The 72,089-nt window shown below is 43.6% G+C and overlaps 2 protein-coding genes across 4 annotated transcripts; both read right to left on the bottom strand.

The window, feature by feature from the left end:
* Positions 1–33,475: 33,475 nt before the first annotated feature.
* On the bottom strand, positions 33,476–41,643 carry LOC144710282 (amino acid transporter AVT1C-like). Of its 3 annotated transcripts, none has more exons than XM_078584007.1 (13): positions 41,487–41,643; positions 41,157–41,370; positions 40,534–40,826; positions 39,681–39,895; positions 37,191–37,214; positions 36,929–37,109; positions 35,971–36,190; positions 35,743–35,878; positions 35,634–35,653; positions 35,394–35,539; positions 35,263–35,306; positions 35,104–35,166; positions 33,476–33,710 (listed from the first exon to the last, which is right to left on the bottom strand). In XM_078584007.1, the coding sequence occupies exons 2-13, from the start codon at positions 41,348–41,350 to the stop codon at positions 33,612–33,614; spliced, it is 1,635 nt and encodes a 544-aa protein (XP_078440133.1). In that variant the 5' UTR covers positions 41,351–41,370; positions 41,487–41,643; the 3' UTR covers positions 33,476–33,611. The 3 variants fall into 3 exon arrangements, with proteins under 3 accessions (XP_078440133.1, XP_078440134.1, XP_078440135.1); XM_078584008.1 differs by having other exon boundaries at positions 35,394–35,521; XM_078584009.1 differs by having other exon boundaries at positions 41,157–41,383; positions 41,487–41,632.
* A 687-nt stretch (positions 41,644–42,330) lies between these two features.
* LOC144710281 (cell division cycle protein 48 homolog) lies at positions 42,331–46,652 on the bottom strand. Its single transcript, XM_078584006.1, has 9 exons — positions 46,463–46,652; positions 46,223–46,388; positions 45,674–45,902; positions 44,765–45,531; positions 44,409–44,630; positions 44,259–44,330; positions 43,900–44,181; positions 43,384–43,743; positions 42,331–42,742 (listed from the first exon to the last, which is right to left on the bottom strand). The coding sequence occupies exons 1-9, from the start codon at positions 46,501–46,503 to the stop codon at positions 42,461–42,463; spliced, it is 2,421 nt and encodes an 806-aa protein (XP_078440132.1). The 5' UTR covers positions 46,504–46,652; the 3' UTR covers positions 42,331–42,460.
* Between the last annotated feature and the right edge of the window lie 25,437 nt (positions 46,653–72,089).

The following is a 72,089-nucleotide window of genomic DNA, read 5'->3' as shown; positions in this document are numbered from 1 at the left end:
TGTTAGGGGTAGTTTATAATAATAGGTTGCAGCTTATATAGGTTTATATATTTAATAAATAATATTTAGGATTTTTTAATTATGTAAAATTGAGAAGAAAATAGGATAAATTGGGGAAACCCTCGTTGTTCATAGAGGCTGAACTTGGGAACCAGATCAAAAACATTGATTTGAATCAAATTTATGCATCCAGAGAGGAAAGACATACAATAGTCTACCTTCTGGAGTTCAAAAACTTGGTTGAATTGCAGTGATTCAGATGGTTGAAGATTGGGGGCATCGATCGCCATCTCCTAACTTTGGTGTATCCCCTCCCGCCGTCATCCGTGCTGCCAGGAATCCAAGGAATTCTAGCTCTTAAGGCATAGTCCTCGGATTTCCAACAGTGGGAGAGGTGTCACTCCTCTCCCCTAGCTGGTATCCCCATCGGATGGGTCTCTCGCTGTCGATGAATCAATGAATTAGTAGATCCTGAAATTTGGTTGTAAGGACCAAGGAAGACCTACCACGGCCTTTGGGCGGCACCCAAGGACTGTTGGATGGCGTATGATCTGCCCTTCTCATTGGAATCTGCTATCTGGTCGACGTTGTTGACAGCTAGGGGTGAAGATGGATAAATCTGCCTCTGGACGTCCAATTTCCTTCATAGGGAGTCCAACATCTGCCATTAAGTCACAATCGTGGATTCCTTTTAGTTATGGTACGCCCACGTGCCACGTTATCTGCCTTGTCACCAACCATGTCAGCCTTTTCTTCTTTGTGATTTGTTTATCGAATAGCCCTTTTGTCCTCATCAGCCAACATGGCCAATCAGATGCCTGGAAAATAAGGAAAGGAAATAATTAAAAATAATCATAAATATCACTGCCCGATCTTCCTTTAGAAGATCGGATGGCTGAGAATATATGGAGTACTTATAGAAGCTCTCTCTGACGCAGGCTTTGGTTCATGTTGGCTTGAAGCCTGGTCAAGGTCTCTTCCTAATTTTCATAGGATTGCAGACCATTGGGTTGTGATTTATCTCATCACTTGTCGGCCCTACCCTGCATAGAGATGAAAGAAACTGTCAGATATAATCCCATATTGAACATGTTAGAAAAATAAGAGCTTTAAAAATATGATTACAATATGATAAATGAAATAACATGACATCTCTCCCAGATGCATGAGTGGGCTACCTCTATGTTTGGGTCTCAATGGGATCCATGGTGCGCTTTCTCGGGCTTAGTTTGTTTTCGTGCACCTGCTTTGCGCTACTACTTCATCAGCTGCTCACTGTTTGTGGGTCTTGCACGCCATGCGCTCGCCTGCTTATGGCTCGCTTCAGCACGTATGCACGCCTAGTGCAACTACCTCTATTGCTTCATAAAACCACATTTTCATTGGTTCTTATTTTTTATTAAAAATTTTACTTCATTCCCAAAGTAATACACCAGAAAGAAGGATTTAATTCATTAAATGTAATAATATTTTAAGGATATCTTTAATGACAATTAATGGGCATGTCAATTAACTAGATTAACTTTAAAAGTTTTGTTTTAACAAAATTTTCCTATTTAATGCATGAAATGAAGATCCATATGAAGATGGAGATAATATTAATAAAGTGATCCTAAAATGCACTTATGATGTGTATGTTTGCATCAATCATTTTGGGTTCACTGCTATTTCACCATTATCCATCCACATCCATTAACCCATTTCATCATCCTATCTTGTTTTTCATCTTATGCATCCATCATCACCTTACCTCTTCTTCTATCTAATACCTAATTTCCATTTGATATATCGATATCCTCCTACCTAATCCTCATATTATTATTTAGATCATCCTTGTCAAAAAATTATTATCACCCTCTCAAAACCTCGTATTCATCATAACACAATCTCCTATTTTATATGTGATGGGCGACCATCCAGCTAATCACGTCCAGACTCGTCGCCAGCCCTTACCAGAGCCAGAGCCAACGCGAAGAACCAACACTTCCACTATCAAGCTTGAAACGACAGCCGCGTCGTCTTGGAGCGTGACGAGATTTCTTTGTGTTCTTTCCTTTGCATTGTTTTCAGAATTGTCGGAGGTCCCTCCTGTGCGAGTACTGCCCTCCTGCGTATGTTTTCATTTTTAATTGTGATTTAGCTATCATCTTTATGGGGTAGAAATCCATATTGGGCTTCTTCTCCCCCTAAAGATCCCTTTTAAGGGGGAGCCCAATAGGCTTTCCCCTTAAAAGGGCCCCAATTGGGCCTCCCATGATCACCACTTTCTCTCTATAAGGAGGAGGAAGGATGGACGTGGGAAACAAGACTTGTCTTTTGTGAAAGAATCAGATCTGAAATCGTGTTGCAGTTATTTTTGTTTGTGTTTCTCTATAGCTCCATACACCTTGCTTTCTTCCTACTTCACCTGTGGATCGTTTGGAGTTTTGGTTCTTTGCGGATTGTCAATTCAGGAATTCAGTCGACGCCCTCTCAACTATTTGGATCATCTTGGCCTTCATCGTCCCCAAAGTAACGTTGATTAGGGAACCTCAAGCAGCCTGTGTTTTTTGCTTGAGGTTCAAGTGCGCCAAGCCACTAAATAGGTGTCGTTGTGGTGCACCGTGGTGTTCTCGTTGTCATTTCTTGCCGAATATGCAACATACTGTGTTTTCCTCGACAACGACCTACTTGATCAGCGGCACCTGATTTGTATCCACCATTGGCCAACCCCTGTGCTGTCCCCGCGACAAATCTTGTACCCCCTGTTTTGATCGACAAACCAACATATCAGGGAACGTTGTTTAATCGACTCATCATCATTCCCTAAGACAACTGGAGATCACCAAGTGACGAACCGTCGACCGAATTTCTTCCTCTGATTGTCTTCCTCAACGAGAGCACACCTGGATTTTACTATATCATGATTGATTTCAAATTGACCGTGACCGACTCCACTGCCAGACAGGATTTTTCCAAAGTTCTATTGACAGCCAAAGGACTATGTTCCCGTGCCCTGAATCTAACCTTCCAACGGGTGGCGACAAACGCAATCCTCGATTGTTCAATCTGGGAGAATCCACGCTGGAGTGCTCCCCAACCTTTTCATTTTGGGCATTAGTCGGATTTCCGAGCCACAGGGTGATTGCTCACACTCCTTTCGATTGGACCGATTCAAGCACACATTGCCAATATTCACACCTTTCTTCAACGGTTGTGACGGTCGCCTATCAGAAGCAAAATCATCAGGTCATAGCTCCCTTCCCCTTTAATTTTACGGCATCGATTGCATTTTTCAGTATGGATTTACGACTGCTTTGCTGCCTTGAGAGAGCTTGATACGACATATAGGATAGCCATCTAAATCGATTTAAGAGTTCCTTGTCGGTATTGGATTATTTTGTTCACGGAGGCGATGAGGACGCTCATGGACTGTGAACGTCCCCTATTACGTCGGCTTGTGACCCGAACACACAGATCATTGGGAGACTTGACCATGTTATAACCTGTCCATGGTATCTAATCGAGATCGTGTCTCAGATCAACTGGTTCCTATCATATTTCTCGTTGGACTTTACCAAACATTTGTGTTGTTACATTGCATTTCATTGTACCCTTGTTCGACTTTCTTTAGTGGAAGTCGAACCGCTTTGTGTCGGTTGTCGTTTTACACCAAATTGGTATCAGAGCCAGGTTTTGCTAACCTCCATGCTTAGCACTGTTGGTCCCACATATATTTAAAAAAATTATTTTTGTACGTTTTGCACACATTCATTTCTCTAAATTCATTGCACGTACATTCATACATTACATCTTACTCGTCATTGCGTCATCTTAGATAGGAACCCTGGGGAACAAAATATCTGGTTATAGGATGTTTCAAACACGTGGCCAATTACAGTCCACCATGGATGGTGCATCACACGATGAAGATCCACTGTTTGATCCTGAATTCCTGGATCTTCTCGTAGAAGATTCCATTTTAGCACTTTCTCAGGCCGAATCATCGACTCGTGCCCATAGGGAGTCTTCACATAGGCCCCCTACTCACACTAGTGAGCCCACAACGCCATCAGCGATGCCGAAGACTCACTACTCGCTGTCATGATTGGACAATGTCATCTAGTGACTCGAGAAAACGCCAGCCAGAGATAGCTCAGAGTCCCAGCCACCTCCTAGTGTGCCGCCTCAAATGTACGAGCCATCGACGCACCCTTATCAGCCATGTCAGACGTCATGGGGACAACAGCAGTGACGACAACCTTCGACTGGCTGATATCGTTTTGTGCAATGCAACGAGGACGGATACTACTTTCAAGAATGACCACAGAACTATCCGAACTTGTGATTCCTGCCCCGACAAGAGGCATCAGTTGCGGCTGGATATTGTCCAGAAGGACAACGTCAGGATTATCAGGGCTGACCTTACGAGCTGGCCCTGGCTCAATACTTGATGCATGGCCAACCTCCGGCATGAGAGGAGCCCTATTACTTGCCGGCGCCCCATGCAAACCCGACACTGTACCGATCCATGCATCTATGTATGGCCCCCATGGTCATTACAGGGCACTTAGTGCGCCCGCGATGATGATACAACTGAATTATGCCCCGGTGCTGACCCACGCACCAATAGCAACTTATGCCCCGACACCAACCTACGCGCTGACACCGACCTACATGCTGGCGCAACCCTATGTGACGGTGCAGACCTACGTGCCGCCGCCAACTTATGCGCCGCGTGAGCATTATGCTACCTTGGCACCACTTGCCACACCGCCGATTGCTCCTGTAGCCTACATACTGTACGCAGCCCCCACACAGCTTGGCCAATATACGCAACACACGCCATCGGCCTTGTGGACAGTTGACGTGCCACCGGGACCTCCTGCACTGCAATATTGTTGTCCGGCCCATGATATCCCAGCTCCCGCCTTGGAACCCTTAGATCTATATGGACCACAAGACGTCTGTTGACATCACCCAGCTCGTCGTCATTATGACGATGATTATAGAGATCATAGACGGGAGGCCCATTAAGCCATGATTCAAAAGATTTTAAGAATCATAGTTCCTGTCTATGAGGGCACGTTGAATCCAAAGGATTATACGGACTAGGAGTTCGATCTAGAGAGTTACTTCTAGTCGTACGATATGGATGATGACCTTTGCGTCACATATGCCGAGGACTGACTTGGAGGCCAGGCCAAGATATTCTGGAAGAATGAGAAGGATTTCGCGAGACGACGAGAAGATCCACCCATCACTTGGGAAGTCGTATTGATAAAGCTTAAGGATAAGTATATCCCTAAGCTCTACATGACACGTCCCCTTCTCAAGTGGATGTGACGTAGGACGGCTACGGAATGGACGACTGGGTCGATGGGACAGACTACGGGTAGATGGACGACTAGGGATGGATCGGATACTGGAGGGATAAAACAGCCACAGAAATCACACGGTCAAATTCGGACTTTAAAACCGATGAAGATCTGGTGGTGCAGCTCCGACCCTTATCAAGGGCGGGAGTACTGTCTTCCACCACCGCGAAGATGCCTAAGCACCAAAATCAATATCCGAATTCGCATCACGAAGAAACACTCGAGAAGAGAGAGAAGAAGTGGAAATCCAAACCAAAGAGTTCAGGCGTACCTCGGCACCGTAGTGCGTGAAGAGGATGCGGGAAATTTTGATCATGACGAGGCTGGGCAAATCGGGGCGTTGAGCGGCCCACTAGACGAGGAAGATTCTGGGCGTTCCGGGCATTGAACGGCCCTGGTAGAGAGTAGATGTTGTTGGCAGCTTGGGGCGCTTTGGGCGGCGGCCTAGGGCTGCCTTGGGCGGTGGTGTGGGACGGCCTAGGGCGGCGGCCTTGGGCTGCTTTGGGCGGCAGCCTGGGGCGGCCTAGGCCGGCGGCCTTGGGCTGCCTTAGGCGGCAGCCTGGGCCGGCCTAGGGCGGCGGCAGCCTGGGGCGGCCTAGGGCGGCGGCAGCTTGGGGCGGCCTGGGGCGGCGGCCTTGGGCGGCAGCCTGGGGCGGCCTAGGCGGCGGCCTTGGGCTGCCTTGGGCGGCAACCTGGGGCAGCCTGGGGCGGGGGCCTAGGGCTGCCTTGGGCGGCAACCTGGGGCGGACTAGGGCGGCGGCCTTGGGCTGCGTTGGGCGGCAGCCCGGGGTGGCCAGGCAGCCAGCAGGCGGTGCCCGGCATGAGGCGACAGAGGTGGCAGAGGAAGGTTGAGGAAGGGATAGGGAGGTTGGGGCAGTCCTCAAAAAGAGTTAAACAAAAACTCGATTTTTGAATTATGACTGCCTAATGTTTCTTGAAAACAATGGCCTATATATAGGCCTTGGAGGAAAGAGAAAACGACGAGAAATTAGAGACGAGAAATTAAAGACGTGCGCTGTGTCATGCCAAAGGGCAGTTGTGGATCTACCTCTGGCGTCGTGTCATGACGCGCGTAGGGACGTGCACGGGTGGAGACGTGCTTGTCAACGGTTGCGGCGTGTTGACTTTGGTGTTGACTTTGGTTGACCGTGGGGGGTTGACTTTGGTTGACTTCACCGTTGGGTCCATAGTAGGCGTGTGACTCTGGTTGACTGTGTCGTTGGGTCCATAGCAGGCGTGTTGACTTTGGTTGACCGTGGCGACGCATTCGACGGTGATGTGTTGGCGTCCTCACCATCAGGATGTATCTCAATCAGGGTAGGCGCAAGGTTAGTGACTACATCGAGGACTTCGACGAGTACCGTGTGCGCTGTCGCTTTGTCGATAGCTCACGTTTTCAGATTGTGCTCTTCATGCACGGACTACATCCAAAGCTAGGAGCTAAGGTGGTGGAACAGAACCCAACATCAGTAGATCAGGCATATAGTATAGTGGAGAGCAATGAGTTCTCCATCGACGATACATCTATGGTGATGACCCACACTACTCGTACTCCATCCACCGCCACAGCTCATACTACAAGGCCACCTTGACTATCAGATTATCAAGAGGAGCTCCGCCTCCCACTAGGAGCACCGCTCCCTCACCGACGACGATTACCGCGGTCCCAACTTCCTCATTTGTAGTCTTGACGGCTCACGCTTCGACAACAAACTACGAGCAATTATAGTGTTTCAAGTGCAAGGGATTTGGACATTGACGGTCTGACTGTCCATCACTACTTTTTATGGATATTAGTGGGAACCCTATCGATCCACCACCCAGAGATGACATTGAGGTAGATGTCTATCCAAGCGACTGCCTGGAAGATGAGGCCTATGAGGAACCATAGTGTCCATCCAGATTATCCCCACGATTTCAGCGCCTGTTTCCTCGGTCGTAAACTTTGGAATTCAGTAGAAAATTACACTTTGTAACATCCTTGGATCATCGAGGACTCCGTCGATGTCCGCACCGACATAACAAGTATCCCTGACTCAGACTCCTTCTCCAGCAGTCATCTTACTGCCTCTGTGTACACAGTCGACGTCCAAACCCGATGAACTTGTGCAGCACACGTCGATCTTTTACGTCTATGTAAAGATTAGTAGACGCATGTGCAAGTTGATTATAGATAGTGGGAGCTGCATCAATGCACTCTCCGAAGATACTGCGGCCAAGCTCAGCCTTACATTGATGCCACACGTTACTCCTTATAGTGTATCATGGATTGACGCTTCAACCCTCTTAGAACAATCGCAGTGCCACATGTTGTTTAAGATGAGCACCTATGATTAAAAGGTGTTATGAGATATCCTGCCTATGAAGATCGATAGTATTATATTGGGACGTCCCTAGTTGTTGAACAACTACATCCAACTGTTAGGACGAGCGAATACGTTCATTCATGTATGGTGTGATGGAAATATATGTGGCCATCAAGCCAATCACACATTCCACTTCTCGTTCCATGTTCATTAATAGAACATATTCATTATAGTGCACATGTGATGCTTATAATGAAGTCCATGAATACATGATCGGACTTAGAGAATTATGATGAGATTCCAATACAGAGATCACTATTCTTTAAACATGTTTCCTAAACATTCCTATTCGAAGGATACGCAAATGACATTGAAGTATCTGGATAGAACAACACTATCTAGCCTCACTCATATGATCTGTATGGCCGTTCCCATAGCCATTAGTGTGGAGACACTAAAGATAGATAGTGGGTGCTCTTTAGTGGAAAGAGTTCACTAAATTGACCCGTACGAATCCTTGAATGGTATTATACCAAACTGTCAATCAGGTTGATTCACATCACGGTTGTGTAAGTGGTCCTTAGACCTGAGACACCAAAGACGTCTTGTGGACGGACGATTATAATGGCTATGGCCAAAGAGTCTCTAATCATGGGTTTCTAAACGGTCTTAGTTTGGGTACATCAAGAAGTTCTTGAAGACAATTGAGTGGTCAAGGTGGGATCGTCCTCCCTCGGTATAAGAGGTGACAGCTCAAGGAAGATGCTGCGATGAAGTCCTCGGCCAAGGTAATGAAATATTAAAGAAGAGTTCTCTGATGATGTTCGAATGCATTAGTACTAACTCAGATGATCAATTAGGGTTTGACAGTTGACCATATCCTAAGTCGTCAAAGGAGTGTCAAGTGGATGAGGGATTATACATACACAATAACTGATGACAAACAGGTTCCTCGAGTGAGTCGATACACACTCCTTTGTATCTTCTAGGACACGAGGTGTAGCTTGGCACCCCACGTGTCGGAGACTCAACCTATCGATTGGGTTAAATCGATCCAACATTAATTAATCTATATGATGATATAGTTAATTAATTTGGAAGGCCAATAAAGGTTATTGGGTCACTGGATTTGTTAACTAGACTGATATATGGGCCTAGAGGGTCACACGCAAATGGTCTTTTGGACATCGGAAGATATACTTAAGTTTTGGGGGTTTTTATGAAAAATACCCACTTAGTATAAATAGGGGAAGGCCTTGAACGAAATTCACCCATGCCAGAATTGTTTAGGGGCAGAAATTTAATTTCAGCTTGGAATGAAGTGAGTTTAAAAGTGAGACTCATAATTTCTGAGATTTTATGGATATTTAGTCTATTTATCTCAATTTTTATGATCCAAATTAAATCCAAATTACAAAGAAAGACACTAAAAATATTTTAGACCAATTTTTAAATTTTAATTAACACTAGAAATACGAAAATTGTTTTTTGATTTTAATGAACACAAAAAATACTTGAAATATAAAAAAAGAGGGCTCAATATCTTTTTTGGAATATTTAAATTTATAAAATAAGAAAAATACCTTTTCTTGTTATCCCTGGCGGCTGCTGTGGCGAACCAGATGAGTCGGTGGTCCTTGTGTAGCCCTTATAGGGCTGGCCTTAGACGATCACTCCACTAAGGTTCAGCCCAATTCGGCCAAGTCAAGACTTAGCCAAATTGGTAAGCCCTAATGGGCTTGGCCCAATATGGTTAGGACTTAGTCAATTTCACTAAAGTACTCCACTCTCCACTTTTTTTGCCTTAAATGATGGAATTCAAACACGAATATTTTTTTGAAATTTGAAATTAAGAGTGAAGGATGATATAGAGAGACACTTAAATGGATTTTAGAGAGAGAAATAAATAGTTTTAGAGAGAGAAAATGACTGACATGAAGAGATAGAGTGAGGAAATGAAGAGAGAGTGTAGAAGAAGTTTGAGATAAAACTTGAAGGTGTAAATGAATGATACTTTTGATGAAATTTTGAGAGGATGAACTAGGGATATCAATGAAGATCTAGAGAGAGAATGAAATGATTATAGAGAGAGAAAGTAGGGAAACCATGTATTTAGAGTGAGAAAATGATGGATTTTAATGGTAAATGGATGGATGATGATGTGAAAACGGAAATCTAGGCTCCTAAAACCTCAATGCAAGCCTTTTGAGGCCCTCAATGCTTCCTTTCAAGTCGGGATCCTTATATTTTGCCAGGATCAGACATTTTTCAATGCAAACAAGAGACAAGATTGAACGGAAACTTCAACAAACTTTGATGTGAAACGACGACGGCCGGGATCGATCGGCGCATTTCACGTCACAGGATTATGATGCAAATGTATGGGATGTAAGCCGAATGATGGAAAATACGAATGAGCAGATAAGAACTTGACGGATAGCAACGTTGGCCGTACCGATCAATGAGAGAGGAGTGATCCTAAGATCAAACTCCCAATGACCCGCTGGACCTACTAGACGTCTACTAAGTGAGGGCGTCTAACAGCCCTGGAGCGTTCGGCGTCCAAGTCAGATGACAGTCCGTCTACCACAAGAATCCCTACGCTCGATAGGGTGGCTAGTCCTATCCGATGATGTTCGAGAATATCGCGGTAGCGGACGCGATAGGGGAAGACGAGACTTTCGAAGATAATAATACTGGAGTTTATGGAGGGGAGACGAGACTCACCTTTATATCGCTTAGTCCAAGGCGTCCAAGTCGTCGAGCGGATGCTTAGTGTCGGATCGTGCGGGCGAGTGTCGTTGACGAGGACAAAACCGGGTGTGGACGGTGCGGTCGTAACTACCAGCAGAGAGCTGAGTCCACGGGTGCCGTGTAGCAAGAGTCGGAGCAGAGGGCGCACAAGGCGCGCGCTTGGCTGGCGCACGGCGTAGCCGTGTGGGCGGGCAAGACAACGAACCAAGTATCGAGGGAATAGTCGTGTGGGTGGGGCAGAAAACCAAGAAATCGATTATGGCGTAGAGGGTGGGAGTCAAGAAATCAAGAAAGATGAGGGCGATGGGAGGGCGAAGGGGAGGACGAAGGGGAATCAAGGAGATATGGTGAGATCAAGAAATCAAGAGGAAAGAAAGGGTGGATGATCAAGAAAGGCAAGAGGAGGCGGTGGGAATCAAGAAACGATGGGGAAAGGAGGGTGGGCGATCAAGAAAGGCAAGAGGAGGCAGTTGGGATTCAAGAAACAAAGGGGAAAGGAGGGTGGGCAATCAAGAAAGGCAGGGGTAGGGAAAGGGCGATCAAGAAAGGCAAGAAGAGGTGGTTGGGCAATCAAGAAAGGGTAGGGGAAGCGGTTGGGCGATCAAGAATTTCAAGAAAAATGGAGGATGAGAATGGGTGGCGTTCAAGAATCGGCGGGAAGATCAAGAAATGGGGTTAGATGATCAAGAAGCGAGGGTGAAGGGGTGGCGTCCAAGGAAATGTGGGCGAGATGGTCTGGATGAAGGAGAAAGGGGGGGGGTGGATGTGGTGGAAGATGGGCGGGGGGGGGGGGATCAAGAACCTGGCTGGTGTCGGGTTCTTGACGGTCGGGGCAATGCTCCCTCGACGGAGCGGATTCCCAGCTTGGTCGTGGCGTCGATGACGTTCAGGAACCTCCAAGAATTCCCGGAGTGATCTCAACGGAGACTCTTCGCAGGCCTGAAGGACAGCGACTTCTTGAAAATCTTTAACCCGTGCCGGAGTGATCTCGATGGCACGCTTCAGCACGATCCTCCCGGAGTGATCTCGACGGAAGAAACGTGGGCTCTACCCACGGAGTGATCTCGACGTGGGGTGGGGCTAGCCAAACCCCCTACACTAGAACTACGATAGGGGGAAGATCAATTGCAACTCAATTTTCAACAATGACTTCCAGGTGTTCCTTGGGCATGCCATCCCCTTATATAGTGAGGATGGGTGCCAAGTGAACGTGGGAGAGGACGAACCGTCGCGAGACGTGGTTCGGCCTCTCCTTACAAATTCAAAATACAAACATAAAAAGTAAAAACGACGAGGATGGGGCCGAACAACATTGGCCCAGTCCACGAATCCGAAAATACAAACACACATGAAAATGAGAATAAGTAAAAAGATAAAAGTTCTTACGCGGGGTACTTAAACCCCGGGTGGCGAGCGTCGGTGCGAGCTGCTCGGCGTGGCTGACGACGTCCCGTCGCGTCATCCTCGAGATGGTTCTTCGTCATCGTGGCGTTGTCCTCGAGATGGTCCTCCATCAAACTTACATTAAGTAGGTTGAACAACCTGGATTCTGAAATATGCCAGCCACTCGCTAGAGCACGTCCAAAATGAGGGGAAATGAAGGAAAACATATTATTTATAGATTTGAAGAATTACTAAAATACCCCTTAAGGTATTTTATATTTTATTTTCTTACAATTTTTGCCTCTTTTCCTCCATGGGCTGAGAGTTTCCCCTTGTAATCTTCAACTTCTTTCTTTGGAAGGCTTTCGAGAGCCCAATGGATAGGTCAAGTAACGGCCTATCTTCCTTTGATTTCTCATTTGAAGGCCCCAAACACCCTTTTTCTCCTTTTAAGCCCCCTTTGAGAATCACTAAACTCTCATAAAATTTCCAATTCCTGAAGAATTAGATCATCTTATTCCTGTGAATTTCTGCACATGTGAAACTATAGAATACTCATCAGTACTAAAACTGCTTGAAGTCGAAGAAGTCAAGCATTTTGGTAAAAAATAACCATAATGTGCAAAAATTAGAATTTATAGCTCATCCATAAATATTTTAAATCAAATAATAACATGATAAATTCTGAATTAATAATACCATAATCATTTAAAATGTATCTAAATATTCATTAAGTTATCAAGTTATCCGCCTTCAAGATTAAAAATGGCTTTTTGAGTGGAACGTTATGCCATTCGGGCTCTCCAACGCCCCAAGCACGTTCCAACGTTTGATGAAGGAGGTCTTACGCCTGTTCATTGGTAGGTTTGTCGTTGTATATTTTTCTGATATATTGATTTTTAATGGGACCCGTGAGGACCACCTATGACACCTCAAAGAGGTGTGTGCCCTGCTTCAGATAGAGAAGCTCTACGCTCACCCAAAGAAATGTAGTTTCTTCATGGCCAAGGTTTCCTTCCTTGGATTCCTCATATCAGCTCGCAAAGTTTCCGCACATCCAGCTAAGATCGAGGCCACCACATCATGGCCCATGCCCAAGGACGTTCATGACGTGCGTAGTTTCATGGGCTTAGCGACCTTCTACCGATGTTTCGTTGTAAAGTTTAGCAGCATTACCACCCCTATCACCGACCTTATCGGACTCGATAAGTTCGAATGGACAAAGGCAGCCGAAAAGGCCTTCGAAGAGATCAAGCACCGCATGACCAATGCATCAGTCCTACAACTGCCTGACTTCAATAAGGTTTTTGAAGTTGCTTGTGACGCTTCAGGCGTAGGTATTGGTGGCGTCCTTAGCCAGGACGGACATCCAATTGAATACCTCAGCAAAAAATTGAACGATACGAAGCGTCGTTATGATAACTATAATTGCAAAATTTTACACCTTAGTCCAGTCGCTTCGACACTGGCGACACTATCTACTTCCAAAGGAGTTTGTACTCTACTCGGACCATAGCACACTTTGGCACGTGCATGACCAGAAGAAGGTCAGTGATCGGCACGCCCGATGGATTGTTTATTTGTAGGACTGCACATTTGTGATACGGCATGAGAAAGGAAAGGACAACGTAGTAGCCGATGCTCTCAACTGGAGACCAATAGTCTAAACATGATGAAAACCCGAGTTTTGGGATTTGATCAAATCCCACAAGACTACGATGACTGCCCTGACTTTGGGAAGATTGGACTTGCCATTAGTGATGGCCCGAAGTCCGAATACCGAGATTATTATATATCCGACCGTTACCTCTTCCATGGAAAGAGTTTATGCATACCTCGTACATCGCTACGAGATTTCCTTATTTGGGTAACACACGCTGGAGGCCTGAGCGGACATTTTGGTGTCAACAAGATGATCCAATTGTTAGAATATCAATTCTATTGGCCGTCGTTGAAGAGGGACGTCGGGAAGATTGTCTCCCGTTGTTTGGTTTGCTCAAAGTCCAAGACGACGAAGCAGAATGTGGGGCTCTATACACCCTTACCTGTACCAATGCGTCCCACGGATGACATTAGTATCAATTTTGTTCTCGATCTACCAAAGACGGACCGACAACACTACTCTATTATGGTCGTAGTTGATCGATTCTCTAAAATGGCCCACTTTATACTGTGCTCGACGACCACCGATGCATCGCGTATGGCGGGTTTTTTTTTTGACGAGATCGTCCGTTTGTGTGGAGTACCACAGTCGATCGTGTCGGATCGTGATGTGCAATTCACTAGCTATTTCTGGAAGACCCTATGGGTCTTGATGGGGACGAAGCTGAAATTTTTGATGGCCTATCACCCACAAATGGATGGACAAACTTAGTGAATCGTATCCTAGGAAATTTACTACGCTCGATCGTCGGAGGAAATCTCTCCGCTTGGGATCGTGTTCTACATCGAGCTGAATTTGCATTTAATTCTTCGATGAACCGTACCAATGGACACACTCTGTTTGAGATAGTTTATGGCCAGATACCTCGTAAGCCCTTAGACTTTGTCCCCGTAGATGAGCATTCTAGAGCTTCTGAGGATGGCATTGCATTTGCGCAGCATATTAGGGACATGCATCATGACATTCATACACGCATTGCATCGCAAAACAAGAAGCACAAGGTCGCCGCTGATGTGGGTTGTAGGTCAATTAGCTACACTGAGGGAGAACTTCTCATGGTCAGGTTGAGGCTCGAGAGATACTCTCCTGGGGTTGCTACAAAGCTTCATGCTCATAGTGCCGGGCCTTTCCTAATATTCCATATGGTCGGTGAGAACACCTACATTGTGGGTATCCCGCCTGATTGGGGGATCTGTCCCACTTTCCACGTTAGCGATCTGGTCCAGTACCAACCTATGCCACCTATCATTGAGCCTCACAGCCCCTCGAGCCTTAGTAGTGAAGTGAGTGAGAACAGCCATCTACCCCCTCCCGTCTTGTCCCCAATGAGGCATGAGCATTTCGAGTCGGTACTGGAGGAGGTAATTAATAATGCAAGGGAGCGGACAGACCACAAGTTTCTGGTACACGGGCATGGTCGACCGTCGTCCTATTACACATGGATTTCATAGGTGGAACTTCTTCAACTTCGACCGGAGCTCGTCCAACCCATTAAAGACATTGTTGGTTTCAATTCGCCAGAGTCAAGTTCTTCCCACCCCGGAAGGATGATGGAGGACCATCCAGCTGATCACGCTAGACTCGTCGCCAGCCCTTACCAGAGCCAGAGCCAACGCGAAGAACCAACACTTCCACTATCAAGCTTGAAACGACAGCCGCGTCGTCTTGGAGCGTGACGAGATTTCTTTGTGTTCTTTCCTTTGCATTGTTTTCAGAATTGTCGGAGGTCCCTCCTGTGCGAGTACTGCCCTCCTGCGTATGTTTTCATTTTTAATTGTGATTTAGCTATCATCTTTATGGGGTAGAAATCCATATTGGGCTTCTTCTCCCCCTAAAGATCCCTTTTAAGGGGGAGCCCAATAGGCTTTCCCCTTAAAAGGGCCCCAATTGGGCCTCCCATGATCACCACTTTCTCTCTATAAGGAGGAGGAAGGATGGACGTGGGAAACAAGACTTGTCTTTTGTGAAAGAATCAGATCTGAAATCGTGTTGCAGTTATTTTTGTTTGTGTTTCTCTATAGCTCCATACACCTTGCTTTCTTCCTACTTCACCTGTGGATCGTTTGGAGTTTTGGTTCTTTGCGGATTGTCAATTCAGGAATTCAGTCGACGCCCTCTCAACTATTTGGATCATCTTGGCCTTCATCGTCCCCAAAGTAACGTTGATTAGGGAACCTCAAGCAGCCTGTGTTTTTTGCTTGAGGTTCAAGTGCGCCAAGCCACTAAATAGGTGTCGTTGTGGTGCACCGTGGTGTTCTCGTTGTCATTTCTTGCCGAATATGCAACATACTGTGTTTTCCTCGACAACGACCTACTTGATCAGCGGCACCTGATTTGTATCCACCATTGGCCAACCCCTGTGCTGTCCCCGCGACAAATCTTGTACCCCCTGTTTTGATCGACAAACCAACATATTAGGGAACGTCGTTTAATCGACTCATCATCATTCCCTGAGATAACTGCAGATCACCAAGTGACAAACTGTAGACCAAATTTCTTCCTCTGATTGTGTTGTCGGACGTCGTCCGGTCGGCACCGAGTATGATGGCTCGGTACTGATAAATGATGATGTATCAGATTATGGCGGTGTCATCGTCCGACGGTTACCCTAACAGGTATCTAACTATGTGAAGCGGACTGTCCTACGTGTCGTACGTGCAGGCTCCGACTCGAGGGAGGCGCCGAGCCCCAAGCTTGGATGGGAGTCATCGGGTGACGGCGATGGTGGCCTCTCGAACCTCGTTGGAGTGACGAGGACGTCTACGTCCGAACGGACTCAATCTGTCGGCCTCGCACGTAACGGACGTACTCGTCCGTACCAGTAAGACACTCACAATTCGTAGTTATCTCTCGTTTGGTCCTCTCTCACCTACCTAGCTCGAGCACGGTGGATTCGAGATGAAAGTATACTGCAAGAGAATAATTAAACGAGAGACGGGAGAGGTGATAACTTGCAAATTAACATGATTAATTGATGAATTTTACATTATATTTATGTGCTTTAATGACCATATTTGCATGTTATCATATAAAACAAAGATAAATGACTTACACTTTGATTTTACCATTATTTCTAATTTTGTTATCATTTTTAACATGGTATTTAACCTTATTTCATTGAAGAAATATTTTTTTACAAGGCCTTAAATACTTGGCTAAAGTTTGGTAAGGGCTTTTGATAAACTCAATTTTTGGTGTGTTTTTTTACTGGTTGTTTAGCAGTTAATACGTGTGAGGATTGAGCTTATACAACGAAATTTATAACCTCACAGCTTAGGGTGAGTGAGGGTCAATCCACAGGGAGACGGCAAAAAAAAACAGCAGAAGAATTCTTTCTATCAAATCAGTTCTTTTGGATCTCAATACTCAAGTATAAACTCTGGTAAACGATCTTTGGTACAAACGACAGAGCTTTCTTTAAAAGTCTCGGTACAGCAAATCTTCAGTAAGGCTTTCCTTACTGAGGATTTGCCCTTGCCCTTTGGGCAATTTCACAAACACCCAGCGGGTGTTTGTGCACGCGCGAGCGCCTGCGCAGGCGAGCCTGCTCGCGGCGCTGCCGCGCGCGGGCGAGCTTGCTGCACGCGGCGCTGCTGCGTGCGGCGTTGTTCCCCGCGGCTTGGATTGCTGGCAACCTAGGCTGTTGCCTGAGTTGCTAGCAGTTGGGAAGTTCTGCAGGGATGGATTTCACGATCTGATGCAAGAACAATGGAATTTTTGCTAGAACGGAATGGGAAACGATTCAATCAACTATGAAATTCAAAATCAAGCGTAACCAAAGGAACAACAGAAATTGGAAGTGCTGAAGACACAGCTTGTGATCTTCAACCCAACTCTGATTGTCTTAGAAGGGAGAAGAAGATTGTACTGAAACTGAAACGCTCACGCCTCCTCGTGTCACTCCTTCCGGGCAAGGCGACGATCGTCGTGCTCCAGCTACTCCTCAGCTTGCTTCTCTCCGAGCTCCAATGCTCATTAGCCTTGGAGGGTCTGCAGAAATCCTTTCTCTCCAAGCCCTAGCTTCCTTGAGAGAAATTCTGGACAACCTAAAATCAACTCTCAAGAGGGTATTTATAGGTTTCTCTTAAGTCATGCCCAGGGGCATTTTCGTAATTTTTGCATCTTTGAATTTTTGCCCGCTCCTCTTGATCCTCGTCTCTTTCCTTGATCTTCTTAACCTGTCTCTGAATGTTTACTAACCATAAAATGTTAAATGTATTCCACTTGATTCAAAGGATCAAGTGGGGTTAGTAATTTCATAAAATGATGCATATGCATGATATTAGCATGAATTAACATTATAATTTTGATGAACGAAAGCTAAAAAGTTTAATTATTTGATGACATATTTGAGAGTCATCAGCTTTCATAATTTTTCTTGAATTTTCCATATTTTTATATAAGTTTCTGACCAATATTTAGCCATGAAATGATTTTTCTTATTTAAATAATACATATTTTATTTATATGACATTTTAAAAAGCATTTTTAATATATTTATATATATATATTAAGTGGCATCCACGCCATTCGCCCAAAATTTGGGCGAATGAATGATGCATACAATTAGAATAATTATGAGAGAGAAAATGAGCCAATCATTAGCCCACAAGCATTCACGATGTGGCGCGGAAGGCGACGAAGAAAAGATATGCTTTAATTTTTGTGCAATAAATGCACGCGGAGATCGATTCACCGTGTGCATTTATAGTTATTCTTAGTTTGTTAGCGTGTGCATTTAATGCATGCGCTAACAGACACACGTGATTCAACATGCATGCGGCGTCGATTCGCCGCGTGCATTAAATGCATGCGGAATTCGACGATGCATGTGTCAACAATTGCGGCTAACTTTGTCGTTTTCTGTTTATTTTACAGAAAAAAATAAAAGAAAAGGCGACGTGGCGTCCTCTCAACCGTTAAATGGAGCATCATTTGTTTCAATGATTTGGCCTGTGGACGCAGACAACTATGTGTCAGAACGCAATCCGAGAAGGTGGAAAATGAGAAAGAATGAGGCAACCAATCAGAAAAATTGATTTTTTTTAAATAATAAAATGATCCAACGGCCCAGATTAATCTGTAGTAAAACGGCGATATCTAGAGATCTAGATGTCCGATTGGGCTGAAATTTTGAGGGTACATTTGTCTTTTCTCCCTCGAAAATCCAGATGGTTGGATCTTTAAATAGAGTTTCTAGAAAAGGGTGAAATTCACTTTTTGAAGCTCTCCCCAAGGATTTGGCGAGGAAGGACACAGGAGTTGCTTTGGAAGTCGACAGATCTTGATCTTGCATTCAACAATGTAAGTTTCTGATTTGTATTTTGAACTTCTTCTTGAACGATTCTAAAAGGCCAAGGCATGGGCGAAATTTACATGCTCTAGAAGTTGTTTTGAATGGAACTAGCATTGCATTTTGAGTCTGATTCAAGATCTGATTGTTAATCTTTAGTTTTAAATAGCTTTGGAACAATTCTGAATTTTTATATTTTTAATTTAAGGTCGGATTTCACATTTTCCCCAAATACTTCACTTTCTCTCTCTAGGTTAATTCGTCTAGTTTCTCTCTCTATATTTCAAATTTTATTGTTTGGAAATTTAATTCAATATATAGAAACCCTAAATATAAAATTTTAGCCATAAATTCGTCCATCTTGAACTCCAATTTCTAAATCCCTTTCTTGATTATTAAATTCCCAATTTTAATTCATAAAAATTGTATTAAAGTTTATAATAATTGGGAAATAAATAATCCGAATTAATCTGATCTTGTAATTGAAATCATTCTATCTTGAGCTTTTTGACCGAAATATTTAAAATCAAAATTAATTTTTTACTTGATTTTGATTAATTAAAAATATTATTAAGTATAATTAAGGTTTATTAATTACAAAATTAATTCATCCTTGAACTAATTCATTAAAAATTGGATAAAAATTCTTGCTTGCTGCCTCCCTGCAGTTTGACCCCTTGCTTTCTCTATATTCTATATTTAGTGATTTAGGGTATTTATAAATTTTATTGTATGAGTCTAAACGTCAAATCAACGACATATTTACACACATTTTTAGGCTTATCAAGAGGATGGTGTACCTCGTCGATGATGGCTCGTAGTGCAGGACCTCTTCTTCAGCGGCGGCGATTCAGAGCGGGTGGAGTGGAGGGACGCCAGAGTAGGCACGGCGGCTCAACGTGCAACGGATGTTGCCGGAGCGAGGCTAAGGGTCGAGGGAGGGGTCGATGACAAGTTTGACAGCGAATGCGGCTCCAACCAATAGACGACTGGACATGACGATAGGCCGGTTCGGTCAATTTGGTCGGTCAGATCGATCGGGCCGGTAGGTTTGGTCGGTCGGGTCGATCAGGCTGGTCGGTTCGGCCAGTTGGGTTGATCGGACCGGTTGGTTTGGCCGGTCGCCTCGGTTAGTCAATCGTCTGCTGACTGATCGGGGGATCGACCGCGATCGAGCGGTCGATCGGGTTGAGGATCCGTCGGCTGATCGAGGCTCCGACGAGCGGTCGATTGGTCGAGGGTCGACGGTCGGTCGACGTTCGTGAATCCAACAGCGACGGTAGTGCCGCGGCATCACGAGCGGTGGCGACGTCGGTGTGCGAGGAGTGGCGCGGCGGAGGCTGGCAGAACCGCGGCCTCGTGCGGGTTGCGACGGAGCTGCGTAGCTGGCGGTTGCGTCAGCGGTGGCAGACTGGCGGCGTCGCACACGCGCATGCGTTGTCGGCGTGCGAGGGGGAGGGGCGCGGCGGCAGCGGCTGGCAGCTGGCGGTGCTGGGCCTCCTTCTTCTTCTCCTCATTTCTTTCTCCTTCCCCCTTCCTTCTCTTCTCCTTCCCTTGTTTTCTTCTCTTGACGAGGAAGGGAGACCAGCAACTCATTCAATGAAATGCTTCTATTAAATTACTGGTCTAAGTCCTTAGGGCGCCCATCTCCTCCCTTATATAGGGGAGGGGAAAATGGGCCCCTAAGTGGGCCTTGAATGGTCCATTTGGGGAGTCCTTATAAATGGGCTCCCCCTTACAAACAAAGAAGAAAGCAAAGGGGAATAAAGGGAAAATTAGATGGAAATAAGAAGAGCAAAAGGGGGAGAAGCAAGGGGGGAGGGGTTAGAGAGAAGTCCATCCCCCTCAATAGCAAATGACGGATGGACAAAAGACATCGCGAACGCGACAAAATACGATGAAAACAGGACAGAAGAGAATGGAAAAGGAAAAAAACACGAGAGAGAGAGAGAGATGAGAAAAATGAAAAGGATAATTGAGCAGCTTCACCCAGTCTTCAACGTCGAGGGCGCGTTGTGTGGTTGACGTCGATGAGGACTTTTGATGGCGTGCGCCATCAATCCTCTCAGGGTCAGAAGAACTCAGCTCCGTCGAGTTGGGGTAGCTGGCAGCGGCGTCCAGCGAGGGCCTGGTCATCGCAGGCGTGCGTGGCGCTCCGTGGTGATCGGGGCTCCCGCATCTGCATATGAAGTCCTGCATGGTTAATTACCCCAAGTAGTATACGATCGCCCGACTCGTGCCAATCGGGCATGTTCACCGAGGAAGTGGTCGCGGCAAACTCACTCACCACAATGGGGCTTAGAAAGGCCAGGGTAGGGGGGAGAGAAGGGGCTTGGATTGGATCGGGCCCGCCACATTAGTGGAGCAGGTCCCACATGAAGGAGGGACTTCGGCGACGTAGGCATATCCGCCCACTCGTCGGAGGGTCAAGAACGGGCTGGCACTATGAATGTGTAGCATTGTGGCCGGCCCGGGAGAATAGCTCTTCGGCCAAATTCTCACCGACATTCGGTTTCCCACATCAGTCACTCGGAGTCGGCTCTGCGAGTCGGCAGCCTGCTTGTACTTTGCATGCCTAAATGATGACCTATCATGATGATCATGATGCAACGACAAAACATGTTGGGTGAATGCATAATGAGGGACTACTACGGGTGCTAGGGGTTGAAGTCATGGTGGGACTTGGCCGTCGACGATCTCAGGTGGGCTCAACTCGGCGGCATGGGCCTCCTGGGAGATAAGCATGTGCTCGGCACGCGGGGTCGTGCAACTGTGGTTGGTTGTTCCCTTGTGGATGGTGTGGCGGGCGCAACGCGTCTGCCGCTCATCATCTGGGCGATGGAAGAGTGCGGGGTCTGCACTGGGTCGAGGAAAATCCTGGATGAGGCCGGTGGGGATGCTACATGTCGGCTCCAGACGAGTGGCACGGGCGGCTGGTCTGGCAGAGCGGCTAGTCAGACGACTGGCGTGGGTGGCTCGTGTAGCTGGACGAACAGCTCGGGCGGCACCGTGCGTGGCGCACGTCTCCTGACGGGCGGCGAGGGCTGTCTGGCGAGCGGCGCTATCGGTCGGGCACAATAACATGTCTTCGTCGTGATATCTCGACTCTTGAGGGGGCGCGGGATAACGGATGGTCATTAGCCCGACCACCTTGGTCGCGGCACTCTTCGCTGTCGCCTTCATGGTGTAAGGGTACCACATGACCCATCGTCCCTTATGAAGAAACGAACACGTGTTCGCTCTGCCGGCGATGGTGACGTCAAGATCATAGATGCAGGGACGACCCAAGATGATACTTCCTACTTTCATAAGAAGGACATCACACAGGACAATCTCATCATACGTCCCCATTTTTTACGAGGCGTGGCATTGCTGCTTCAACGACAATGACGAAGCGTCGACCCACAACACGTAGTATGGCGTAGGATGAGGTGTGGTCGCCAACCCTAGTCGGGCAACCATCGCGTCCGATATGGCATTGACGCAACTACCACTATCTACCGTCAACTTGCACTCTTTGTCGTTGATCCGGACAAAAGTGTAGAAGACTGATGTTTGTAGCATCGTGTCGACCATCGGTACAGTCCTCTATGGGACAGGAGCAGGATTAACCTGTGAGTCATCGTTAGGTGGGACGGTCGTCCAACTAGTGCTCGGGCAGTCGGCGACGATGCTAGCAATTCGCCGAGCGCTGGGGCGTGGAGCGGTTGCCGGAGTCGTGTCGGCGTCCACTATCTGGATGTACCCGACCTGGGGGTCGGGTGATTCGTACTCGTTGGAGATCTCCTCGTCTGCACGATAGTCGTTGTCGAGTAACGGTTCCAGACCTCCGTTCAGATTCTGTTCAGTCTCTCCCGCATCGATCAAGAGGGCCGAAGACGGACACTAGCTAGCTCTATGCCCTTTCCCTTGGCAGTTGAAGCACGTAAGGGGTGCTTGACTGATGGTAGTGCTACGGGCCGGAGTATCGCTCGTGACGGCCGGAGCGGGTGGAGAAGAACCCACAGAGGTGACGGGGGCAGTTCCTTGCCCTCCGGTGTTCTGGGAGGCCCATACGGTAGCGGGCGGTGCGGAGCGAGCGGGTATCGCTCGGGGCGTAGTGTGAGTGGCGTGCATAGGAGCTTCGTCAGTTGGATGCTCTAGATGCTCCACCAAGTGGTAGGCTTCATCGACCTCGGCGGGGTTGCACTGAAGAACCTCGCTGCACATTGTCGGTCGAAGCCCGTGGGCAAATAGACCGATGATGATTCGCGGGTCCTCCACGAATTGACACCGCATCCGGCATTCTTCGAATGCCTCGACATACTCCTTCACGGAGAGTCGACCTTGCCTAAGGTCGAGCCACATGAGGAATAACGACATTTGGTATTGTCGCGGCACGTACTTACTCCTCAACTTTGGTGCCATTTCAGCCTAGGATGTGATGCGCCATCCTCGTCGCTCGACGACGACGCGCTCATTTTCCCAAAAGATCTTGGCCTGTCCGCTAAGTCTCGTCTCCGCATTCTCGACGCACAAGTCATCGTCCATGCAGTACCACCAGAAGTAGGAGTTCATGCTCGACTCCAAGTCGATGAACTCCTTGGGTTTTCTCGATCCCTCAAAGACGGTGACATCAGCACGCACGCTCCTCTGGATCCTAGCACAATGCTTGATGGCGAGGACGTCAATACATCGACATTGGACGCATCACCACCATCAACCGAAGTCAACGCCGCCGCTATGGACACTCTGCCACCATCAACCAAAGTCAATGTCGTCGCTACAGACACGCCACCACCGTCATGAGACAAAGTCAACACACCGGCATCACGCAATGTCTCCACGCATGCATGCTCCTTCACGCATCATGACACGTCGCCAACGGCAGATCAACAACTACCCCTTGACGTGACACGAATCACATCTTTCGTCTTTAATTTCTCGGCATTTAAGTTGTATTTTCTCTTTGCTCCAACGCCTATATGTATAGGCCATTGTTTCAAGAAACAGTTAGGCAGTCATTATTCAAGAATTGAGTTTATTGTTAACTCTTCTTGGAAGACTGCCCAGCCTCCCTATCCCTCCTTCAACCCTACCACCGCCGCCTCCGCCGCCGCCGCCATCACCGCCTCGCATCACCGGTCGTCGTCTTTCCCTTCCTCTCCATGTCTCTTCTCTCTTCCCCTTCTCTTTCCCTCGCTTAGAAGTGCCAAGGCTGCCCATTCTTGGTTGCCTAGGGCTTCCACCCAGGTTCACCCTTGGCTGTCGCCCAAGGCAGCCAAAGGCCACTGCCCAGGGTCGCCCCAGGTTGCCGCCCAAGGCAACCCTAGGCCGCTGCCCCAGATCACCCCAGGCTGCCGCCCAAGGCAGCCCAAGGTCGCCGCCCTAGGCTCCCGCCCAAGGCAGCCCTAGGCCGCCGCCCAGGCCACCCCTGGCTGCCGCCCAAGGCAGCCCAAGGCTGCTGCCTAGGCTGCCGCCCAAGACAGCCCTAGGTCGCCGCCCAGGCCGCCCCAGGCTGCCGCCCAAGGCAACCCTAGGCCGCTGCCCAGGCCACCCCAGGCTACCGCCCAAGGCAGCCCAAGGCCGTCACCCCAGGTCGCCCCATGCTGCTGCCCAAGGCAGCCCACGGTCGCCTCCCCAGCCGCCCAAGGCACCCCTAGGCCGCCTCCCAGGCTCCAGGCTGCCGCCCAAGGCAGCCCTAGGACGCTGCCCAGGCCGCCCCAAGCTGCCGCCCAAGGCAGCCCATGATGGAGGACCACCCAGCACACACCAAGCCCGGATGTCTCCAACCACGACGAGCTGCTCGTGCCGATGCTCGCGACCCGGAGTTTAAGTACTCCGCGTTAAACATCTTATCTTCCCTTTCATTTGCTTGTTTTTTCTTTTTCGTTCTTGGATTTCATGAACTGGGCCGGTGTTGGGCCTTGTCCTTGTCCTGTTTCTTTATTTTCATTTTATTTTCAATTTTAAGGAGAGGCTGAACCACGTCTCGCGACGGTTCGTCCTCCCCCACGTTCTCACTTGGCACCTATCCTCATTATATAAGGGGATAACATGCACAAGTGAAGGTTTGAGTCATTTTTTGAAGAAAGTTCCAACTCTTGTCTCCACCATATCGTAGTTAGCGTGTAGAGAGGGTTGGCTAGCCTCGCCCACGTCGAGATTACTCCGTGGTTAGAGCTCGCGTCATCACGTCAAGATCACTCCGTGGTGTCCTGTTTTAACGACCCGTCGAGATCACTCCGGGTTGCTTAAAGATTCAAGAAGCCATTCTTTTCTTGAAGCCAAGAAGCCCTCTGTCGAGATCACTCTGAAGGGTCTCAAGGATTCAAGAAAGCGTCATCAAGGGAGAAGCGTCGTCAACCGCCACCGTCGAGATCACTCCGGGTACGCGTCGCCGTCGTTCCTCCCCAAGATTCCACCAACCGCCTCCAAGAACCACCCCTCTGCAGACCAAGAATGCCCTCTCCTTGGGAATCTTGGGTTGTTAGGCCCCAAGAAACGTCCAAGAAACCTCTTCTTGGAGGCTATCGTCCCCGCTGCCACCGTCGTCCGCCACCGCCATCGCCCTCTACCAAGATCCAGTCAAGATTCACCCAGAACTCTCCAAGATCCCTCCAAGAAGATCAAGAAACGCCCCTCTATCACAGTCTTCTTGGGTGGTTATTTTCAAGAAACCTCTTCTTGGAGGCTATCGTCCCCGCCAACACCGTCGTCTGCCACCGCCATCGCCCTCCACCAAGATCCATCCAAGATTCGCCCAGAACTCTCCAAGATCCCTCCAAGAAGATCAAGAAACGCCCCTCTATCACAGTCTTCTTGGGTGGTTATTTTCAAGAAACCTCTTCTCGGAGGCTATCGTCCCCGCCGCCTTCATTGTCCGTCGCCGCCATCGCTCTCCACCAAGATCCATCCAAGATTCGTTCAGCACTCTCCAAGAGCTCTTCAAGAAGATCAAGAAACGCCCCTCTATCACAGCCTTCTTGGGTGGTTATTTTCAAGAAACCTTCCACTCAGAGGTCTCGCACCATCCGCCGCCGCCGCCGTCGTCCGCCGCGATCCGGCTGTCGACTCACCTTCGTCCACCGGTCAACTACGCTGCTTCCCACGCCGTGGACTATCGTCAAATCAGGTACCTCTCCGTCTCCCCACCATTACTTCCATTATTATTACCTGTCTCCAATGCCGTCTTCCGCTATCTTTTCCTCTGCCCTGCTTTATTCCGATAATCATTATAGGATAGCCACCATCGTCGAGAGATAGGTTTCTTCTTTGTGGTTGAAGATTAATCGTTGATCCTTAGGCGTCGAACATCTTCGGGCCGTAAAACGCCCCTCGCTCCTTAGATGTCTTAGTTGGTCCAACGGGTCATTGGGAGTTTAATCAGGATCAATATCTCGTTTAGTGATTGGTATCGACTTCCATCCATGTCCGTGTTGTCCAAATATTGCTCATTTAACGGGAACTCTCACAACTCGCTATTCATTCATTTAACTACGAAACCACTCATCGTCTTTTTTTCCTATGACGTAATACGAGCCGATCGATCCCGGCCATCATCGTATTACATCAGCCCACGGCCGCCGCCCCAGGTCGCCCTAGGCTGCTGCCCAAGGCAACCCAAGGCTGCCGCTCCCAAGCCGCCCTAGGCTACCGCCCAAAGCAGTCCCAGGCCGCACCTAGGTCGCCCTTCTAGGGTCATCCCAAGGCACACCGTCCACCCCAGCGCCTGCACTCGCACGCCTGGCCCACGATCTACACTCGTCTATCACGCTTTCTGCTAGAGCCGTACAACGTCCGGAATGCCCAGACTCTATCATCCAGTGGGCCATTCAACGCCCGGATTCGCCCAATCTCGTCACGATCAGAATTTACTGTAGCCTCTTCACGCACTACGGTGCCGAGGTACGCCTGAACGCTTTGGTGTCGATGTGTTCTCTGTCCAGTATTCTGCGAGACTTGTCCACCGTCAAAAGATTTGATTTGATTTGGAATTCTCAACATCTCTCTCTTTCGTAAGTTTCCCTCGTGACGTGAATTCGAGTACTGAATTTGGTGCTTGGGTATTGTCGCAGTGGTTGAAGATAGTACTCCCGCCCCCGACGAGGAACGGGGCTGCACCACCAGCATTTCATCGGTTTTAAGCTCCGAATTTGATCGTGTGAATTTCTGTGATCTGTTTTATCCATCCCTCCAAGCCCGTCTAGTCCCTCCATCCGTCATTGTCCTATTCACCCCACAATCGTCCTTTTCCCTAGCTGTCTTGCATCACTGATCTTCTCGTCGGCATTTGTCGTCGTCCAAGTGTCGTTCGGGCACCGGGTGATCCTCGTGACGCGGGTCGACGCATCGTCGAGCCGAGGTCGGGTCGCAGTCGTGGTCATCCAGTGTCGAGGATGACCATCGCGCAGTGCGTGGATGTGGGGCATCACGCGTGGCGGGTATCGGGGAACCTCGTCAGGTTCCGCATACCGGTGGTGGTGGAGTTGTACGTAGTCATCACGGTGTGCAGGTGGGTCGGCGTCATACCTATGATCGTGGGACCAGACGTAGTCGTCGCGGCGGGCCGGTGTGTCGGCGTTGTTCTCACGATCATAGTGCGAGACGTACTCATCCCGACGGGCCGGTCGGTCGGCCTCGTGTCCTTGACCGTGGTGCCGGACGTGTTCGTCTCGTCAGGACGTTGGGTCGGCCGCATAACAACAGTCGTCATGCCGGACGTAATCGTCTCGGCGGGCCGGTATGTTGGCCTTGTAACCTCGATCATGGCGCCAGGCGCATTCGCCTTCGCTGGCCGGTCGGTCGGTGATGTAACCATGATCGTCATGCCGGACATAGTCGTCTCGGTGGGCCGGTATGTCAGCCTCGGGTCTTCGGTCATATGGCCAGACGTACTCGTCTTAGCGGATCGATAAGTCAGACTCGTACCCATGATTGGAGTTGTCACATGGGTATCATCTATCCCATGCATAGATGTCTAGTGGGTCACGTGCGGGGTATCGTGCGGGGCACCAATCTCGAAGCTCCTCATCTGGCCTTTCGTCGTGCTCCATGTACTTGTCGACTTTGTAGGGACTCCTCGGACGATCCGGGTGTCGCACGACCCGGGTTGAGTCGTGGGCTCGCTCTAGAGCCATGAGCGCCAGTACGGCGTCAGGTACTGGAGGTAGTGGATGAGCGAGCAACTGCTCAACGCGCTTGGTGAGGACAGCCATGGTGCGGAGATACACCCCTTGCTCCTCGGACGGGACCTCCCGAGGTCAGTGCTGTTGGCGCGGTCTTCCTCGTGCGCGTCCTGCTCCTCGGCCGCGTGCCACGACGGCCCTAGGTGAAGCCTCATCAACGGGAGCATTCCCGTGGGGGTGACGACTTGTCGTCGCCCTATCCTCGTTGTCACTAGGTGACGAGATACCTAGTGACCACGGGGAGGTGCGCGTGGACCATCAGCAGCCAAGGTGGGCACGGGTATGCTCATGGGGGCCGGGCGATCCGGCGGCACCCGCATCGGCGGGTGTGGTCGTGCGGGCTCCGTAGGTGGCTGTGATGGGCCACCTACGGGCTTCGCGGGACAATGTTCCAAGAGGGCCATGGTGTGGCCTCTCTCTTTGGGCGACAAATCAGTTCGTCGCGGGGAGGTCGAACCTCCGGGTTGCACCCTCTTGCTCGATTGCTTCTCGATGGCCATGTCCCTAGGGGACCTAGATGGGTTTCAAAATGATGGGATGCGATGCAGAAATGACGTCTCTGCGCGATCAGAGACGTGTTGTGAGCGTCCACAGCCGGGCTCTGATACCAAGTTGATGTCGGGTGTCATCGGGGACGTCGTTCGGTCGGCACTGAGTATGATGGCTTGGTACCGATAAATGATGATGTATCAGATTATGGCGGTGTCATCATCCGACGGTTACCCTAACAGGTATGTAACTATGTGAAGCGGAATGCCCTACATGTCATACGTGCAGGCTCCGACTCGAGGGAGGCGCCGAGCCCCAAGCTTGGATGGGAGTCACCGGGTGATGGCAATGATGGCCTCTCAAACCTCATTGGAGTGACGAGGACGTCTACGGCCAAACGGGCTCAATCTGTCGGCCTCGCACGTAACGGTCGTACTCGTCCGTACCGGTAAGACACTCACAATTCGTAGTTATCTCTCGTTTGGTCCTCTCTCACCTACCTAGCCCGAGCGCGGTGGATTCGAGATGAAAGTATACTGCAAGAGAATAATTAAACGAGCGACGGGAGAGGACGACGTACCTCATCGACGGTGGCTCATAGTGCAGGACCTCGTCTTCGTCGGCGGCGATTCGGAGAGGGTGGAGCGGAGGGACGCTGGAGTAGACACGACGGCTCGACATGCAACGGGATGTTGCCGAAGCGATGCTAAGGGTGGTGGAGATTGCACGATGAAGATTGCACATTCATGGCAGTTGGAATAGCAACCGCCGGCACCCTCTTCTTTCCCCCACGCTTCCCACTTTCTTCTTTCCCTCTATGGATCTATAAGATCCCAAAACTTTCAATGTTTTGGATGGCAATTTTAATTTGAAGAAAATATTACTTCAGGAAATCTCGCCCATCGGTTTCTCCTCAGCCGCCGTTGTTGCCACCAGAAGTGCCACCGCCGCCGTCGCTGAGGGGAAGCCCTCCTGCTGCCATCTCCATTGATCTTTATCTCTATCGAGCCATTCTTTCTCCTCCAACAGACTGTTTCTCCCTCTCAATCGCTCTCTCTTTCCCTGTTAACTCTCTCAATCCTCCCTCTTTCTAGGTCCCCCTCTCATTCACGTTCTTATTTCCCGTCTCTCTCAAAGTCGTCTTTCTTCATAGTTCTTTCTTGTTCGTCCTCTCCTTTCTGTTCTCTCTCTCAATCTCTTTGTCTTTTCCTGTTCGCTCTCTCATCGCTCTCTCTCTCTTTTCCCGTTCTCTCTCTCTGTCGCTCTCTCTTTCCCTGTTAGCTCTCTCTATCCTCGATCTTCCTAGATCCCCCTCTCATTCACGTTCTTAATTTCTGTCTCCCTTCTTTATCTATCGGCTATCTCTTTCCCGCTCTCCATCATTCTTTCTCTGCGTCATACCCCTCTCTTAATTGTCTCTCTCTTACTCCAGTTATTTCTCTCAATCTTCTCTCTTTCTAGTTCTCTTTAGATCTCTCTCTCTCTCTCAGCGAGCTCCTCTCTGACGCTATCTCTCTATCACGCACCTTTTTTTTCTCTCTCCCCGCCTGCTCCCTCTACTTCTGTCGCCTAATTCTTCCCTCGCCCATGCGCCTATCATTCACACTCTCCTCTTTTCTTTTTCTTTTTCTCTTTATATCTTCTCTATTTTCCCTCATTCTATCTTCTCTATTTCTCCCGTTATCTCCCACATCCCGCTCGTTATAACCAGACATCTCTCTCTTTTCATTTTTTTTTATCCCTCTCTTATTAAAGCCTTCTTTCATCCTCTCACAGTCGCACTACTCTTCCTCTGACTCTCCCTCTCTTCCTCTCCCTTTTTAAACCCCTCTCTCTCTCTGGGCCACGTCTGCGATCCATCCTGCATCAGATTGGTATCAGAGCGAAGGATCCTTATCCGATGGCTCCCGGTCTCGTCTCATCCAGGCTGGAGCGTCTTGAATGCCAAGTTTCTACACTCGTTACAGTGATAAACCAAAAATGGGGGTAAATTTTATGCAATTTTAAACCCTTGTCGTTGTCAATTTTAGCTTATACAATAAAATTTATAAAAAAACTCTACTTAAGATATGTAGTGATAAGTACGAGTGTCGTCCAAGGGAAGCTAGTAAGGAATCCAATAGATGTTCTTCTTGAATAATTTGAATATAATTGGGGTTAATTTAATCTTCAACAGAGATTAAATCACCCTAATTAGATGAGAAATTTGGAAAGGGGGGTTAGAAGAGATGAGAGGAGTAGATGAAATAAGGCGCTCTAAGTTGAATTAATTGATCCAATTGAAAGGATCAAAGAATTCAATTAGAGAGATTAAGAAGAAAATTTAGACATGTTTTGGTTGGTTCTTTAGGTTTGACAATTCAGTAATAACTACTCTATTGGATAATGAAATGGAAAATTTACTATCCTAAAATGTTAACCCTTTTTATAAGTTTTCTTTTATATGCGCTTGGAATAGCTAGGAAATCTCTCAATTTCTCCTCTAAATCCTAGTCAGAAAATAATTATTTCAAGCTCAAATAAATCTCAGAAATTCATAAAATTAACAGAAATTAGGGAAAAATCAGAAATCACTTGGAAACATTAAATTTATGTAAATATATGATAACAACCCCATTTTAAGCTCTTTAAATGCATAAAATTGTGCTAATAGCATGAAATATAGACCGAATTTAGGGTGTTATCAGTCAGCGGAGGGGTTGATGACGAGTTCGACAGCGAATGCGGCTCCAACCAATAGACGACCGGACATGATGATAGGCCGAGTCGGTCTATTCGGTCGGTCAGATCGATCGGGCTGGTCGGTTCGGTCGGTCGGGTCGATCAGGCCGGTCATGTCGCGGCCGATCGGGACGGTCAGTTGATCATCCGCTGACCGATCGGGGGGTCGACCGCGACCGAGCGGTCGATCGGGTTGAGGATCCGTCGGCTGATCGAGGCTCCAACGGGCAGTCGATCGGGCAGTCGATCGGTTGAGGGTCGACGGTTGGTCGACGTTCGTGGATACAACAGTGGAGGCGGTGTCGCTGCGTCACGAGCGGCGGCGGCATCGGTACGCGAGGAGTGGCGCGGCGGAGGCTGGCAGAACCGCGGCCTCGTGTAGGCTGCGACGGATCTGCGTGGCCGGCGGGTGCGTCAGCGGTGGCAGACTGGCGGCGTCGCACGAGCGCATGCGAGGGGGAGGGGCGTGGCGGCAGCGGCTGGCAGCTGGCGGCTCTGGGCCTCCTTCTTCTCCTCCTTTCTTTCTCCTTCCCCCTTCCTTCTCTTCTCCTTCCCTTGTGTTCTTCTCTTGACGAGGAAGGGAGACCAGCAACTCGTTCGATGAAATGCGTCTATTAAATTACTGGTCTAAGTCCTTAGGGCGCCCATCTCCTCCCTTATATAGGGGAGGGGAAAATGGGCCCCTAAGTGGGCCTTGAATGGTCCATTTGGGGAGTCCTTATAAATGGGCTCCCCCTTACAAACAAAGAAGAAAGCAAAGGGGAATAAAGGGAAAATTAGATGGAAATAAGAAGAGCAAAAGGGGGAGAAGCAAGGGGGGAGGGGTTAGAGAGAAGCCCATCCCCCTCAATAGCAAATGACGGATGGACAAAAGACATCGCGAACCCGACAAAATACGATGAAAACAGGACAGAAGAGAACGGAAAAGGAAAAAAACACGAGAGAGAGAGAGATATGAGAAAAATGAAAAGGATAAACTGAGCAGCTTCACCCAGTCTTCAACATCGAGGGCGCGTTGTGCGGTTGACGTCGATGACGACTTTTGATGGTGTGCGCCATCAGATAGTCATCCTCGAAGAGAGGATTCCTGGATTTTACTATATCGTTGTTGATTTCGAATTGACCGTGACTGACTTCACTACCGGACAGGATTTCTCCAAAGTTCTATTGACAGCCAAAGGACTACGTTCCCGTGCCCTGAATCTAACCTACCAACGGGTGGCGATGAACGCAATCCTCGATTGTTCAATCTTGGAGAATCCATGCTGGAGTGCTCCCCCACCTTTTCGTTCTGGGCATTAGTCGGATTTCCGCGCCACAGGGCGATTGCTCACACTCCTTTCGATTGGACCGATTCAAGCACACGTCGCCAGTATTCACACCTTTCTTCAACGGTTGTGACGGTCGCCTATCAGGAGCAAAATCATCAGGTCATAGCTCCCTTCCCCTTTAATTTTACGGCATCGAATGCATCTTTCAGTATGGATTTACGACTGCTTTGCTGCCTGGAGAGAGCTTGATACGACATATAGGATAGCCATCTAAATCGATTTAAGAGTTCCTTGTCGCTATTGGATTATTTTGTTCACGGAGGCGGTGAGGACGCTCATGGACTGTGAACGTCCCCCGAACACGCAGATCATTGGGAGACTTGACCATGTTATAACCTGTCCATTGTTGTCTAATTGAGATCGCGTCTCAGATCAACTGGTTCCTATCATATTTCTCATTGGACTATACCAAACATTTGTGTTGTTACATTGCATTTCATCGTACCCTTGTTCGACTTTCTTTAGTGGTAGTCGAACCGCTTTGTGCCAGTTGTCGTTTTACACCAATATGTATCTCCTCTCATCCCTCTTAATCATCATTTAGAAAGTATTTGTGGCCTCTAGGTTAAAAAATGGAGTTTCATTGTACATTTTTTTCTAATTCTTTTTTAGGAAACCCCAAATTAGCTGTGAAATGGAATCCTTTGAGGAGAGCTTAAATCTTCACTAAGCATAAAAAATTTTCACTGACATCATAAACAAAGGGCCCAGATGTCTCGATAGCCTAACCAAACGTTGACACCCTTACATTGCGTACTGCTCCTTTTCACTGGCCTAATCAAGTTACCTTAACATATATACCTGCATTCTTTACACTCTTGAAGTGACTGCCAATAATTCCCAGAGCATATTGAATTTGTTTTTTTGAATATAGTTGAGATATTTGTTAAAATACAAGTAATCATACAAGTAAACAAATTCGTAAAAATTCAATTGTCAGTCAAGCACTATTTGAGTAAAGGAAAAAATTAAGAATCGTGTATCCCAGTACGTTTATAATATACATGGGACTGGAAACAAGAGAAGAGATCAATATGATTTATTTAATTGGTTCTGCACTCACGAATTTAATATAAAACAAAGAAAAAAATAACCGAATAGGCAACCCAAGCCAAGATAAGGCAGAGGAAGATTTATACATTTGGGATCAACCCTCCAAACGCTGTATGATTCTGCAAACCGCAGAGAACGTGCCGAAACTGGAAGCCACTAGTCCAATAAGTATAACCAACCCGCAGAACGCTCCCTGACATGAGAGAGCATTGTCAATTTCGGCGGAATTCTTATTTCCTTAGTAACAGAAAAACCGAAGCAAAGGGAAATTTGGAGAAAGAGGAGACATGAAAGGAGAAATATATAAACATGTTAACATATTTCGATAGAGAGAGAGAGATAGGCAGAGAGATAGAGGGAGAGCGAGACAGAGAGAGAGAGGCAGAGAGAGAGGGAGAGCGAGAGAGAGAGAGAGGCAGAGAGAGAGGGAGAGCGAGAGAGAGAGAGGCAGAGAGAGAGAGAGAGAGTGGCAGAGAGATAGAGGGAGAGAGAGAGAGAGGGGTAGAGAGATAGAGGGAGGGCGAGAGAGAGAGAGAGAGGCACATAGATAGAGGGAGAGCGAGAGAAAGAGAGAGGGGCAGAGATATAGAGGGAGAGAGAGAGAGAGGCAGAGAGATAGAGGGAGAGCGAGAGAGAGAGAGAGGCAGAAAGATAGAGGGAGAGCGAGAGAGAGAGGCAGAGAGAGAGAGAGAGACAAAGAGATAGAGAGATATACAGAGAGAGAGAGAGAGACAAATAGACAGAGATAGAGACAGAGAGAGAGAGAGACAAAGAGATAGAGAGAGTGCAAGAGAGAGAGAGAGACAGAGAGAGAGAGAGACAAAGAGATAGAGAGAGTGCAAGAGAGAGAGAGAGACAAATAGACAGAGATAGAGACAGAGAGAGAGAGACAAAGAGATAGAGAGAGTGCAAGAGAGAGAGAGAGACAAATAGACAGAGATAGAGACAGAGAGAGAGAGAGAGACAAAGAGATAGAGAGAGAGAGAGAGAGCGAGGCAGAGAGATAAAGAGAGAGAGAGAGATAGGGAGTGAGAGAGAGAGAGGCGGGGAGACAGAGAGAAGAGAGGCAGAGAGTCAGAGAGAGAGAGCGAGAGCGAGAGAGAGAGAGATATACACAGACAGTGAGAGCGAGCGAGAGTAGAGAGAAAGAGAGAGACTGAGAGCTAGCGAGAGACAGAGAGAGAAACAGACAGTGCGAGAAGAGAGCCAGAGAGAGAAAAAGGGAGAGAGAGAGACAGAGAGACAGGAAGAGGGAGACAGAGAAAGAAAAGGGAGAGAGAGAGATAGAGAGAAAAAAGAGAGAGGAACGGAGAGAGAGACAGGAAAAACGAGAGAAAGGGAGAGAGACAGAAAGTGAGAGCGAAAGAGAGAGAGACAGAGAAAAAGAGAGACAGAAAGGGAAAGAGAGAGAGCGCGAGAGAGAGAGGAAAAAAGAAGATACAGAAAGGGAAATAGAGAGAGAGAGCGCGAGAGAGAGAGAAAAAGAGACACAGACAGACTGTGAGAGCGCGAGAGAGAGAGAAAAAGAGATACAGACAGACTGTGAGAGCGAGCGAGAGAGAGAGAGAGAAAGAGAGAGAGAGTGCCTCAATGGGGGATACTCTGCCCTTCAGAATGCTTAGATAGCAAGCGCAGGGGAGAATCAAAGTCTGCAAAAGAGAATAATATCAATTTCAATAACGTGGTTGAATTTTGTTCCACTGTCCATAAAGAATCCGACTAAAGGAAGAGTAAAGCCTCATTACCACAAGCATTGTAAGTAGAGATCCGATAAGCGACATCACGAGCCCTGATTAAAAAAACAAAATCTCATTATTTTACACGATACTGAACAAATCATCATCTCAAGCAACAATTACTCAAAAAATATAATTACCAAAGAAGGGCACAGACAAGCCGACGACAAGAGTGGATATCACAAGAGCAGTTCGGATCATGATAGGGTAAGCGAAGGTCTTAAGCCTGTTCGATGGGATCAGCTCCTCCAGACTCAACGCCAAAGGGGTGAGAGTTAACGCATATGTAAGCCTCATTAAGGAAACAAATCTTAATTCGTTCACTTCTGATGAACATATGTTAACTCGCGGCCGAGATCAAGGTCTGAAAAAAAGGATATTTGGAGATGGGATTCACCACCTGGAAGAAACACAAGAACAAACATTAAGTAGCGCTCTTTATTTTACAAGAAAATAACACAGAAAATGAGAGGTGGGTTTCTCTCTTACTGTTGTCCAGACTGCGATGTTGGAAGCCATCAGTCCATGAGGCAGGTTGAGAGTGAACTGAGACTCCGTCGACTCTCCAAACATGAGATAACCCACCACAGCAACGCCAGCAAACATCACAGAGCAGACTCCAAAACTTATAAAAAACAAAGAAATAGGAGTTGATCTTCTTAAGCACAAAAAAAAAGGAAACTTAAAGGAGGGTCTAGTGAGAGATTGATAATTTACGCAGTAAAGACGACGGCAGGATATTGGTTGGGGTTCTTGAGAGAGGAGTAGATGTTGGGGAAGACACCGTGCCCAGAGTAGCAGTACCCGTAGAGGCCAAGAGCGATGGGGAAGCCCTTGAAATCAATCAGAGTGCCTCCACTTATCGGGCCTATCTTGTCCACTGCTCCAATCCAGAACAAACACAAAACCACCAATATAGAGGCCACAACGCCCCCAGCTGATAAAACAAACAAACAAGTCAGCATTTCTCTGATGTGAGGAGTTTTTTTGTTGAGTTTAAGTTTCTTAATTAGACAATCATGTTTTTTGTTGAATTTAAGCCGTCATTTAATCCCTACCTTAAGGGATTAAGGTAAGATGATGGTATAATTAGGAAAGAGTAAGAAACACTAATCTCCTCACAGAACTAAGATAGGGTAGTCTTTGAAGTTCCCATTGCTCCCAAAACTACGGTAGCACTAGGATCAAGATTGCAAAAATGGATTCAGGAAGGACATTCTCAATTCTAGCTTTTAATTAAACATTAAAATCCCTGATAATGTGATCCTAAGTTGATTCATGGTGAAGAGATCGGTGCAAGAAGATCCCAGAAGTATTCGGCAGTTTTATATAGTTTCTTAATTAGATAGTTATGTTTATTATCGCACATTTAGGCTGTCATTTAATCTCTAAATTAAGGGATTAAGGTAAGATGATGGGATAATTATTGAAGAGTAAGAAACATTAATCTCCTCCTGTTGCGGACAAAAGAGGGCAGTCTTTGGAGTTCCCATTGCTCCCAAAACTAAGATAGCACTCAAGATCAAGATTGAAAAAAACGGATTCAGGAAGGACTTTTTCAATTCTATATCTTGATTCCAGGTTATCGTCTATATGATTTTTTCCTAAGTTGATTCATGGTGAAGACATCCCAGAAGTATTTTGCAGTTTTATAAAGTTGAAGAGTGTTATTGACCTGAGATGTAGCTGAGAACGCTGAGGTCGCGGAGCCATGTAGTGGGGAGGACGATGAGGGTGGTGAGGGCAGCGAAAACCAGCTGGGGACTTAGGCGGAAACCGGCGACGTCGAGATGGACATGGGGGAAGAGAGAGGAGAGATTGTCGCCCTCTAGAATTATGTATTCCACGCAGCAGCCCTGAAAGATCAAGCTCAGATCACTCACTCAGACCTCCAATGGCTATCAAACCAGTTGAAATTTATAAGGAAAGACACTTACGAAGAGCTCGACGTAGAGAACCACCTGTCATGGGCAAGGCGATGAGTTTGGAGGAAATAAGGAAATAACCCAAAAAATATATACAAATGAAAAACAAAACACAGTAAATCAAAATCAAAAAATAAAACATTCGAAACCAAAAACAAAAGAATAAAAGAATATTAATATAAATTATGAACAATAATTGAACAGTAAACAATGAATAATTAACAATAAACAATAAAAAATTAATAATACATACTAAAAATCGATGATGAACGATGGGCCACACATGATAAACATGTGGATAGAAAATTCAGTATTCATCAGGCGTAAATTATCAAAATCAAGAACTAAAATTAGAAAAACTATCCCAAAAAAGATAAACAATAACCCAGATAAAAAATTAGTATTAAAGTGCCAAAATAAATAAAATAAGTAAATTAATATAAATTTATCAGCGTCCAAATTTAAAGAAAGATATTGAGGAAAAGAAACAAAATGATATCATGATAAACAATAAATGAAAATATAAATATAAACAATTTATAAATATGAAAAATAAAATAGATTATACAAAAAATATTAAATAAAAAATTCAAAAGAAAAAGAAAAAATCGAAATATAAATACATAATTCAAATTAAAAATAGAAGTAAAATTTTTTTAAACCCATAGATAAATGAATATAATCTAGCAAAATAAAATAATTAACTTTAAGTAATGTTTTTCGTAAAATAAAAAAATATTTAAAACGTTAAAATTGAAACTTAAAATAAAGTTGAAAATAAAATTTTAAATCAAAAATAAAATAGGAAAAGAAAAAAAATTAAAATTACAATTAAATTGAAATGTGGAAATTTCAAAATTAAAATTGGAATTTACATTTAAAAATAAACTTATAAACTATTTTTTTATCTTAACAACTGAAAATTAGAGACAAAAAAATTATAAATAAAATTTTACATTCAAAATTGCTAAAATCAGATTTAAATTTTTTAAATTCAAAGGTGTAAATCAATATTGATAATTTATTGAATAAAAATAATAAAGTATTAAATAAAACTAAAAATGAAATGAATAAAAGGGAAAACTTAACAAATACAAAATTGTTTTCTGTAAAATTGAATATTAAAATAAAAATAAAATAAGAATGAGCAGAACAAAAGGTAAAAATAACGAAATGAGAATAAAAAATAAAAAATGTAAAAATAAAAAACAAAAAGTATACCTCACACTTAAGAAAAGTAAAACTTAAAATAGGAGTAATAATTTTGAAGTTTTAAAAAGAAATTTTTAAACTGAAATACAATAAGTATGGTAAATTAGTAGGGAAATATTTTGAAAAATCATAGAAATACAAAAGAAAACTTAAAATGCAAAAATAAGACTCAAAATAAAAAAAATTGTGTAGGATAGAGAGGTGGAGTGAGTGACATCATTGAGATGGAGAGAGAGAGAGAGAAATGATCGATGAGTTGGGGAAAAGAGAGATATAGGGAGAGAGCTGGTGGAGGATATAGATAAATGTAGACAGAGAGAGATTGTGTGATTTATATGTCTAAGAGATAGAACAATCGAACAGGAAGAGATAGTGAGAGCGACGGAGAGAGAGAAATAGAGGTAAAGAGAGAAAGTCCAATGATGGACGGAGAGAGATTTATATGTCTACATATAGAGATAGAGAAATCAAACAGGAAGAGATAATGAGAGCGACTGAGAGAGAGAAATAGAGGTAAAGAGAGCAGGTCCAATGAGGGACGAAGAGAGAGAGAGAAAAGGAGACAGACAGAGATAGAGGTATAGAGAGAAAGAGCAATGAGAAAGGAAGAGAAAGAGAGAAAGTGACAGAGATATAGCTAAAGAGAGAAAGAGAAACGAGAGGAAGAGAAAGAGAGAAAGTGACAGAGGTAAAGTGAGAGAGAGCAAGGGAGAGAGAAAGCTGTGAGAGAGGAAGAGAGAGAGAAAGCAGTGGGAAAGAAAGAGAGAGAGGGCAGTGAGAGAGCAAGAGAGAGAGGGCAGTGAGAGAGGAAGAGAGAGAGCAGTGAGAGAGGAAGAGAGAGATAGCAGTGAGAGAGGAAGAGAGAGAGAGCAGTGAGAGAGGAAGAGAGAGAGAGCAGTGAGAGAGGAAGAGAGAGATAGCAGTGAGAGAGGAAGAGAGAGAGAGCAGTGAGAGATGAAGAGAGAGAGAGCAGTGAGAGAGGAAGAGAGAGATAGCAGTGAGAGAGGAAGAGAGAGAGAGCAGAGAGAGATGAAGAGAGAGAGAGCAGTGAGAGAGGAAGAGAGAGAGAGCAGTGAGAGAGGAAGAGAGAGAGAGCAGTGAGAGAGGAAGAGAGAGAGAGCAGTGAGAGAGGAAGAGAGAGATAGCTGTGAGAGAGGAAGAGAGAGAGAGGAGCGAGAAAGGACGAGAGAGAGGAAGAGAGAGAGAGAAAGCAGTGAGAGAGCGAGCAGTGAGAGAGGAAAGGAGAGATCAATGAGAGACAGAGAATAATAAGAGAGGAAAAGGGAGTACCGATATGAAGACGCGGCCAAAGGTGCCGAAGGCAGCCTGGCCGATGTCAGGGTAAGTCTCGAGGCCCGGTTCGCTGTCCAGGCATCTCCGAAGGAGGAGGCCGGTGTACGCGGCCAGCACAGCGAAGACGAACAGGACAACGAGCCCGATCCAGCCACCTTCCTTAACGGCATACGGTGTTGATAGAATGCCTACACCGCAGAGCACGTTCACTCCTACAAAAAACCCAGATAAACTTCCGTCAGAACAATTGCCCCCCAGTTTTATTCAACGCTTCCTCGCAACCCTCCAAAGTTTTTGTTCTCTTCCTCTCCTTTTCTTGCTACTATTTTAACGGTCGAGAGAGAAAAGCCAATTTCCAAAAGATTCCAAGTTAGAAACCAGATCTTGTAAAAAGATAAAGAGGACGTTCATTCCTGGACACACCCAGATAAAAGGGCGTCAGAACAACTGGATCTAGAGTTGAATCAGCATCCAGTTACAATCCTCCAAAGATTTTTGTCTCCTCTCGTTTTCTTGCTACTGTTATAACGGTGGATCTTTGCTACACCAAACAGTTAAACTTGACACCAGAGCTAGAAGAAATTAAAAGAATACCCAACTGAATCTCAAGTTGAATCAGCATCAAGTTGTACCCATTCAAAGATTATTGTCTCTTCCTCTCGTTTGCTTGGTACCCTTAAAACGCAGGATAGAGATAATAAAAAAAAACCATCTATTCTAAAGACTAAGTTTAAGTGTATTGAACCGGTACAAAGGCTAAGTTTATTCAGCACCCAGTTGCACCCATCTCTTCCTCTCTTTAACTTGGTAATGTTCTAGAGAAGGTTCAAAGGTGAAGAAGAGGTAGTACCATTTAGAACTGCTTGGCCGTAAGAACAGTTGCTGGAAGGCGGTGGCAACTCCTGATACGATTTGATCACCTTATGCTTGGAAGGGATACGAGGAAGCAAAGCCTGCGAGCTTCTTCGTTCCGGAGCGAGCGGAGAAGGTATCAAAGGCTTGACTAAAGAGGATAAAACCTCCGGCGGTTGTCTTCCCCTGAACGACGTTGTTAGGAAGGAGCCGCTCAGCCTGCTCAACGTCGGCGTTCCCAAAAACCCGATCGTCGGCGGCGTTACGCTTGTGTAGATATCGATCGATTGCCTGCGAAGAACACGACGATACCCATCAGTTCATTCATACCAAGAACACTGTTCTTGAAAGAATTATCGCGAGTTTATCCTCGAACGATAAACGATAAATCTGGGTTTTTTTTTTCACTGCGCTGTGAAGGAGGACTGAATAAAGATTCCGGCAGCGCCCCCATTATTGCCTTTGTACCACGATTATCGAACCTGGATCTGCCCTTCTGAACTGGTCCCGGGCAGCTACTCTTTTCAGAGAAATCTCTCAAAAAATCATCGAATTTTACCTTCGTCTAGATTTTTTTTTCATGGCGAAGATAAAGAATTAGGGGCAGGGAATTCGATTTACCTGTAACTCTGAGGCCAGGAGGTGGTGTACGAGTTGGGGATGCTACGGCGAGGGCTTCCGCAGGACGATTCCGATTCGTCCGAGTCGTCATCCTCTTTGTGGCCTTCTTCCAACGCGCCTTCCTCGTTGACGACATCATCGTCCCCGTCTGTATCGTTCACGTAGAGATGCCTGTCCGACACCGAGTTCTTCATTTTTCTACCAGTTTCTAGCCCTGCGCCAAAGTTCTTCGTTTACAATGTAAAGAATTGAATTATCGAAGAATTGGCCTTCTATTACGTTGCAAGAATGCCGATTATGAGAGATGATTTCCAAAGTAGAGATGCTTACCGAGAGTTTTCTGCAGTTTCTGTCTTGCACAGCTGCAGAGTGACGGGATCGAATGAGGTGTAGAAATAGAAGGCTGATGAGGGACGGCCTCGTCGCTTTCTGAAAGGGAGCTCTGCGATCTAAGAAGATAGAGACGATGACGCTTTTGTAAATAAACCCAACATGGGCAATAACTTCTCAATTCTCTCTCTAGTATACCAAACTACTCGTCATTTCCGGTAAAGGAGCTCTGCGATGTAAGACGATAGAGACGATGACAATTTTGTAAATAAACCCAACATGGGCAATAACTTCTCAATTCTCTCTCTAGAATAGTAACCCACTGTTTCATCCAAAAACCCATGAATTAAAAGTTGGGTTTTCACGTCCGAGGACCCTCTGGTTTCTAAAATTGTTGTTGAGCACGTTGTTAACGCGAATTCTAAGAGATTTTTAATATGGTCGGGGATATTTCTGGACGAGGTTAAGACGGTCAATTCTGGGCATTAAATAAATAAGGATAAATTAAAAAATAGTTAAGCTGAGTCCATGGAATCTCGCCCATGGTTCTCTGTCATGTCGGCCGTATGTGGGTCCCAGGCAAATGATCTCTCACATCACACCCAACTTTCTCACTATCTCTCTCTAAAAATAATTATTTATTTCTATGGAATCAGAACCACTAAGTGCCACGTGTGCTGACCTGGACAAAGTGGGGTCTACCTAGTGACGTGTCGCAAGTAGATCCGTCCGCTTATTCGTTATCGTCATCCCCATAATGAGGACAAATTTTAATATATTGAGATATGGCCCACATCCTCGGCCCACGCCAGATCAGGCCCAGGCCCCCATTTTTTTTAATATATTGTCGATGAAAATATTATACATTATTCCCCAGAACATATGCAGTAGATTTTTACAAGTGTCCACTAGAGAGAGGAGTGTTATTACATTAAAAGGGGGAGGAAGATCAAGTGGGGTCCTCCAAACTAGCTTCAACCATAGAGATCATCGTCCTCGTCATCGGCGGGGGCCGCGGCGGCAACCGTCGGTACACTGGAGGGGTCTGGGAACCGGAATTCAGTGCCGAACCCCCTCGACTGCTGAAGAGTCTGGGCAAAGGCCTGGTACTTGCGGATATCCGCGTCGCTGACGCTTCGTCGAGCATACTTCATTGACTCTTCAAAGTGCACCGCCTTAATCTCCGCCACCTCGTCGCCCACGTCCTCCTCCATGGCCTCCGGGTCCTCGCTCCTCTTTCTCTCCCTCTCGATGTCCTAAACATTACACGATTTAAAACCAAGATTAAGATCAAAAGAGAAAATCTGAGGTGGCGTGGTCACAGCTATGGTGCAGGGACACGGACGAGACGATTTTTTCATCCGAGGACGAACAAATCGTGCCGTCCGAGGATACCGGACGAATTTCGGAACGAAAATTCGTCTCGGGAACCACCGGACGGGACGGTTTTTGTCCCGTGGGACGAAAAAATCGTCAGTCCGGAGGTCTCCGGACGATGGATGGACGAATCTGGACGGAAAACCGCCGGATTCACATCCGACGGTTGAGATGTTGCCAAGTGGCCTTGCTATGACAATTTGCATCAAAGTCCCTGTATTCTAAGCTATATTAATATATTAAAAATATAAAATGTATTTTTTTCGTCCGGGACGAATTTCGGGACGAAAATTCGTCCCAGGAGGACTGGACGGGACAAAAAACCATCCCGAGATTATTGGACGGGACGGTTTTTTTGTCGGTGGACGAAAAACCGTCCCATCCTTCGTCCCTGAGCTAACATCGGACATAGGACGGGACGAAATTCGTCCCGTCCCATCCTTCGTCCACGTCCGGGACGATCTGGAACTATAGTCACAGCAACGGGTTCAGGGTTTAGAGTTCAGGGTTTCGGATTGACCTTCTCAATGTTCTCTCTGATGGCATATTTGCAGGCTCGCTGGCAGATCTCCGTGATGTCGGCACCGCTGAAGCCGAGGGTGTGCTTGGCAAGGGCAGTGAGGTCAACATTTTTGGCGATAGGGGACCTTCTGAGGCATGCTCTGAAGATCTGCAGCCGGGATGCCTCGTCCGGGAGAGGAATATAGATGAGCTGGTCGAGGCGACCTGGGCGAAGCAGAGCAGGGTCAATGATGTCAGGACGGTTCGTGGCACCAATTATGAAGACCGTCTTCTTCGCCGTCATCCCATCCATCTCTGTCAATAGCTGGTTCAGCACCCGGTCGGCGGCGCCCCCAGCATCCCCCACGCTGCTCCCCCGCTGCGCAGAACCAATACTTATCCTTTGTAAATATGTTGTTGTTGAGTGTAAGTATAGGCCAAGAACTAGATTGACTAAATAATCTTTTTGTAGATCAATCTCTAGCAAAATCAGCTAAAAACCATCTTTGCATAGAAGAATGGATAAGGGACCGACCTGGGTGGCAATGGAGTCAAGCTCATCAAAGAAGAGGACGCAAGGGGCGGACTGGCGGGCCTTGTCGAAGATTTCACGGACATTGGCCTCGCTCTCCCCGAACCACATTGTCAAGAGCTCAGGGCCCTTGACACTGATGAAGTTGGCCTGGCACTCGTTTGCAATGGCCTTGGCAAGCAGCGTCTTCCCACAGCCTGGAGGCCCGTAGAACAGGACCCCTCTCGAGGGGGACATGCCAAACTTCTCAAACTTCTCGGGGTGCTCCACTGGGTACTGCACAGTCTGCCACATTCAAAAGAAAACAGCCGTGAGGGCACAATTCTTTAATACAAGTCTATAGAAGCGAGCCCTTTACATACCTCTTGGAGCTCCCTCTTGACATTATCAAGTCCCCCAATGTCCTCCCAGCTAACATTGGGCACCTCCACGACCTACACCCAAACAGGTTTAGGGTTCAGAGTTCAGGGTTCTGGGATAAGAGATTTAAGAATGCAGATAGGTATGGTCACCGTTTCGCGAAGGGCAGAGGGATTGCTAGTGCCCAGCGCTGTCTTGAAGTGGTCGTTGGATACTGACATGGAGTTGAGAATCTCGGCATCGATTGTTTCGTCCTCCAGGTCAATAATATCCATCTTCTCCCTGATGCACTGAAGGGCTGACTCAGTGCAAAGTGCCGCCAGGTCTGCACCCACATACCCATGTGTATCCTTGGCGATCCTTTCCAAATCAACCTGCAAAGAACAAGAAGCAGAGAGAAAGAGAAAGTCAAAATGATCAGATCAAGGCAGGAAGAGATAGATAGATAGATAGATAGATAGATAGATAGATATAGAGAGATATAGAGAGATATAGAGGGAGAACTCACATCATCAGAGAGCTTCATGTTCTTGGTGTGGATGCGAAGGACCTCCAGCCTACCAATCTCGTCCGGGACTCCGATGTCAATCTCCCGGTCAAACCTACCAAAGCGTCTCAGAGCTGGGTCAACGCTATTGGGCCGGTTAGTGGCTCCCATCACAATGACATGGGCCCTGGACTTGAGCCCATCCATCAGGGTCAACAGCTGAGACACAATCCTCCGCTCGACCTCGCCATGGGTTTTCTCCCTCTTCGGTGCGATGGAGTCGATCTCGTCAATGAAGATGATGGAAGGAGCATTCTTCTCGGCTTCTTCGAAAGCCTTCCTGAGATTGCTCTCGCTCTCTCCGGCCAGCTTCGACATGATCTCAGGGCCATTGATGCAGAAGAAGAAAGCCCCAGTCTCGTTGGCCACGGCCCGGGCAATCAGAGTCTTTCCAGAGCCCGGAGGGCCATACAGGAGAATACCCTTTGGGGGTTTGACCCCAATTGACTTGAAGAGCTGCGGGTGACGTAGAGGGAGCTCTACAAGCTCTCTGATCTGAGCCATCTGCTTTCTCACTCCTCCAACATCGTCGTAGCCGACGTCGTCGAGTCGTTCTTCGTCTTCTCTCTTCACCGGCTCCCCCTCGCAGAAGATCTCCGTGTCGGGGGCCACCACACAGTACTCCGACGGCTCGGTTTCAATCACCTTGAACTCAACACTCCTCATCCCTCCTCTTACAAGGAAGAGATCACCCTTTCTAACAGGACGATAAGCTTCCAAGAAATAAGCTGTGAGCAAAATAGGAATGAAAATAAGAAATAACTCCTCTTCCTTAATATTAATTAGAGAATGGGACTTCTTAAATTCCTGTAATATATTAAACACTAAACAGGAAAACACAGAGCGAAAGCTTGAGAAGAATAAACTCACGTTTTAGGTACGCATCAAAAAGATTCCCAGTTATTCCCTCAATTGTATCATCAAGCGGCAATATATGCACTCTTTTACCATACTTAACATCTTGGCATTGGTGGACAGAAACAACATCACCCAGCCGAACCCGCAAATTGGATCGGACAACTTTGTTCATTCTGATTTTTGGTTCCTCGCTGGTGTCATCAGCAAGAGCGATGCAAATTGTGTCCTTTCTCTTCTTTCCCTGTTATAAACCGCGATTCTAAGCCGAATATTAAAGAGATAAATTTAACATAACGCCAATTAAAGGGAGGATATTCAGTTTCACGCATTTCATTCGCAAGAACCAAGAAATAAAGAACATAAAAGCATTGAATGTCTAGTGGGCAAGAAATCCGCTCACGAATTTGGACAAACAAGATGCAGCGAGATTACATAATCTATAACCCAGATCCTAAAAACCCTAGATTTTCTCCTTGCATGCAAATCAAAGATACTAAACGCCAACATATGAATTACGGGCTAATAGATTATATAAGACCCACGGAAAAGAAAGACCAAAACCTTGACGAGGATTGTATCACCCCGAAACAGCTGCAGCTTCTCCATCGTTTCCGGGTGCAAGGAAACAACGGAGTTGTCATCATTGAGCGCTTCATCGACTATCAATCTGTTCGCTGCCTTCTTCCGCTCCAAAATGGCTGTGGAATAGTCTTTCTTCGCTCCTTTCCTGGATCAAAGCATCTATAAGCTCCAAAAGAAGAAAATTTGCAAACAGAGATCAGACAAGAGCGAGAATCGCACTGGTCGGAGGCACCGGCGGACGACTCTCCCGGGTTTGTCATCTTGAGCCGAAGTAGATCGAAGCAAGAGAAAGTGAATGGATTAGAGATTGAAGTTGAGATTTGGAAGTATGGAGTTTAAATATCCGAGCTTATATATCAGAAGTGGAAGAACTTGGAAACGAGTCCAAATGTCCCTTGATGAACCGACAAGAGTTAGCGTCTTCCATTAAATCCACCCATCTCTTAACTATCCGAAAATTTCTCCCTCTCTAAAAATTTCCTACCTACATCTCTCTCTCTCTCTCTCTCTCCCTCTCTCCCCCTCTCTCTCTCTCTCTCTCTCTCTCTCTCTCCCTCTCCCTCTCCCTCTCTCTCTCTCTCCCTCTCTCTCTCTCTCTCTCTCTCTCTCTCTCTCTCTCTCTCTCTCTCTCTCTCTCTCTCTCTCTCTCTCTCTCTCTCTCTCTCTCTCTCTCTCTCTCTCTCTCTCTCTCTCTCTCTCTCTCTCTCTCTCTCTCTCTCTCTCCCTCTCTCCCTCTCTCCCTCCCTCCCCCTCTCCCCCCCCCCCTCCCCCCCCCCCCCCCCCTCTCCCCCCCCCCCCCCCCCCCCCCCCCCCCCCCTCTCCCTCCCCCCCCCTCTCCCTCTCTCTCTCTCTCTCTCTCTCTCTCTCTCTCTCTCTCTCTCTCTCTCTCTCTCTCTCTCTCTCTCTCTCTCTCTCTCTCTCTCTCTCTCTCTCTCTCTCTGTATCTATCTATCTCTCTCTCTGTATCTATCTATGTATCTCTCTCTATCTATCTCTCTCTATTTCTCTATCTCTATCTCTCTCCCTGTCTCTCCATCTCTCTTCCTATCTCTCTCTATCTCTCTATCTCCTTCTCTCTATCGCTCTCAATCTCTCTATCTTTCTATCTCTCTCTATCTCCATCTCTCTATCTTTCTATCTCTCTCTATCTCCATCTCTCTATCTCTTTCTATATTTCTATCTCTCTATCTCCATCTCTCTATCTCTAGATATCCCTCTCTCTATCTCCATCTATCTATCTCTCTATCTATCTCTCTATATCTCTCTCTATCTCTCTCTATCTCCATCTATCTATCTCTCTATTGATCTCTCTATATCTCTCTCTATCTCTCTATCTCTCTATCTCTCTCTCTCCCTCCCAATCTCTCTATATCTCTCTCTATCTCTCTCTATCTCTCTCTATCTCCATCTATCTATCTCTCTATTGATCTCTCTATATCTCTCTCTATCTCTCTATCTCTCTATCTCCCTCCCAATCTCTCTATATCTCTCTCTATCTCTCTATCTCCCTACCAATCTCTCTATCTCTCTATCTCTCTATCTCTCTATCTCCCTCCCTCTCTATCTCTCTATCTCTCTATCTCCCTCCCTCTCTATCTTTCTATCTCTCTATCTCCCTCTCTATCTCTCTATCTCTCTATCTCCCTCCCAATCTCTCTATCTCTATCTCTCTATCTCCCTCCCTCTCTATCTTTCTATCTCTCTATCTCCCTCTCTATCTCTCTATCTCTCTATCTCCCTCCCAATCTCTCTATCTCTATCTCTCTATCTCCCTCCCTCTCTATCTCCCTCTCTCTATCTCTCTCTCTCCCTCTCCCTCCCAATCTCTCTCTCTCTATCTCTCTATCTCCCTCTCTCTATCTCCCTCTCTCTATCTCTCTCTCTCTCTCTCTCTCCATCTTTCTATCTCTTTCTATCTCCATCTCTGTATCTCTCTCTCTATCTCCCTCTCTCTATCTCTCTCTATCACTTTCTGTATCTTTCTATCTCTCTCTCTATCTCTATATCTCTCTCTATCTCCATCTCTCTATCTCTCTCTATCTCCATCTCTCTATCTCTCTCTCTATCTTTCTATCTCTCTCCCTATCTCCATCTCTCTATCTCTCTATATATATCTCTCTCCATCTGATGCACGACAACTAGGGGAAAGACGACTGTGCAGATAGCTTGGATATCGACGGGGGAGGATACAGGACAGGTTTGGATGGATTGTATAAAATAGACCACAGAATCCACACGATCGAATTCGAAACTTAAAACCGATGAAATACTGGTGGTGCAGCCTCGTCCCTCGTCGTGACGTGACTGGGCGATCGGGGCGTTGTAAGGCCCACTGGACAAAATATCTGGACGTTCCGGGCGTTGAGCAACCTTGGCAATGAGACGGTCGGATTAAGCCTGGTTGCTCAGTGGCCGGAGTGCTTGGGCTTGGGGCATCATTGGCGGGACGATTGATGTGCGCTTCGACAGGGTGTCTCGAATCCAATTGCGCGGTTAAGGGGGGAGTCGCCCCCTTGCGGGGTTCGGGGCAGCGCCCCGAAACCTAAACGGTATGCGCCGCGATAAGAAGCTTCGAGGGCGTCCGGAAGCGCAGCAAGTTGCTTCGAGGGCGCCCGAGGCGCGCGGCAGCGGCGAGCGCGCGGCGTGCGCGTGCGTCGCGGCGTCTTGCGGTGGCCGGCGCGCGGCGGCGCGAGCGCCGGGCGCGCGTTACGGGGCGCTTGCGCGCGGGCGCCGAAAGGCGCTGGCATGCGTTGGCGCCGGTGAGTGCTGGCCTGCGCTGGCGCTGGCGGTTGCGGGTGGTTGGCGCTAGGGCACAGGCGCTGGCGGCCTAGAGTGGGCGGCCTGCTGGGGGCTGGCGCTGGTGACCCTGTGCGGGTGGGCGGCTCTAGGGCGCGGGTGCGGGCGACCTTGAGCGGGCGGCCTGCGCTGGCGCTGGCGCTGGTGACTCTGTGGGGGCTGCCGGCGCTAGGGCGCGGGTGTGGGCGGCCTTGAGAGGGTTGCCTACGCTGGCGCTAGCGCTGGCGGTTGTGGGTGGCCGGCTGCTACTAGACGTCCTTGGGCGGGCGACTGGAGCCACGTGGCTGAACCCTAGGGCAGACGGACCAAGAAGAAGAAAGGGATGGCGAGAGAGAGAGAGAGAGAGAGAGCGAGAGAGAGAGAGGTGACGAAGGAAGAAGAGAGGGAAGAGCAGGAGGGAGGCAGGCGACAACGACGATGGTGGCAGCGGCAATTGGGAGGAGACGGGATAGGGGAGGCTGGGCAATCCTCCAAGAAGAGTTAAAACAAACTCAATTCTTGAATAATGACTGCCCTAACTGTTTCTTGAAACAATGGCCTATACATATAGGCCTTGGAGGAAAGAGAAAATACTGTTAAAAGAAATAAAAATAAAGACGAGCGACGTGACGAGCGGCATGGTTTCGTGTCACGTCAAGGGGCAGTTCTGGATCTGCCTTTGGCGACGTGTCAGGACGCGCGAAGGGGTGTACATGGGTGGAGACGTGCCTGACGTTGGCTCGTTGATTTGATCTGGTGACGATGGCGGCATGTCTTTAGTGGTCGTGTTTACTTCAGATGGCGGTGGTGACGCATCCGGTGTCGCTGTATTGACGTCGTCGCCACCACCATCTCTCTATCTCTCTATATATCTCTCTCCATCTCTCTATCTGTCTATATATCTCTCTATATATCTCTCTATATATCTCTCACTCCATCTCTCTCTATCTATCTCTCTCTCCATCTCTAATATCTGTCTCTCTCAGAAGTCAGAAACAGTCTTTCTATATCTGAACCCCTCTATCAGTCTACTCTATATATGTGCCCAAAAACTGTTCATCTGTCCTCTCTCTCTTTACCCTCTATCTACCAAAACAATCCCTCTCCCATCCTTCTCTTTCTCCAAACTGTCAATCTGACTTCCATCTCTCTCCATCTCGTTCTCTCTCACACACTCCCTTCAACTCACTTTCACTCTCTCCTCTCTTCTTCCAACTCATTCTCTCTCTCCACTTCATTCTCTATCCAACTCTCTCTCTCAAACTCACTCTCTCTCTCTCCACCTCACTCTCCCTCTCCGACTCGCTCCCTCTCTCTCTCCAACTCACTCTCTCTGTAAACTGTCTAACCCACACACACACTCTCTCTCTCTTCTCCATCTCCCTCCAACTCACTCTCTCTGTAAACTGTCTATTAGACCTCCATCTCTGTCCAACACACACACACACACTCTCTCTCTTCTCCATCTCTCTCCAACTCTTTGTCTCTTCTCTCTCTTCTCTATCTCACTCCAACTCTTTGTCTCTCTCTCTCTCTTCTCCATCTCTCTCCAACTCTCTCTGTCTCTCTCTCTCTCTTCTCCATCTCTCTCCAATTCTCTGTCTCTCTCTCTCTTCGCCATCTCTCTCCAACAATCTGTCTCTCTCTCTCTCCCCAAACTGTCTTTTGACCTCCATCTCTCTCCAACTCTCTGTCTCTCTCTCTCTCTCTTCTCCATCTCTCTCCAACTCTCTGTCTATCTCTCTATCCCCAAACTGTCTATTTGACCTCCATCTCTCTCTCTCTTTCTCTTGAGTGTCCCCTTACCCTTTACTCTCCCCTAGAACCCCCTGTCTCTCTCTGTACCTACTGATGTAACACAGACGGTCGGAATTGACACCCCGTGTTACGTCCTAAAGGTAGACTCTAAATGCAATGAAATGGCGTGAATTAATGTATTTGATTTGAGAAAATAATAACGAGAGTACGTCAGTCGACACGAATGAAATAAGACATAAATCAGCAGATGACACTTGACGGGTTTTATCACAATCAATCTCCCAATGATCGATGTGAACAATCGAAGAGACGACGTACTGGGGGACGAGCTTCGTCCAAGAGCGTCCACACCGTCACCACGAACAACACCAATTCGACACCATCAATAAGAACTCTAACACAAAAATACTGGCTAATCCTAAACACATATAATTTCACTCGAACAGAGGAGCAGTCGAAATCAGCACTGAAGAAGATAATTAAACTGTAGATAAGGGAGAGGAGAGATGTACCTGATGATCTTGACCAGAAAATCAGTCAACCACGGAATTCACAAGCGATAGTGTATGCCACAGCTCAATAAGCTCCAATTGCGTAGACTGATCCGATAGAGGCCGTCAGGAGCAATACGATTCGATGGTGAATTACCAAACTATGGCGCCATCATTCACCCGTGGAGGACCATTGGAATTTTGACTGAGTTCCAGGAGCGATGTAGCAATTTTATTGTACTCCCGTTCGTGATAGAAGACGCGTCATACTGATCGGAAGCGAGATTCCCACGACCGGTAACAGGAGTTCTCGATTGGAATGAAAAAAATCTTTGACCACGCCTTGTCTGGTGAAAAGAGGTCAAAATGATTCAATCGATCGCCGAATACTCCACAGGGTCACGGTGATCGGCCGATCGTTCACGGTGGGTTGGAGGTCGAGTCGAGTTTCGAAGCAGGAAATGGGCAGAAGAAGATCGGAGGATCGTGAAATTGTCACCAGCGGTCACGACCAACGCGAACGTTGTTGCGGGAAGGACTCTTGGTGAGACTCCGGGGATTCCAACCAGCCATGAGGATCCAGAATCAGGAGAATGTCATGAAGCAGAGGGTTCCCAGCCATACACGACAGGGTCGTAGGTCGGGAACGAGGGGACGCCTCGTCTCTAATCAGCTTCAAGACATCCAGAACGCGTTCACGTGGAGATCGAACTCCTGGTCGAACTCAGTTTCTTCCCCGTCGCAAAACACTGTTCGCGCCGTCGGACTTGACTCATCTTCTACGACGTATCTTCTTCTTCCTCTTCGATGTATCTTCTTCTTCTTCTTCTTCTTCTTCTTCTTCTTTCAGAGAAGGAAACCAAACACGATGAATAAAGAATAACCGCCAACATGAACAACGAGATCTGCAATTTTCAAAATAGGACAAGCCTTGGCCTCCACGTCCACTCCTCCCTCTTCTTTATAGAGGGGAAGTGGCTGTTATGGAGGCTCAATTGGGCCCCTTTTAAGGAGAAGGCCTATTGGGCTTTCCCCTTAAAAGGGATCTGTAGGGGGAGAAGAAGCCCAACATGGATTTCCTCCCCCTAAAGATGACACTTAAACATAATTAAAATAAAACACGTACGAGGGGAGGTCGGTACTCACGCAGGAGGGACCTCCCGATAATCCAAAGACGACGAAAGAAAGAAAGAACGTAAAGATACACGATGCGAAGCGATAAGACAATGTCGCTTCTCAAGCTTGGAAGCGGAACTGTAGATTCTTCACATCGGCTCTGGCTCCGCGTAAGGGCTGGCAACGAGTCTGGTCGCGATCAGCTGGATGGTCCTCCATCACCTTCCCAACTGTTCATCTACTCTCCGTCTCTATCTTCCAATCATTTATCTATTGTTTATGTTTCTCGAATAATTCAAATCCATATTTCTCTCTTAACTGTCCATCTACCCTCTCTCTCATGTTAGATATTTTAACAGCATAAATGAATATATAGGCAGAAAATTATACTATTCTCTTACCCAAATGATAGCAAGAAGACTATGGAAAGACCATAATGTGATGTATTAGGAATCACTCCCACTCTGTCACATAATGAGCAGTTATTCAACCCCATTACACGAAGGATTTCAATCATCTTAAGGAAGAGACAATGAGGGAGAGTGAGAAACAGAAGTAGGTTTGCTTGTTCATATTCATTCATGGGGAACATACGTATTTTTAGGGGATTCATGGGAAATGGAAAACTTGTAACTACCTGCCTAAAAGAAGATCACAACCAGATATGTAATGTTATGTATTTTACTTATAGAAAACCCAAAAAATACGACAAAGAAAAGTTCAAAAGTCAGAAAAAGGCAGGGAAGCTGATGCATTCTCTTCTGCCTCATCTTCCTTAAGGTTAATTCCCTTCACTATGTTAAGATACTAGTAATCAACTACCACCATAGGCCTGATCATCAAATTTAAACTTCAAATTTATTCAACTGTTTATCATCTAACATTAGTATTCATTTTAGTTATGATCCCAAGTTCAAATATGCATGCATAAGTCAATCTGACACTTTCTCTCTAATATTCACAACAAAATGTGTCTCCAAATTTTAATCCCACTTTGTCTAATACTACATATATTTCCTCTTTACCTTAAAAGGCAAATGGGATGTTGTGGCAAGTTTATATGCTTCCAACCAAAAACTCTTTCATGTTGAATCGCCAGGTCAAGCAGCACCACATTCTAACATATTCAATAGCCTAAGTAAAAAATATTCCCGGCATATTTAACCACTATCTATCATTTGGTATATTTGGCATATTGTCAATAACCCGACAGATTACATCAAACTGGAATTATTAATAGTGTGATATTATGCTTGATTTCATCATTAATATTTGGTCATGCACACATATTAGTAATGACTTATGTTTAAATTTTAAAAAATGAATTTTTTACTTAGTCCTAATTTTCTAAATGTATTCATTTATAAATCTAACCCCATGTCACGCCTTTGAGTCAAGTGTTTACATATTTCCTATTCTTTTGAGTTTATTCCTATTCTTTTGATTTAGTTCTGGAATTTCATATGAATTTATTATATTCAATTGAGAGAAGAGGAGAAGCCAATCCATGATGTGGACCGAAGGAATAGGCATAGATCATGACGTGGAATAACTAAGGATACCCATATCATTAAAGAAAGAATTCCAGAACTAAATCAAGCATATTCAGTAACTGGTCAAATGGAGGCAAGTTACTTTCTAGATCTAGATCATCACAGATGTGGATCAATGGCTAAAAATAAAGTCATCATGGCTCTTCAATATCTAGGGTTCACATTGGAAGTCTAGGAGCATTGGAACTCCAATATTAGTTGGAATGTTTATCCTTGAATTTTCTCCCAAGTCCTTTTAGTGAAGAGTGTCTGACTTTTCAAGACTCCTCCATCGATTATTTAGGGCCAAGAATGAGGGACACATGCTTTCAGAGAGTTAGAAGAAGAATTGAGGAGGAAAGCAATGAGCACCCATTGTGAATTTCACAAAGAGATTATTTTATCTTCCATCATATTCACCCTTATCCTCTCAAATATTTTCATCGAGTATAATTCCAGTCAATAGCCTGGACCTAAGCTTCCTAATGCCACCAATTGAGTCCAAAGATTCCACTTGTAGCAAAATTTGCATCCAAACCACTCCATCTCATCTAGCTACTATTCATCGCCATCAGACGCATGCCACCAACCACTATATCTACAAAAACAAGCCCCCATGTGAAACTATCTCCTGCTTTATGGAGAATCAGTTTCAAGGGATTAAGTGAGCCAATCATGAATCCAAAGAATACAGGTAGCCGCTCTAACTAGCTGACCAGATCACCTGGTCTTAGAACAAACAATGCACATCCAATGACCAATCTACTCATGCACATGTACTTGTTGCTCGCCACCGACCACCATCTGGCACTGCCAAAGTGCTCGATGAATTTTAATTAAATCATTTTTATTTTTTAGTTATTTTAATTAAAAATAATTTAAAATAAATATATATGTATATGTATATGTATATGTATATGTATATGTATATGTATATGTATATGTATATGTATATGTATATGTATATGTATATGTATATGTATATGTATATGTATATGTATATGTATATGTATATGTATATGTATATGTATATGTATATGTATATGTATATGTATATGTATATGTATATGTATATGTATATGTATATGTATATGTATATGTATATGTATATGTATATGTATATGTATATGTATATGTATATATGTATATGTATATGTATATGTATATGTATATGTATATGTATATGTATATGTATATGTATATGTATATGTATATGTATATGTATATGTATATGTATATGTATATGTATATGTATATGTATATGTATATGTATATGTATATGTATATGTATATGTATATGTATATGTATGAAAATAATTTATTTGAAATGCAACAGATTTTAGGGACTTTTTGGAATTTTCCCTAAACCCTAAAACCTAAACCTTAAACCCTGAACCCTGAACCCTGAACCCTGAACCCTAAATCTCTAAACCCAAAACCCGAAGTCCCTACACCCATCATCAACATTAGCATATTGTATGTGAGTAATGATGCTGACCAATTTCACACTAGTTACCTTGTCAAAATATATTAACTAAATTTAAATGGTTTGATCATGATTTTTTCAACCTATTTGTCTTTTTGATTAAATTTATGTACTCCCAATAAGGCCTATAAATTTTACGACTATCAAGTGAGAATAAAACAAAAAAGGAAGAATGTCACTAGATTTAGAGCACAAACATATTGATGATTTCCATTTGTCTTCTGTCTTGACGGCCATCCACCATTAAAGGCAAAGCTCAAATATGAATTTTAATTTTGAGTGTTGGTAAGCTTAATATTGAGTGTGTTATTAATATGAATTGATCGTATGATAGGATTTTATGATTATGCAATAATATCAGTATTTTTTACTGTTTCAAATATAGCCTTTTATGGCATGAAAGCAGCCAATCCACGGGGCGTAGAGAACATAAAATAGGAAGTTTATTTTTTATTAAATAGATATACTTTTAGGACAGATTACCTGTACCTTACCTTGAAGATTGAGGTCTCTTGAGGGAAGAATGAGAATGGTGGTTATAACCTAGGATTTTATCTTCCTTAAAAGATAAAAGCCGAAGCGGGGTAGAGAATGGATCATATAGTTAGATATTACTGGTCTTGCCTCACAACTGGAGGGAAATATCCTAAAGATCAGATAAATGACAAAAAATAACTCATTATCATGAATTCAACTTTTTAACAGTGATACCACCAATGAGGGACAACTAGCTAACATGCTCTTTATTTTTGAAACAGACAAAAAGGTAATCAAGGCTGTAAGAAGAAGCTTACCAAATGAAGCCATGGACTGCAGCAAAATCACATTTCTAGAGGCTGTTGCATCCTTCCTGGTAACTATATTTAGGGCAATTCTGAAGTGATTATTTGCCTTATACCAACATGGCCTAATAAAATATTCATATGGATGGAAATAAAATGGAAATAAAAGGCTACCCTGAATGTTGAAGGTTGATTTAAAAATCAAATCTTGAGACATTGAAACTTGAAGTATATTTTCTCTCTCCCTTGCAAGTGTTTTTGCGTCAGCAATCTGCTGTAGAGACCTTTCATAATTTTTGCACCTATATGCATATTCCCTTGTCCTGTTAGTGCAGACGCATACTTACATGTGTTCTTGCACAATTAGACATGCAAGGATTGTTAGATGACCACTTGGGAGAAAATTCCTTTTTCTTCAAGTCTCTGCATCCATTGTATTCTGCCTCTATAAAAGGCACTGATTCCAGTGATGAAAAGGCGCTGCATTCAGTCAACCAGATCCAATAAATATATAAATATATACCCAATAAATATATAAAAATATATGTCCAATATATAAATATTATTCCATATATCCAATAAATATATGAATATTTTGGCTCCTTTATAACATTGATTCCAGTCATGAAAAGGCGATGCATTCAGTCAACTAGATCGTATAATGTGTCCACTTTTGTATATGCAAGTTATTAGATATTTACTGCTAAAAATGCTGGATTTTTTCATGGGCACTGGCTCGTATGCTTTTACAGCGAAAAAAGGTATGATTCTTTTCATTTAACTGAATGTATTTTTTTCATTAGTGGCTTTAGTAATTTAATATAATTAGTCACTAAATTGTGAAATTAATTTCTGAAGTCACAAAAATATTATAAACTCCATAAAATCTATAAAAATCATAAAATTACACCAAATCTATTTTACTCAATTTAAAATATGACAAGAGACAATTTTAACTATTCTGATGTAGATACTTATGAATAATTCATTGTATGATTAGGTTGAATCTCATGTTATCAGTTGTCACTCTTTAAATTGGGACTGAGATATGAGAGGGAGGAGAACTATGGAAACATCTTGCCTCTTTGATATGATATGATCCAACAAACTATATCTTCTCCTCCGTGACACCACCGTATCTGTCTCTTGCTCTGCATCTCAAGCAGTTAAGATTGATATCTCCTTTGGTATTAAATTTTTTGGCTTCTCCATTATTTACAATGGATTAATGAAACATGCTCCAGTTGTGTTTCTGTTTCATTTGCCATTGTACAATCATGAATGCATGAAATCCACAAGGCACCAATCACGGGACTGGAAGGTAATGATCGGCACACGTACCAGATGTGTTTTTGTAAAGAGTTTCATGTTGGCATGAATTCGCTACAAGAGATTGAGTGAAAATATTAAATTAACATAAAGTTGTGCTATTCATGTGACAAGCCTTAACCAATAAAATATACGTTATCATGAATATAAAAAAAAATAATATACAGGATTTAATAGATTTTAGATGATACTGATACTCCCACATGCATGTTACCATCACCAATACATTGACAGGTCATTGGGCCAAACCTCACTTCGCCCACATTTGATTTGTAGTCCCATCCATCTCCATAGCACCCATTTTACGTTGAGGCAATGTTGTCCCTTCATTTTCAGTCATAACCCCCCATGTACATAGTTATTTTATCATCTTGCCCTTGCCCTTGCCTGATACATACCCGTGCACCAGTATATATTTGTTTGGGCAGTAGAAAAGAAAGTTCCTGAAAACTTGATCGTTCCATGGCGTAAATTTTCTGACTTTAATCTAAGCCATTAAGAAGTCAATAAGAATGATTTATGTTAGACTAGCCGTAAGTCCTATTTTAGGATTATTTCTCTCTCTATCTCTATCTCTATCTCTATCGTTATCTCTCTCTATGTCTTTCTGTCTCTATCTCTCTCACTATCTCTCTATGTCTCTGTCTCGTTGTGCCTCTGTCTCTAACTGTCTCTATATCTCTCTCTTTGGCTGTGTCTCGGTCTCTGTATTTCTTTATCTCTATCTTTGTCACTAGATCTACTTCTTCCTCTTTGTATGTCTATCTCTCTCTATCTGTCTGTTTCTCTTTCTCTCTCTCTCTCCCTCTATCTCTATTGATTTCTCTCTCTCTATCTCTGCCTATGTATATGTCTCTATCTCTCTCTCTCTTTCTCTTTCTCTCTCTATTGCTCTCTGTGTGTGTCTCTCTCTCTTTCTCTCTCTATCGCTCTCTGTGTGTCTCTCTCTCTCTTTCTCTCTCTATCACTCTCTGTGTGTGTCTCTCTCTCTTTCTCTCTCTTTCTCTTTCTCTCTCTATCACTCTATTTGTGTGTGTGTGTCTCTCTCTCTCTTTTTCTCTCTCTTTCTCTTTCTCTCTCTATCTCTGTGTGTGTGTGTGTGTCTCTCTCTCTTTCTTTCTCTCTGTATTGCTCTCTGTGTGTGTGTCTCTCTCTCTCTTTTTCTCTCTCTTTCTTTCTCTCTCTATCGCTCTCTCTTTGTGTGTCTCTCTCTTTCTTTCTCTCTCTATCGCTCTCTGTGAGTGTCTCTCTCTCTCTCTTTCTCTCTCTATCTCTCTCTGTGTGTCTCTCTCTCTTTTTCTCTCTCTTTCTTTCTCTCTATCTCTCTCTCTGTGTGTGTCTCTCTTTCTTTCTCTCTATCACTCTCTCTGTGTGTGTCTCTCTCTTTCTTTCTCTCTCTTTAATTCTCTCTCTATCGCGCTCTATGAGTCTGTCTTTGTTCTCCATATCTATCTATGTCTCTCTCTATCTCGCTATCTATGTCACTCTCTCTATGTCTCTGTCTCTCTCTCTCTCTATCTCTGTTTATGTCTCTATGTCTCTCTCTTTCTCTATCTCTCTCTGTGTCTATGGCTATGTCTCTCTTTCTCTTTATCTCTCTCTATATACCTCTGTGTCTTTGTCTTTGTATTTGTCTCTATCTCTCTCTCTGTCTCTATCTCTCAGCCTCTAGCTTTGTCTTTTTGTCTCTATCTCTACCTCTGCCTCTGTCTCTATCTCTTTGTCGGTCTCCATATATCTATCTCTCTTTCTCTCTATCTCTCTTTCTTTTTTCTCCCTCTCTCTCTATCTCTCTCTATCTGTCTGTCTATATCTCTGTCTCTCTATGTCTCTCTCTCTGTGTATCTGTGCCTCTGTCTCTCTATCTCTCTCTGTGTCTATCTCTGTCAATGTCTCTCTATCTCTCTCTCTGTTTGTCCATGTATTTGTCTCAATGTCTCTCTCTGTACGTATGTCTTTCTGTTTCTCTGTCTCTCTCTCTGTCTCTCTCTCTATCTCTTTGTCTGTCTCTTTGTTTCTCTCTGTATCTCTCTCTATCTCTCTCTATTTCTTTGTCTCTATGTATCTCTCTATCTCTCTATATCTTTGTCTGTCTCTCTCTTACTCTGTCTCTTTCTCTCTTTGTCTGTGTCTCTACTTCTCTCTCTTTTTTTCTCTCTCATCTATATATGACCGTGTAATCCACTTTTTCTTCATTCATAAAATATCTCTCTTTATTCGCATGGTATCATGTGTAGGGTTTCCCTTGACCTGGTCAAGTCCTACTAGTTCTATCATCAACGTTGAATGTGCCCTTGTTGTCATTGACTCCCTTGATTCTCATGGTATCATACATGGGGTTTCCTTTCATACACACCATTGGCTGCCTTTCTTCTCACTTTTTCATTGCTACATATTACTGCTCAGTGAAGCCCTATGGATCATTGCCTCCCACTTTCCTATGCACAATACCATTCTGTAATCTCCCAACATTTTTCTTACAATAAGACCTTCCTACCTTGCCATGGTGTTTGCACCTCCACACAAAACATCCTACTAGAGACACATGAGTATAACTCCTCTAATGCAATGATTTCCCCTCCAATCTTTCCTCTTGCGGTAGAATTGTACCTTGCCCATTTTTCAACACTCATAACCCATCTTGTCCAATCATCTTGTACCTTCAAAAGGCATCAACATTCACAGCCCTATTCAGACACGAGCAGCTTCTAGATTTGAGATATTTCTCAATACTCGCATAGATTTGATGCACTTGATGATGCCGAGGACACATTTAACTTAATATTATGTTTATCAAGCCATATTTGACTCTTCAATCCTAACATTGATGCAAGTGAAATATAGAGTATGATGATCAATGGCCTGAAGCACTACATATAACATTCAGATCTTGGATATTCCACTACTGTATCTCCTTTGAGTCATGCCTGATTTGTGGATCTTGGATCTTGGATGTTTGGGAATCACATTCCATCTTCTTCCTCGATCAATGATCCTATCTATCAGCTGATCACATTTCATCCTCCGAATTTTGAATTACCTTTGAATATCAAAAAACCATGATACATTTATGATGGATTCCACCCGACTCACATTTACGTAATTGGCCAAAAAATAGGGTGCAAGTCATTAGTTCTTGGATTAAAAAACAAATTTAGAATCTTTTCTTACCAAGTATTAACTTGATTAAGGGTACCACCATTGAGAGGAATAAATAATTTTAGAAGATTTTCCATGTGATTTTATATATACATATATTAAAAAATAAATTCCAAGAGAACAAATAGTTTTTTAAGTAAATGATGTGAAGGAAAACCTAAATTATGTTGAAAACAATTTTGAGGATTTTTTTAGAAACTTTTTGAGTACTTTATGTTTAATAAATCACATAATAATTACTTCAAATTGTTTCTATTAATTTTTGGGAGAGGGCGCAATGGTTTGCGCTAAGGAACACCCCAGATTTGGCATGGCAGTGTAGGAAATAATGTGGCGGCCCTCAAGTTTTCAGGTTCATTAAAAATGTAATGAATTGTGATTTAGGATGAAGTTTTGAGCACATTTTTCATTGGAAAGCCAAGTTTCTTCTTTATCACTTACAAGAATAACCAAGCCATAAACCTCCAAGAATGCACAAACATCTGTTGTCACTCTTTTTCGGGTCAAGCATACACTCTTCTTCAATTACCTATAAATCTGATGATCTGGTTCCCTTCTTCACTCAACCTAAAACTCAAACAAAGTGAATCCAATAAACACTGCTGTACTCAGGGGTCATAAAAAAATGGTCGGGATAGATCGTGAGGGATGATTACAATTAGGAAGAAAAAGGGTATAAATAGGGGTCCCAGATTTGTTATATGAGAAACTTAGAATGTGTGGTCAGGTTTGTGCCATCCTTTTGTAGTTTAAAACCATGAACGTCCATTTCATTTTCAACACAAATAAGTCATATTTTTTCGCCATACTATTGATATAAATATTAAAATAAATCATAAATACACATATTTATCAATAGATATTTGGTTACATCAGTGTATTTAATTTTATTTTGCAATTCACGTGAGTTAAATTAGTTATTGATGTTTTCACTCATCTTTTGAATGATTGTGATTTGCGTCCCTCGGCCGACTTCTTGCATCCACATCCTTCTGCGGCCCTTGCATCTTCTTTTTTGGGCTAATGACACAGCATGTATTGATGATCCCTTTCAAAAAAATATGTTTCAATGATGTTAATGTTAGGGTAAGGATCTAGACCAAATGTGATGTACACCCTTACAAGCCTAGATGCAATTCTGCATTGGTCACATCATACCATGCACATCTTTATGTGTGGTGCAAATGTGCTGGAAAAAGCTGCACAAGAGATCACGAATTCACAATTATAGGATTACATGAAATTAATTTATATTCACAAACTAAATAATTTTAGATGGGAAAGGAATGGTTGTCCCAAAACTATAATTCTGTGAGTGCCTCTTCACATGCTGATAATAGAAACATTAGGCAACACCGATAAGTCACAAAGTATTTATGTTAAATCTACAGTGTGAAACCCTACTCCAATGAACTTTGCTTTAGTGGGTAGCCCATTTTCAAAGACTATGGGTATCAATTTACTCAGAATATTTTTTAGGCACTACTTATTGATTTTAGTTAGATTATATTGTAGGCACTATGTATTTTAGTGTCTTGCTTTAGTGTTGACATATAATGGTTGGTGATGCAACAAGGAACACCACCATAAAATTTCAAGTGCTTGTTTCTTTATTTACCTAAAATAACAAATTAGTTTCATTTAGTCCGGTAATGCTATGGAAAAGGCACATTGGGTGTGAATGTGTGTCTTGAACACTTGATGGAACTAATTTGTTGTCATTTTCATTAAAAAGAGGGTCTAATAGTTCAAAATTTTCAATTAATATTAATTGTCATTTTACACTAATTTAGGTAGACTCACCTCGGCTTCCTCTATTTCTCCACGATATATTTGTATCCTGGTTTATGGATGCAGTCTTGTAGTCCAGCTTCGGAGGAGTCTAATCCTCAATGTACAATTTACATATCATGTGTGTAATTCATACACCCACGCTTGTCTTCCATATCATGTATGTAATTCATATCATGTGTGTAATTCATGAGTGTAACTTCTGAGAGATTAGAAATTCGAGTTAGAAATCTTATTCAAGGCTTCTAGTTTATGCAAAAATATTTATTATTGTATTTAGGAGCATAGGAAAAGAGAGGGGTAAATTGACACAGACCAAGGAAAATCTAAGTTTTCTTATTTATTATTTGTAAAAAAATTAAAATCCTACAAGATTTTGCAGAAATATTGTTTTACGCTTTCTTTGTTACTTAACCCAAAATGAATTTTAACTTTATGACTAACCAGCTCCCTTCCTCAAATTTTACTAGGTATGAATTGTTGAATAGAACATCACAAATTATATTTTTCAAGTTTGAAACATCAAATATTAATCAATTCACATTAAACCACCTCATTTTGGACCCCTCAATGGTCAATTGTCAAAGCCTATTAGCACATCCTACTTAGAACTAGTGTATTAAGAAATCTTCAAAAACTTTTTTACATATTTCCACCTCCATGGAGAAGAATTTCATTGCACTACTTTCCCTTACCTATGAGTTCTTATTTTTAGAGTGAATAATTCCATTTGGATCATACAATCACATTTGTACAATTGTCACTACATCTGAGGTAAAATAAAATCAGAATCATGTTAGTATAGATTCGTAGTTCATATTCAAAACAAAAACATCCGTGCACAATGTCTTTGGTTTATCAGGCCTAGGAATCACTACACAATCATAACTTGAATCAATTCGGTGAACATTTATGTATTATGTCATCTAGTAATCTCTCTCATTAAATTGAGTGACCTCTTTCATTAAAGAAGATCTACTTTCTGTCCTTGGTGATCAGCAAATGGTTGATCAATCATCTTGAATGTATGATTAAGACTAAATATTAATATCATATCCATATAATTATTTATTTGAAGATCCCATGAATAGGAATTTCAAGGATTTTTTTAAAACACAAGTAATCAATTTTGCATGACTTGATTATAAATGACATATTGTTTCACATATCCATTGATTCCATTATAAACATCTCACATTAATAATTTATAATGTAATTTTTATTAATAAATTTGAAATCAGATTTGTGTGTGCAATTGTCTTGCAAGCCTAGATTCTATAAGTTGGGTGGTTCTTGAGTGAAGTCATCAGAGTCTTCTGGCCAATGTGTAAAGGTCATAAGAAACATATCATAACAGTATAAGTAGTTTTCCCAAGGTTCATAGAGGCCCCACATCATATGCGCTGACCTATGATAGTCCACCAAAGCTTCTTGTCAGATCCACAACTTCTTTAGATAAAGGCATTTATAAGGGGTTTTGTAATATTTCCAAGGGAGAAAGAACACAGTAATGATGAGATCCCTCCATATATGAGGTGCACTCCAAAGGTTGCATTCAACACTAATGAGGGAACGAGCACATTTGTATCAAAATCTAGAACAGTTTCACCATTAGTGGGCATAATAAATAACAATTTGATGTAAAATATTCAATAATAAGACAAAGAGCCTTGGTGTATGTAAATCATTGTAAATAATAACATAATGGAAAGAGTTCTGGTTCCTAAAACTAAGAAGATGAATGTGATGAACAATAAGATCATTCATGTGGACAGTGAGATCATATTTGATTTCGCCACATATAAGGGCTTGGTGGATATGTGTTTTTAAGAGAGTTAGGATTGCAGGAATTGTCTTCAATGCTTCATTACAACACAAATGGATAGGTATTTTTATGTCTAGATCTTCATTCCAACTCAAGAGGTTTCTTCCTATTCATTATTCTGGGCATCCACAAATATTTCCAAACACCATGAAAAATAAATTCATTTTTATGTATAGATGACAGTGTTAGAATGCAAAGGATTTGATCTTAGGTAATCAACAAGTTTTCACCCCCAAATAGATAAATGAACAAATGCGTCAATGGCATACCAGAGGAGTACTTGACATTACATGTTGATAAAATTGAGACATTTGGGTTAAGTGTCTTGACTCTTCTAAGCTATCCCATGATCTCAACAACACTTTAATAATAAGGAATTGACATTTGGGATTAAAAAAGGGTTGGTATGTCTCACGTCTTATAAATTACCTTAGTAAATTGCTTCGTTCCAGGTTCTATTACTTTCCACTGTGTATTATATACATGGCTGCCAATGCTTCATTGGTAAAGCTTGAGATTTAGTGGCATACAAAACTCAGCATGTCAGACATGTCATTGAAAAAAGCTAGTACTTAATGGAGGTAAATATCCATAACTTGGTGATGTTATGGCTCATTCAAAGACTGTAAAAGAATGTATGATGCAAATACTGACATTAAGGGCTTGTGTTTTAATATGATAGGTATTTTGTTGGGTTTTCTTGGTTGATTGATTGTTCTAAAATGATTCTCACAGCATAATCCATAGAATTGAATTTGATCAAACTATAAAATGATTGATAGTCATATCGCCTTATGTGGATCTGATTCTACTCTCAACTTTTTCCCTAGAGGAGAACCTAAAAGCCATTCTTGCCGCTAGACATATACATGTGATCATTAGAACGATGGATCTCCTCTTGAAGTAATTCAGTCATTCAAGATCTTGGTTTAATTCTTCTGACCAATCATTCTCTCTAGGAGGGTATCTTGAACCCAGATCTGGCTAGTATGGGCACCTAAAGAGTCCTTGTGTATTTGTTCTTAATCTACACATTTTCCTATAGCCCTTCTATTAATTTCCATAGATCTTATGTGTGTGACCCTTGAGGCCCATGTATTAGTCTAATTGATGAACTTAATCACCCAACAACATTTATTTATCAAAATTTGTAATTAACAATGCTGACATATATATTAATTAATTAAGGATAAATTAAAACTATTCTAAAGTTTTAATTGCCATCATGTGGGATTCCAAGCTATACCTCATGCTCTCGAGAATTCAAAACATTAAAACAACTCTCTCATTGTACCCTTCCCCTCATCAATTACTATTTGTGTATAAGCATGCATCAGGGGAGACACTCAAATGACTTAGGTGTTAGTTAGAATGAGTTTTAAATCTTACACTTTAATCATTGATCTTTATGAAATAGCATGATATACATTTTATACAAAAGTATTATTTATCTGTTTTAGCCAAAATCATAAAAGAAAGGTATGCCTTTGTGAATGTAGATGCTGACGGATCAAGTAGGCATACAATAACATCAACCCCAAAGCATCTTAAATAATATATATCCTCTTCCGCTTTACATTTTTTCATTTTTTATGAAATTTTCCTTTTGTAGCTTTTTCTCATGGGATCTGAAGACTAAGAAGAAAGAGAAGAGGTTTTTTAAAAAGGTATATAGATATGAAGACTCATCTATTGATTAGCTCAAATTTGGCGATTGAGAATCAAGAAAGCAATGGTTCACATTTGACAATTCATAATCAACAATGATTCGCTCACATTTGGTGATTGGGACCTAGAAAGAATTGGCAATCTCAGGCAAAGAGAAAAATGATGATCATCTTTCATGAGATCATGATTCTTCCTTTATCGTGTGTACGAGAAATTTTAGTTTCAGATTCTAGAAATTCTGAATGTGAATTTATAAATCAAGTGACTGATTGAGAAACAAATAAATATGATTATGTTATGGATACATTTATGTATAAATAAATATCATTTAGTATCTTAAGTTTTCTTCAAGAGAAAATTTTCCATGTTCTCTAAAGGTCACCAGTTATGGAAAAAACCATAGGTAGTTATCATGATATTTGTTTCATCCATCACATATAATCTTTTACAGGGTCACACGTAAATTTTTAGGATTATCTATGATATTTTACAAAAACAAAGGTTGATTAAATGGACGACAAAGAAATCAGTATGTTAGTTTACGTGGCTATGGAATAACCTGAGTGCATTTAATCGATATAACTTTGGGTGTATTCACAAAATAGTACTTTCCCTTCTAAAAATAATGGTTTTTCTTAACCTTGAGTAAATGAGCTCGAGGTGTTTCAATCGGCTAAGCCTCATTAAGGTGTTCTCAATCAGCGAAGCTTCACTAAGGTGTTTTCAATTGGTGAATCCTCCAAGGCCTGAGGTGTTGTCAATCGGCAAAGCCTCACACCCACCCATGGATGGAGGTGTTCTCAATTGGCAAAGCCTTCAAGATGTTCTCAATCGGCGAAGCCTCCAAGGCCTGAGCTGAGGAGTTCTCAATAGGGAAAGCCTACAAGTACTGAGCTTAGGATTTCTCAATTGGTGAAGCCTCACACCCAAGACTTTCTAATGCATTTTTATTTTAATTTTAACTTTTATAATTTATTTTAAGTATAATATACTTTAATTATAATTTAAACTTTTATTTAAAATATTGCTATTTTATTTTTCTAATTTTCTAATTTTTGTCATTTTTTGTTATTTTTATGTTCTTTTTCATTTTTAATTTTATTTACATATTTTAATTTTTACAATTCCTTTATGTTCAAAATCCTTGTCCTGAGGCTTATTTTGTTCTCATAAACCTGTTCTTTATACCTTATGATATGAGGGGGTATGTCTCTGATTTGCTAACTTTTCTGTTCTCATTCTTTTTCTACCTATATTAGAATTCTAATAAGTGTATTTGTTCCTGCTCCCGCTTGTAAACTCATGCCTTTGTCGCTTCTGCTCATAAATGCTCCCGCTCGTAAACTCGTTCCTTTATTCATTTTGCCCCTTTTGCTCGTCATGCCTGGCTTACTGCACTAGCTTATTGTGCGAGCGAGTGTCCTTTCTTTCATAACCTTTTCTCGCTGAAAAGAATGAGAAAGCTAGTGTAGTTGAAGTCAGTCTGTTCTGCTCTTTTTACTCTTTGGGAAGTCGAGCAAGTAAAGCCGTCAGTCTATCCGTTGTAAATCAGAAAGCAAGTAGGTCAGGAATACAGTTTGGGATTTTTTATCTTTCTTTTGCTTGGGTTGGTTCGTCAGCAAGTGGGAAGTCTTTCAGTCTCTCATCAATCAGCAGGTGCGACTTTAGGAGCAAGCGACTCCAGGTGCTTAGGAGTAGAAGCGAGTTTATGAGCGGGAGTGGATAACTATTCATTCTGAAACTAAGAAGAATGCATAGTCACAAAGCTCCTTTTCAGAGACCCGGTCCAGGTACTTTTGTAGTAAATTTGACTAGAGCGTCCATTGACTTCATAACCTTATCATAAAGGGGAAGCTTGCCTTACCACCCTTCCTCCAAGAGTTCAACTATTCTATGTAGATGGTGTGGAGCAGGTTACGAAGTAACTACATCTCACAATTCTATGATGAGATCTGCAAATTTTCGAGATCAGTTGTTCGCTCCCGCTTTTGCTTATGCTCATAAACTCATGCCTTGATGGGCAATTTATCTGCCGATGGTGGTTGTTACATATGCAGAATGGCTCGCTGAGCTTTAGGATTGAGTGGTAGGGTTGGTTGTGGAGGATTTTGTTGATCCATTCTCAAGATCTCGGGCTGCCCTGGAAACTCACTCCTCATGCCATTAGATATTACCTCAATGTTGGAATGGCATAGTCTATAAACTAGTCGTGGCTTTGGTTTTGCTGAAAAGAATGTAAAGAATATAACCTATGATTCACGGAATATCCCATAAAAAAATAATCTACATTAAAAAAAGAGAGTAGTTTCAGAGTTAAGGTTTTGAAGAAAACACACAAAAGATGTAATGGGCCAGTTAGGGGGATAAAGATGCATAAGAAGATAATCAAAAGAAAAATAAAGAATATGAATCTAGTCATAACATAGTTGAGTCGTATGCTCTGCTTCCCAAATTTTTGCTTGTAAAAAAAAAGAAGCCAATTATGGGGAAATAATGGGAGACAGGGTAACCCATAAGAGAGGGCCCTCTAAAAGCCATACTGCTGCTATTGTTTTCATAAATTGTATTGATTATTTTGTAACTTAAAGTCTTTCGCTCCCACTTTTGTGCCTTTGGCAGCAGAAGTCACTGCTTATTTCATAACGTATTTAAAAAAAATACGTTATGAAATAAGCTTGTGTGTCAGTTCATCTTATTCATCTTTGCTCCGCTTCTGCTCGTAAATTTGTGTGTCAGTTCTGATTGATTCTTATAAATGATTAGCGCTACGCGCCTCCTTGAAGAATGTTGGAGAACCTTTGGTTACCCGCTCCTAAGGCGCACTTTGGCTTACCATTTCTGAGTTGGCTCCTTCCTTAGTAGCAAAAGTTATATCATTATCACATACCTAATGCTTCTTGACTCATAAATTCTTACATCTGAACTGAAAGAAGAAAGATGTGAATTAAGACAAGAGACAACATACTGCCCTAAGAGGTCCCTTTTAGACAAGAGCTATATGACCTTCTAAGGGGGGGGGGATTAGGTTCTCTTTAAATTCTATATTAAACTTAGTTAAGTTTCCTGCTAAATTTTTAACTAGTAAATGAGGTATAGCAGCTTAGTCTAATCCTTAATGTTGTTCGTGGGTATCCGTCCCTAGATGATAATGTGTTCTAACCATGTGATAACACCCTAATTTCTGTCTTTATTTCATGTTATTAGCATGATTTTATGCATTTAAAGAGCTTAAAATGGGGTTGTTATCATATATTTACATGAAAATAGTGTTTTCTAGTGATTTCTGATTTTTCCCTAATTTTCTGTTAATTCTATGAATTTTAAAGGATTTATTGAAGCTCGAAATAATTATTTTTGAATGAAAATGGCATATTTAATATTTTATTTCGACATTTATCAGCATGGGAATGAATCAGTGAAATTTATAGAATTTTCTAGAATTTTCTAGAATTTTTTACGAATTTTTAGGATTTTTCTGAGATTTATTTGAAGATGAAATGTATTTATTTCAATGAAAAAAAGTATATTTATAATAGAAAAAGAAGTATTTTGATTATTTTCAAACTTTCAAGGGCCTTTTTGCAAACTTTCGTTGCAAAAAGACCCTGAAAACAGCTCTCGGTCGCCACTGCAGGCGTAAAGGTCCAATTTAAAATTTTACAGGGTTTTATTGCAATTTTTAATATATATTTTTAATTTTTCAGGAGAAATCGGAGGAGAGAGAGTGTGCCAGGGGCGTATACGCAATTACTTTTGGGCGGCGTCCAAAAGCAATTCCAGGCTTTTTAAGGACTTTTCTGCAAAAAGGAGGATTCAAAATGCGCCAGCCAATGAGAGAGTGACACGTCATTGCGTGTTTAAAAACGAAACTAATAAATAAATCAATTTTAAAATCCAATGGATTAAATTGGTTTAAAATTGATTTATTAATAACTTTTGATCCTGAAGTCCGATTGAGATGATTGTTTTATAGATTTGTTCGTCTTGATCCCCTCTTTCTATCTGTACGGTTGGATTATTCAGATACAGCTTACATTGATAGATAAATATTAAGTACTAAATGGGGGTAAAATGGTGATTTTTACCATATAACCTAAGTATAAAAGCTAAATTTCGAGAGGGGGGGCTCATTCTTGATGGTTCTCTATCACAGCTGCAAGACAAAGAGGAGTCCCACCCTGGATCAAGTTATCTGGTACTTTTTCCTTGATTGTATTTGGATTTGTGCGTTTTGAATGAGATTAGTTCAATTTCTTGTTTCTTCTTCTTAGTTTTGATCTGAAATTCTAAATCGCTTGGCTTGAGCGGCATGTACAAGCCCTGATTAGGATTGAGAGGAGAATTCGAGGGATTCAACTAAGCATTCAACTGCATTCCAAAGAAAAACTCTAAAAAAATTAGTTTTAATTCTTAGGAGATTAAATTACCCCCATTTCAGTGCTGAATTATCAAAGTTGCAAAAACAAACCAAACTCAAATTAAAAATTCCCTTTTAACCTCTCTAATTGACCTCTTGGATCCTTTTATTAGGATCAAAGAAGCCAATTTAGAGCTCCATATTTCTTCTATTCATCTCAACTCTTCTACCACCCTTTCTAAATTCTCATCTAATTAGGGTGACTTGATCCTCATTGAAGATCAAATTCAGTTTAATCAGAGTGAAACGACCAATACAATCACCAAATCGAATTCCTTACTAGCTTCCCTTGGACGACACTCGTACTTATCACTATACGTCTTAAGTGGAGTTCTTATAAATTTTATTGCATAAGCCAAAATCCACAACGACAAGGGCTAAAAATTGCATAGTTTTTACCCCTATTTTTGGCTTATCACCATGTTTGTGTGAATTCTCCCCAGGAAAATAACTTGGAAAAAAGGCTGAACAAGGATAACAATAAAAAGGAAAATGAAGCTTTGTCATCCTCTACTCCGAAAGTCTTCTATGGAGCAACCACGCTTGACCTAATTCAAGTTGGCCCCTAAAGCTTTCTCTACTTTGTCCCCCGAAGTATTCTTATTATGGCCCCAAAGCCTTAACCTAACTGAACACAAAGATCTAACAATGAAAATATATTTATAAACATTATTGATTTCTCTTCGACAACACTTTGTATAGAATCAGTCTGCTATTGATTCAATCTGATTATGAATCGGTCTCCAAACGTCAATCTTCCCACCTTCTTAGTCAACTGCCCAATTCCTATGTGCCAAAGTTCATCCCCCTATAACTTTTAAAAACTACTTATAAGTTAAATAATTCTCAAAATCAACCTAAAACTTATATTAAAGATATCAAACTGATCAAAAGGGTCTAGGATGTGCAAAATTCAGAGGTCATCTTTCTTTCCTTTCAATCTTGAATCTCCTTGCACCCAAAAAGATGAATCCAAATCCTTGAACTCAGATTGATGTTAGCAAAAATCACCATCTTTAAGAAATACTGAAAAACTATTTCAACATTGCTTCAGGTAGTGAAAGATATCTCTAGCTTTTGGATTGTAATTTTGAAAGAGCAAGGAGAAAGGGGGTTTTAAATTAGAGTTTAAAACTGTATATATGGACTTAGAAATCCAAAAGGGCATATTGATAAATTTTCAAGAGTCCAATAGTCATATATATATGTTGATTATTATTAGAAAATATGAAATATTAATCCTCTTATTTTGAGTTTTTATATTTAATATTTTTTCATAAGTTCAAAAAATCTCTCAATTCTACGAGTAAAAAACTAACCATTATACCAACAACTTAATCTTTAAAAAATCAATAAAACTTCAGTTTTGTTTACTATATTGTTTTACTCATGATAGGGCCATCAGATAGCAATATATTCCTGTACTTAATCTTCACTAAAACATCAATATATTCAGCCTTAAATACATGAAGGTAGTAATTGGGAATTTAATGAAGTCATTAAACCAATATAATGAGATCAAATCCAAACAAATATTTGAAAAATGTCAGATCATATGTATAGCTTCATGTCATAGAAGATCCAAGTCCTGAATCACTGATTTGTCTAGTTCACCGTATGGTGAAACATATTAGTCATTAAGTGTTACTACGGATGATATTCGGTCTTCACTAAGAACCAGTCAACTATTTGATTCATGATCTTCAAGGTATAACTA

This window comes from Wolffia australiana, chromosome 12, assembly GCF_029677425.1.
Source record: "Wolffia australiana isolate 7733 chromosome 12, ASM2967742v1".
Classification (NCBI taxonomy): domain Eukaryota; kingdom Viridiplantae; phylum Streptophyta; class Magnoliopsida; order Alismatales; family Araceae; genus Wolffia; species Wolffia australiana.
This window is presented reverse-complemented; position numbering and strand designations above follow the sequence as displayed.

Bases quoted from the DNA above. Each gene is read 5' to 3' on its own strand.
- LOC144710282 (XM_078584007.1), bottom strand. From the start codon at position 41,350: ATGAAGAACTCGGTGTCGGACAGGCATCTCTACGTGAACGATACAGAC. The intron at 35,654-35,742 runs GTAAGAGAGAAA...TGTTTCTTCCAG, and splicing joins ACATCGCAGTCTGGACAACA to GTGGTGAATCCCATCTCCAA. The intron at 35,540-35,633 runs ATATCCTTTTTT...AATGAGGCTTAC, and splicing joins GTGGTGAATCCCATCTCCAA to ATATGCGTTAACTCTCACCC.
- LOC144710281 (XM_078584006.1), bottom strand. From the start codon at position 46,503: ATGACAAACCCGGGAGAGTCGTCCGCCGGTGCCTCCGACCA. The intron at 44,331-44,408 runs GTGACCATACCT...GTTTGGGTGTAG, and splicing joins CCTCTGCCCTTCGCGAAACG to GTCGTGGAGGTGCCCAATGT. The intron at 42,743-43,383 runs GTCAATCCGAAA...TGTAATGTTTAG, and splicing joins TCAGAGAGAACATTGAGAAG to GACATCGAGAGGGAGAGAAA.